Here is a 68904-nt window from a genome sequence, read left to right as displayed (position 1 = left end):
ATTTGACCTTGACACTTTGGTTTGGTACACCGACCACTCCGCAGACCATGCCGCAATGGCTGCAAGAACACATCCAGCGATGAACACCAGGTTCAGATTCAGGTTGGTCGCTGAAGAAAAGAGAAACACAATGTGAGTCGAGCTTGTCCAAAATCAAGCTGGGACTGACGAGGCAGGTGCTCCAGGCGTGTCATACCTGTGGCCTGACGCTCTCTGCCGATCTCCGTAAGCGCAATGGCCCCTGGGAAACGGCGACTTGCACTCTGGATGACAGCCTCTCTCTCTTGGGGCGCCGGGCTTGTTGACGAGAGCTAATGCAACCTTTGGAACATCTGGTGTTGGAGTTCCTGCTTCACACATCATGACCGAGCAGCTGATGTACACTCTGAACACAAGACACGCCGTCGATATGTCAGCAGACGAGATCTAGAGTCAAACCTCTGCTCCACTTAATCCTCAGTTACTGTGTAAGGTTTTTAAAACTTGTCCATATATATATATATATATATATATATATATATATATATTCATGTACACTGTCCTTTTAATAAACAAAAGAAGTTCTAATCCACTGCTGACCTGATTGTTCAGTCCGATGAACTTGAAGGCCTCCATGCTGAACTTGAATTCTTTCTGTTCAGCGGGGGAGTGGATCTGAACAGTTGGATCCATTTTACACCTTTCAAAGGAAGAAGAAAGAAAAAATTACTGTAAGAACAGTGCCCCTGCACTTAGCCACTGGGGGGAGCATAGGTGACACCAAGACTAAGTTACAATGGATGAGAAATGAACCAAAATAAAAAATTGAGGCACGAACGTTTGTCAAAGATGTTTCTGTCATTTCAGGTCTTATCACACTGATGTTTGTTCAAGTGTTTCTGATCAGTTTGGTTTGAATTAGCTATTTGATGATGTAAGAACAGGCTGAGATCATGATTGACAGCTGAGCCTGACTTGCGGTTGGCCGAGCATGTGTTTGGGAGGGACCTGGAGGCCACAGCTTCATTTCACCATCACTAAATGTCTGAGTTCATATCTGAGATATTTTGGCTTGATTTCTAGATGGTGGAGAAAGTGGAGATTCTCCTTCATTCATCTTTATTTAGAGGACGGACGTGACAGGCAATCGCTCACACTGTCATTCAAAGGCCCAGCTAGCTGCAAATCCTTTTACATATTTTACGCCCTTCTTGAAGGCACCTTTACTCCCTGACAACCAACATCTGCCTTCAAACAGTAGAGCCGTGTTTTCATACCCATTTTCAAAGATGGAGCAGGTCGGGTGGTAGTTGGGGTTGTCGTATGGTGCAGCCTCGGCAGGACTCCACAAACAGCTCGGTAAGTTGTTGACTCCAGGAGGTGGCCTTGATCTTCATGTAAATCCTTTTCCCAATGTCGAACTCCAGAGGATATGCTGCTGATCCATCATGGTTTGGAACTGGTTGTTAGGTAGAACTCAAACTGGTAGGTGAACGTGTCAAGCCCTTGTCACACAGTGATGTTCTTCCTGTGCCACGGCTCAATGACAGCTTCCTTGTTTTGGGTACTGGCAGAACTGCACCTCCATCTGGTGCTTCCTGGTGATCAGGTCACTGGGGCTGTCCACCGGTGATTTCGTTTCTGAAAGATGAGGCCTTGGCTGTCTTCCTGCAGGACAGAAAGTTATGAATTCAGTCCTCATGCAGTAACCGACAAACAAGAAGCAAACAGAATTGAGTGTGTAGTGAGATGAAATGAGGCCTCGCTACCCGATCTGAGTGCCGCAGGCGTTGAGGGGATGAGCGGCGATGATGTGAGTGCTGTTGGAGTGTCTCTGGAGGCTGCAGGCCGTGTTGGAGGGATCATTGAGCTGCATATGATCCTCATGGAGTCGAGGGAATGAGGCTTTCTCAACCGATACTGTCATTGAGGACTCGTTGCAGATCACATGGGATTTAACTGGAACAAAAGAAGTACATTTTAAACCTTTTCAGTACTTTACATATTGAAATATAATAAATATTCTATGTGATTACTGATATTTAGTCTTTATTTCATATTGATGTATGTTAGATGTTAATGTTGCTATTATTTTGTTGTTGTCAGGATTACCATGACGACACCAGCCTTATTGTATGGTGTGTAGTTCAAGTTCCAGTGTTTTTCTGCCCTCTGCTGGTCAAAAAGTGCTTGATGCAGTTTTCAGTTGTGCTAAAAAAACATAGATCAGTTGACAGTGATGCGATCCCGGTGACTCACACCTATTTCACTTCCTGGCTTCAACAACACACCTCATCTCGACTGATAGACGGCAGGCCTGAAAAACATTTGTGAACATATGTGAAAAGTTAAACGATGGTTTCACGCACATGATGGTGTCAATAGAGAACTGAAGTCCGAGACTCACGACTTGACTGTTTCAACAGCAAAGATCACGAAATGTTGTCCGCGGGTCATCTGGGAGCGGCGCTCCACCTGGAGGACAAAGTCTTCTGGGTTCTGGGATCTGATATTCGGCTGCCCACTGGACGACGATATTATTTATTCTGTGTGAAAACAGAACACAGTTATCGTGCTTGCTGAGATGTTTTGTTTCCACAAGGCCTCAGCTGGCTATTGGTTCTCACTTACTTTGCATCTGGGCCTGCGCTTGACTCTGACTTCCAATTCCTTGTTGACCTCTGCTAGAAACGATCTCCATTTGCAGGTGTTGGGGGGCAGAACTTACAGGTAAGCCCTCCTGACATGACGGAGCAGGGGGTCCACTGGAATTTAACAATGTGATAAGTATTGAACAGCAATTAGCAAACTGCTACTGAGTCTTTGTTAGTTGTAAAATCTAAATAAAGTCACAGCTCAGTAAAAAACAAAAACAAAAACTTAGGATTAATATGTTGAAAGAACGTCTCCTACGACTAAATGGTAATTTTTTTATTAAACGAAGAACATGTTGTTCTAAAGCCAGAAATGCAAGAGTTAAGGGAAATACAAGGATTTTGAAGAACAAAGAATTTCATAGTGAAGAAGTTAAACTTCTCACAAATAAAACAACAATGTCAAAGTAAAAATACATGACAAAAATAACATAAAAGAATAAAACACTAAACGTGTGACAGAAATTGAATGATGAAAATCATGCGATGTGTTACAATAAGACTCTTTCTGCTGTATTTCCTCAGACAGGAGGCTCCAGAGCTTCGGAGCTCTTTTCTAAACCTGTGTTCCCTGAAGTCCTCAACCCAGAATCTGGAACAGTTCAAGGCTTCTGCCAGAGGCTCTCAAAGTACATGCAGGGTTGTACGCAGTACAAAGATCCGCAAAACACTGAGGAAGTGATGAAGAAAACTCTATTCTATTAAGTACAGGCCCTGGTCTCAGTATTTTGTGAACATGTGTCACACATTAGACGTTTCTAGAGGTCCAACACTTATAAAGACTTTTATCTCACTGAGCCCAGAGCAGCAGCAACAGGACCTCTGCTTGGTGGGACTTAAAAAGAATTGGCTGATTAAATATATTGTCATGTGTCAGGAAAAGTAAAAACATACTTACCAAGAAAAGAGAATTGCATAGGAAGTTTGCTGAGAGGAGCCATGGTTGGGGGTGGGGTTGTGGTTGGAGTTGTAGTTGTGGTTGTGGGTGTGGTTGTGGTAGTGGTTGGAGTTGTAGTTGTGGTTGGGGTTGTAGTTGTGGTTGTGGGTGTGGTTGTGGTTGTGGTTGGAGTTGTAGTTGTGGTTGTGGTTGAGCTAGAGCTGTGGCTGTGGGGTGTGGTTGTAGTGCTGGAGCTGTAGTTGTGGTTGGGGTTGTAGTTGTGGTTGTGGGTGGTTGCAGTGGTTGGAGTTGTAGTTGTGGTTGTGGTTGGAGTTGTAGTTGTGGGTTGGAGCCAGTTGTGGCTTGTGGTGTGGGTGTGGTTGTGGTAGTGGTTGGGGTTGTAGTTGTGGTTGTGGGTGTGCGTGTGGTAGTGGTTGAATTGTAGTTGTGGTTGTGGGTTGGAGTTGTAGTTGTGGTCAGGGTTGGAGTTGTAGTTGTGGTTGTGGGTGTGGCTGTGGTAGTGGCTGAGCTGTAGCTGTGGTTGGGTTGTAGCTGTGGCTGTGGGGTGTGGCTGTGGTAGTGGTTGGAGCTGTAGTTGTGGTTGTGGTTGGAGCTGTAGCTGTGGCTGGGGCTGTAGCTGTGGCTGTGGGTGGTGGCTGTGGCTGGAGTTGCAGCTTGTGGCTGTGGCTTGGAGTTGTAGTTGTGGCTGGAGTTGTAGTTGTGGTTGTGTGGGCTGTGGCAGTGGTCAGTTGTAGTTGTGGTTGTGGGTGTGCGTGTGGTAGTGGTTGGAATTGTAGTTGTGGCTGTGGTTGGAGTTGTAGTTGTGGGCTGGGGCTGTAGCTGTGGCTGTGGGGTGGGGGCTGTTGCTGTGGTTGTGGTTGTGGGTGTGGTTGTGGTTGTGGTTGGAGTTGTAGTTGTGTGTGGGGTTGTGGTTGTGGTTGTGGGTGTGGTTGTGGTTGTGGTTGGGGTTGTGGCTGGGGGTACGATTAGGCCTCCGTAGTCTCTCTTTCCTCTCCTCACGGCCATCGGAGCCCTGTAGGATCTGGATCCATCTCCATATTGCAGATTGATGTAGCCTTGTGGGAAATCCTCCACCACCATCTCAAGTCCAAAAGCCTTGATGTTGGCTTGGGTGTAGTTGTAGTGCAATGTGCAAGAGCCCTATCAATGTGAATATTTATTATTAAAGGGAGGCAAAGCGTCAATGCATTAAAATACAAAGTATGGAGATTCAGATTTCTCAGCTGACCTGGTCTAAGAGGAAGCCTGGTGGCAGGTTGCACGAGTCGCACTCCGTCCCCCTGACGTTTCCATATCGACATCGAACTTTGTCCCCATCAGGATCAAAAGACGTGAGCTTGTATGTCCGAGGGCAGTTCTGAGGAACTCTTGAATGGACAATTTTATAACAGGAGTTAGTAAAAAAACTAAAGATGGAATCATCAGTGTTTAAAACAAATTCAAATTCTCCAGTGTCTGTGATAAAAGGGTTAAAGGTCGACAAGTTTCCAGGTATCTGCAGGAGACTTACCGGAGGAAAGGTAGGATGCTGATGTCTGGTGATCTGTTTGGTTTCCTGGTGTCAGACCTCTTTCCCAGATCTACCTCAGCCGTGACGCCTGAAGAGTTGGCCAGAATTTGCCGCTCCTACCTAACAGCAGCCACCTGCCCTGGTGTGTGGAGTAGATCGAGGTGTGTGAACATGACTGTCAAGCAGGGTTGATAAATAAAATAATGCTCCACAAAATGTACTCAGTGAATACATGTTAAGAGCAGAAAGGTGAGGCAGTTTTATTTATGAAGCACATTTCTTACACAGAAGAAGATTCAAGGTGCTGCACAGAGACATTCAAAACAACTCAGGGACAAAATTCAATAAGTTTTTATACTTTGAAATGTATTGTCATGGCATTAACTCTTTGAGATGTATCACCCTGACTTCGAGGGGGTCCCAAACACATAAACAGTACAAGGGACAGAAACAACAAACAAGTCCATTGCAGATCATTTTACTGGAAATAAAACCAGTTTTAACTTAGTCTTACTAAGCAGCAAGTGAAAGTTAAGTAGTCTTAAAAAGACTCACCTCATCTGAAAAGGTTTGTCACTGCTAACATTAGTCGTGAAAACTGTTTCAGCCTCACAAGTGTTTACTGGCGTGTTGGTGTTCCTGTCAATCACACCCGACGGACGTCTAGCGACATTGAGACAGTTGCTCCCGGAGCAGCTCCACGACAGGTAGTCGCATCTCGTGAAGATTGACTTGGTGCGAAGGTCCACCTGCGGGGAAAGATCAGAATGAACCTGTGCTTCCAGGTGGTTGCTCTGGAACTACGGCCGGTAACTAATGCTGGTAACTAAAGCCGGTAACTAACCGTGACCAAGTTTAATTTATTTCATCCGTCTTATTTGTGTTTTATTTCCATGTATTTTGTCAAGCACATTGTAACCTTGTCTAGATAAGTGCTAAACAATTATAATTATTATTATTGTTGTTATTATTACTTTGTCTTGTTCAAAGCTAATTAGGGTGAGAATTGGAAGTTTAACAGTATCCAAATCTTTAAGAATTTCAGATGTAAAATGTATAAAATTACTATTATTATTAAATCAATAAATTTGTTGTGGCCTTGATGCTTAACTAGAAAATCAAACAAAAGAAATTAAGCTCCCACAAACAAAAGATAACAGTAATAATGAAGAAGAATAAGACATTTCTATCATGGACCAGATTCACACATTGTCTCTATGTCATCATTGCTTGTCTCACCCTGTACGTTCCATCAGGGTTTTGTCCTCTGTAGGTGAAGGCCGCACTTCCCCCTAATAGATGTGATGCAGACGCCAGTGAGACCAGGAGCAGCTGAAGTAGGAGCACCGCTGTGGAAGCCATGATGCAGTGAACTGGTCTGTGTCCCGGGTGCCTCTCACATCCACCTGCAGCATCTTTATATACTGTAAGCTGGAGTTTGATGGAATGCACATTCGGGTTGAAAACAATGGGCTAACCCTAACCCTAACCCAACCCACCTGCAAAACCGGTTTGAACATTAATTATTGTAATTATTGTTATTTAAATGTTACGCACATTTTCACCAGTAACAAGCTCCAACAATAGTTTAGAATCGTCCGAGCAGAGGAACAAGAAAGTTCTCCTGATTTCGTATGAAGTTAAAGTTCTGACTGTCAGAACAGAGCTGCTGCTTCACACTTCTTATATGAATGAAATGACATTAGAAGAAGTTAGTACATGGATGCAGGTGTATTCACAGAAACTAGTCCAGACAAAGTCACAGAACTTTACAGGAGTGGGTTTGAGATCCCAATGAAGTTTCAGTTCAGTGTGTGGACCAACTCATCTACAGTATACTCATGTGTGTACTCATGCAAGAATAGAGCAACTGTATTTCTATTGGGAAACAAAATGGAATCCAGTGGTTCAGGTCTTTCAAAGCTCATTAAAACATTTAATAAGCTTTATTTATTAAGTTTAGTAGATGTTTATGGGATGTTCTGTGATTGCATTTCTTCTTAATCCTCTAAAACAATACCCTTTGTTCAGAAATTTAAAGGGTGTGACCGGCATTCAATCTAGTATGTGTCACTCTGATCAAGTGTGTTCTGAAATCCTGTGGGAGTGGCAGATGTTCAGATGTGTTCACTCAAGCTTCTCACATGATTAGACTCTATTTGCCCCAGGCTCATAGCGTCACATGGATTGGACTCGTTCACCCATCGCTTCTTTATGAGCATTGTGTGACAAGAATATGTTGCAACAGGAAATTTATAAATAGTCTCAGACTATAAGCTGTTGGCTCAGTGGCCAAGTGGGTGTCACACTTTCAGCAATACCATAGACAACTATGTGGTAGCCCTAACATCCGCTGGTGGCCACTAACACCTGCTATAATCTACTGGTAGTTGGAAACCTAAATTGTGCAGAAGACCTTCAAACGTACATTAAAATCAAGAAGCATCTCAATAAGCAAAGGTAAGAGATCAGACCATAGGTTCTACATCAAACTATTATCATCATTATGATTATGATGATGATGATTATTATTATTGCAAATGTCCGCATTGCAGAACTAATAAAGGACTTCTTAATCTTAATCTTAAGAGGTAGAGGTTGTAGTAACTGGAGATGCTGATGGTTTTGGGAAACTGGCAGGAGAAGCCAATCTTAACCTTCTTCCTGCGGGTTATGATCTCGTTGGGCAGCTCGAAGGAGTTGATCTCATTCTTGAAGCTGATGTAGTCCCCTGAATCCTTGATTTACGACAAACAGACGTGGTAGAAAGGCCATGAACAGCTGAGAGCAGAACAAACAGATTCTTTCTCTGCATTTTGCTTAATTCTTCTCTTAACCCTCGTGTTGTTCCTGGGTCGGATTGACCCAGAGTGTGTGTGTGTGTGCGTGCGTGTGTGTGATCATCCGCAAGCCCTGGCCGGTCAGGGTTAGGGTGACCCAAGGATTGTCATTCTTGATTCTCCTGGGGGGTCATTTAGACCCACACCTGATTCCAATTGTCATCTAGGGGGTACCCACAAAGAAGCCGGCGCGCCATTTTCCGTGTGCCACCCTCCTGGACCATGGCACGATGTCACGTCAGGAGCGTTTCACCAGAGAACAGGTTCTCCAACAGCTATTCTCCCAGCAACCATCCTCTGAACCCGAAGAGGACGCGAAAGAGCCAGACCGAGAAGCGGACAGAAAAGCAGACCGAGAAGAAGACAGAGAGGACGGCCATGTCGTCGCCGTCGTCGCCGGCAACGACAGTGATTACGAAGACGACGACGGCGACGAAGACTACGACCCAGTGGGTGATGCTTCTGCAGATTCTTCATCCTTTGAAGAAGAAGAAGAAGGACAAGACCACGGCTACACCACCGGACTCGTGGAAAGAGAGACCTTCCCATCAAGAAACGGGGAAATAACATGGTCCTCGAGGGCGTACGGCCGAGAGGAGGGCCGCTGCTCCTCCTCCTCCTCTTCCTCCTCCTCTTCCTCCTCCTCTTCCTCCTCCTCTGCTGCGGCTCAAAGCGGGGTCCCCCCCATCCTGGAGATGACGAATCGGGAGGGTCGTCGAAAATACGGCGACGAATGGAAAGGGATGGACGAGACCGACCTGCGCGCCTACGTAGGGCTGCTAATCTTAGCGGGCGTGTACAGGTCCCGGGGCGAGGCCGCCGCCAGCCTGTGGGACGCCGAGAGTGGCCGGGCGATGTTTCCTGCCACGATGCCTCTAAAACTGCTGCGCTTCGACGACTGCGAGACGAGACGCACGAGATGAGCCACGGACAAATTGGCAGCTGTGCGAGAGGTCTGGGACGCGTGGGTGGCGCGGCTACCGCGCCTCCACAACCCGGGGCCCGAAGTGACCGTGGACGAGCAACTGTTTCCGTTCAGAGGTTAGTCTTTTTTTTCGTTTTATGTTATGTTATGTTATGTTATGTTATGTTATGTTATGTTATGTTATGTTATGTTATGTTATGTAGATAGCGGCTGCTACTCCTCGTCCTCATCTCATCTCATCTCATCTCATCTCCTCTCATCTCCTCCTGTTTTACTCCCTAGGCCGGTGTCCGTTCCGTCAGTACATGCCCAGCAAGCCGGCGAAATACGGGATCAAGTCGTGGGTGGCCTGCGATGCGAAATCCAGCTACGCTTGGAAGATGCAAGTGTACACCGGAAAGCCGAGCGGCGGACGCCCAGAACGGAACCAGGGGTTGCGGGTAGTGCTCGATGTAACGGAGGGACTGCACGGTCGTAACGTCACGTGCGACAATTACTTCACCTCCTACGAACTCGCGCGGCAGCTCCTGGAGAGGAAGCTCACCGTGGTCGGCACGGTTCGGAAGAACAAGCCCGAGCTCCCGACCGGGCTGCTCGCGGTCAAGGGAAGAGAGGTGTTCTCATCCAAGTTCGCATTCACGCCCACCGCCACTCTGGTGTCCTACATCCCAAAGAAAAACAGGAACATGGTGCTCCTGAGCACACGGCACCCCGAGGCCGACATCAGCGACCGCGAGGACGGGAAACCGGTCATCGTCCTGGACTACAACCGCAACAAAGGTGGCGTGGACAACCTAGACAAGGTGATCGGAACGTACAGCTACAGGAGGATGACCGCGCTGGCCCTGGTCGTCTTTCACAACATTCTCGACGTCTCTTCCTACAACGCCTTCGTGATATGGAGAGAGATCAACCCAGACTGGATGTGGGCAAGCGGAACAAGCGGAGGCTGTGCCGAGAGCAGCTGGGAAAGGCTCTCGTGACTCCGTTCATCGCACGAAGGGAGCGCATCCCCCGCACGGAAGCGTTCGCCGCGGTTGTGAAGGCTGTAAAAGCCGCCGCCGCCGCACAGAGTGCTCTTGACCACAACGACTACGACGCTCAACCCGAGCGTCCGGCCTCCTCCATAGCCCTAGCAGCAGCCCCGCTCGGGGCGAGTAAGAGGAAGAGGTGTCAGATATGCCCCAGGAAGAAGGACTGTAAAACTCACACCATGTGCCGCGGGTGTAACAAATTCATCTGCAAGGGCTGCTCACTTGTCTATTGCCCTACATGTGTGTCCAAATATGGGGTGGGCTATGTGAGGGGGCCAACAGCCGTGGGAAGCAGGGACAACACAAGGGTTAAAAACACAGATTTGATCATGTGGATTTTTACAGAAAAAGTAAATGTCCCTCCACACCTCAATTTTTGTGCCACAGGCGGAGAACGACATGGTGCCAGTGATCTGCGATCCGTTGGAGGTGAGGGAGCACGAAGGGTCGCTCAGCTGCAGGAATTTCTCGTCGATGCCAGGCATGGAGGCAGCGTACAGGGTCACCGTCATCTTGTTGGGTGAGCACTGAACTGTGGCCTTGCCTTTAAATCAGAATCCACATTAACTCCTTATCAAGAAGTGAAATATTGGTTCAGAACATCACAACAAAGTCCAACTTCAGAGGGATTTGATTAAATAAATAAAATAAATAAGTAAAACCGGTTTGAACATTAATAATTGTTACATGATTGTTATTGAGCACATTTTCACCAGTAACAAGCTCCAACAATAGTTTGAATCGTCCGAGCAGAGGAACAACAATGTTTTCCTGAAAGGCGTGAAAGGCAGTTGATGGCTTTGTTCAGCCCAGTGAGACAAATAGTGATTTGTGAATAGGGGCTGTTGGGCCATGGTTCTTTGTGAAACCACACTTCGGCCTACATGTGCCATCAAGGCCTGAAGCAGCATGTCCCTCCAGGACTCCGTCTCCCAGGGGCCATTAAAAACCAGAGCAAGGAACTCAATGTCCCAGAGGGCATCAACTTCACACAGAGGGGTGGAAACCCCCCCCAGGGACACAGGTTTCAACTCCCATTGGTCACTCTGGACCCCATGACCTGTGAGGTCACCGGGCCAATATAAGCTAGGTTCTCCAGCTTCTTCTGTCTCTTTTCTAAACTCCCTCAACGGGGAGAAGGCCAGGAGTCTCTTTCTACACTCCCTCCAAGGAGAGAAGGCTGTCGAGCCAGTTCCTGCCTCTTCCTACAATCCTTCTACAGGAGAGAAGGCTGTGGAGCCTCTTCTCCAGCTCACATCTTCTCTTCCCATCCAACTCTTCGAGAGGAGCACAAAGGTGCAGCTTCCAGCTCATCTCACCAAGGAAACCTCCTCGCCCTCCAAGCTCTACCAACGTCCTAGCAGCGACTCGATGTCCTGTTTGCAAACTTCAGCCAGCAACTGAACTGAACTCAACAGAAACCAGCAAGACGACACAAAACTGCGAACTGCACAGCAACTTCCTTTTTCCCCTTTCCACGGACTGGTAACACATCTGGGCTTAATAATTATACTAGGCTAAGCAAGACTGTTTATTCGATTCTGTGTGAGGTTTATAAGTTTGATTTGTGGTGTTGTGATATTTTGGGTACAAGTTATTGAGAAAGCAATGTTAGTCTGTTATGCTCTTCACAGTCTTTCGTTGCATCCAATCTAGTAACTTCCTCTAATTTGGCACACACACAGACACACAACACACACAGACACACACACACACACACACACACACACACACACACACACACACACACACACACACACACACACACACACACACACACACACACACACACAGACACAGACACACGCATAACTCTTCACCTCATTAGCTCTACAGGTCGTAAACATTCCAATAGGTGGGACGGGTGTTATCTCTTTGGCCAGCGACCATCTTGAAAGCACGCTGACTCACACAGACACACGCACATACCTATCTTTGTTTAGCAATTAGACCGTTAGTAATTTGTGTTTTTATACTTTATTATAATCATAATAAATGTTTTTCTTTCACAAATGTTTTTTCATTAATGTTGCATAAGTGAATTTCGCCAACCTCTACACTGTCAAGAACTCTATATCCTTCAACTTAGCTAACTATCTATATGGTAATTTTGGTTATAGTTATTAATTTAATTGTTAATCAGAGTTCCAAATTTGTAGTTAGTACCTTCATGAGACTTTATTCAATAAATTGGCTATCTTTTCCCTTCCTTTGAAGGGTGGTGCCCCGAGGTAACTTTAATCAATTAAAGTTATTATTTAATATTAATAATAAAATATTAATATTTAATATTTTATCTTGATAACCAAATTTATTGAATGCCGAAAGGCACACCATTTTATGGTATCACGTTTGATGCATTATGGCACAACAGGGCTATACAAATACAATTTGATTGACTGGCTCTTCTTAGTACGATTTGGTATGTCAATGATATTATCTGGTGTACAAGCCCTTTATTGGTCACGTCAGGGAACTGGCAGCCACCAGAATCATCAGATCAGTGCAATGCACGAATAAAGAGTTTAAGAGCGGTGCTGTCTGTCAGGATTCAGCAGCGTCTGTACAAACTGGGATTAAATGAGCTGATTCATATAAACACTCATTATTCTGTCCTGTGAGCAGGAACTTGAGCACGTGTTGTTTTGCAGTCGTACATTTTCCCCACATACGATTCATAAAACATGGTGGTACTTTCAACCACTGCTACAAACACTCAGGCCACAAACTTGTAGACAAAAGTAAATCTTTATTTTCAGCGTTGGTTCAGACTTTGTTGATGGACAAACGTCGTCTTTATTTTTCTTTTTAAAGTGTAAAATGGAGCGACACCTGCGAGTTAGTTCAGGCAGCCAACTCGAGCTGCGCTGCTCCAATCATGTGACATACATCATGTGACCTCACTCTCCACAACCATCTATAATACACACACACCTTATCAGCTGGTCTATTGAAGTAGCTGCTGCAGTATTGCTACCAGCTGCTTCAGCCCCTCCACCACCCAGCATCCACCTGTAGGCTCCAACGGGGGGTTACAAGTATTAGCTCGTCACTCCCATCATTCCTGTGTAATCATATGGGGGAGTGACTAAGTTGGAGCCTATATGCAAAACACTAAACCTGTTCATGCTCAGAACATTCCACTGAGCCCAGGAGGCTTAATAATGACAATGTGTACTTAGACATTGAATGAAGGCTTTTGTAAACCTGACATGTGATTGTTGAATGTAATCTGATGGCTCCGTTCACCTGAATATCTAAGACACATCTGAGAGAAACAGAGATACCTCAATCAATCATCTGTTTATTTTCAGTTACGGGAAGCAGCTCGTGTTTGAGTGCAGACGGTTCAGCCGAGGTCGGAGCAGCTGATCGGCCGGGCTGCTTGTTGAGCCACGAGACTTTGACACGGTCACTAAACAGAATAGATTTGTAAAAAGATGACCACACATCAGCTTTTAGCTGCAGGACTGCGCCACTTGGACCCAAGCATGTGACTAATATCGTATAAATGATATAACCTTTTATAAAATCATATAATAATAATAACTAGGGCTACGTTGTAGCACTGAACGGGCCCGAGCACACGCAACTCGGGACCTGTTGCGGTTGGTGGAGAGAGCGATCGGCGAGCGGGCACATGGCTCCGCGTTGCATGCGTTTTGCGCACTGCGGGAAGGATAAATGCTTCACTTCCTGCGTCTGTCACGAGACGACGATCCTTGCACGTCAAATTACTCCAGAATACAATTACTTTTTAGGGATTTGAATTTCTTGAAAACTCTAGAATTTGAGCATGTCTAGGCCCTGAAAAAGCCCCAAAAGGGAAATAAAAATCCTTCGAAATACAATAGGGCCTCCCACCGGAGGTGCCTGGGCCCTAATCATAATGCCTGTATTTGAACATATGAAAGTGGACCAAATCTGGTTTGAAAAGATCTGATTCCATGTGATTAGTGCTGTTCACACTGTCATTAAACAATCAGATCTGGTCACTTAGGGGGAAAAAAAGGATTTGTGTGCGTAACTTAGTTTGATTTTCAGTGTCCCTTTTGGTTATCTGATGGTTGTCCTCTCTCTGCTGGCAGAGAGACAGAGTGAGACACATGTCAGAGAAACTCTTCCTCATACTTTGATTCATACCACAAATGTCTCACAAGGGCAGTGGATATATTAAAGGTTCATGTAGATGATGGTAAGTATGCTCTCTCTCTCTCTCTCTGTCTGTCTCTCTGTCTCTCTCTCTGTCTCTGTCTCTGTCTCTCTCTCTCTGTCTCTCTCTCTCTCTCTCTCTCTCTCTCTCTCTCTGTCTGTCTCTCTGTCTGTCTCTGTCTCTGTCTCTGTCTCTATCTCTCTCTCTCTGTCTGTCTGTCTGTCTGTCTGTCTGTCTGTCTGTCTGTCTGTCTCTCTGTCTGTCTGTCTGTCTGTCTCTCTCTCTGTCTCTCTCTGTCTCTCTCTCTCTCGCTCTCTGTCTGTCTGTCTCTCTCTCTCTCTCTCTGTCAGGGCAGTTTCTATCAAAAATATAGTTACTGGCATTTCAATGTAGCCCTGCTTTCAGACAATGTTTTCACAAATGTTTGTTTTGGAACAATTATTCAAAAACTGAATCTGACTACACCTCATTACAGCAAGACAACCAAGAGGCAAGCAGAACGCCTTAAAACAGCTTGGAAAAGAAAAGAACAATCAAGAACCCATTTCTTAAAAGATCCCTTCAAGTTCGTGAAATCTCTCCTCATCACAAAGAAAGGAGGATCCCTAAGGACATCAAAGCAGGATGTAGAGGAGCACCTGGAAAGAGATCTGCAATTCGGCTTCACAACCCCAGATTTTACCAGCATATGGCAGCGTCTCGAAGTGGGCATCATGGCTGGCTGCACTATCTCCCCACTAGCATTCACCATGGCGATGGAGATGATTATTATCAAACTAGAAGACAACATCACATTGGCCAGAATGAGGATCAATCCATCAAAATCAAGAAGCATCTCAATAAGCAAAGGTAAGAGATCAGACCATAGGTTCTACATCAAACTATTATCATCATTATGATTATGATGATGATGATGATTATTATTGCAAATGTCCCCATTGCGGGACTAATAAAGGACTTCTTAATCTTAATCTTAATTATTGTTATCATTATCATCATCGTCATCATTATAGTTATTATTATTATTAGTATAATTAATAATAATTACTGCTCATTATTTATGTCTCTTATTGTTTCATTATAACAGTCGGAGTTGAAACCTGATGGTTACACAACTGTTCCTGGTCCTGACACACTTATGATGGTATGTCAGCCGCCTTTGATCTTCTGGAATGCCAAAATGAGCTCTTTGGTTTGCTTTGGCAATGAAAGAAGGTAGAATCTTTTAGAGACGTATCTTTTGATGTTGGAAAACACCAACAACCCTTTAAGTTTAGTGGAGTTCATCAACCATTATGGCTACTTGTACATTACATATCATCGTTTTACATATAATAATTAAAATGTAAAATATATGCTCAACCCTGATTAGTGAAACTTAACTTTAAAAATAAATTGTAACTACGTATAAGTGTAGTGCCACCTTCAGGTCACCTGCGCTGAACTTCTGTGGACAACATGTAGGAGAATGTAGGGGAACTGTACTCAACTTAGGAAAGAAATGAACTTGAACATCATGCAGAGTTCATCTGTCCGCCGGGGCCTCCTCAAGAAACCACATTTAAATTCCACAGATCAAGATTTTATTGGGATCTGAACCATACTCATAAATATCAGAAACAAGATCTTTTCATCAAGATTCACGAGTTATTCTCTGAGAAATCAATTGTAAATAAATGCCCTACTTCAAAATTTTAAAGAAGGTGATAAGAAAATCTCTTTTTGTCCGATGTCACCATCCTTCCTGGTATCAGCTCATGCGGTGGGGTGGGGGCTCACTGGGTTGGTGGTTCGATCCCCTCCTCGTCTGAAATCCCATGTTATATCCGGAAAGGCATATGACAAATAAAACAACCTCACCACATAGTCCGAAAATTCAGTTTGTCCAACTAAATGATAACAAACACAGAATAAACTCACACAGAATTAGGTTTATTATAATGTGATTAAGGCTTCAATCAGCGAATGTCTTTATCATACATTTATCGTAAATAAAATCCCATTTAAATTGCAGAAATATATGATTTCACCATTACAGACGTTGATGTATTTAGCTGTTGGAAAAGTTTTGCTGCTGTGACACTATTTTTATTTCATGATGCTCAAAATCGTGCACATTTTTGTTATTTGAGAATGTATTTTAACTTTCAGTGGCACAACCATTCAACACATTGAATAAAACAGGATTTGCAGAATCATGCCCAGATAGTTGACCAGTTTTTTGACCAGGTAGATTAAGTCTGAATCTGTTGATGTTTTGTTCACACAGGTAAACCATGTAATTACCAAGATTAACCAGGCCTGTGGTGTATTTCATGTTCCAGAACCCTCATTGTTTGAATACACCTGTGTTTCATATGGTCTTACCTTACTGACTATTGGGCCTCGCCTCACTCGTTTCACGCACCAATAATTCTTAAAAAAACGTCAACACCAGATACAACAGAAAACCAGTTGGACAAGTCTAAAGGATTTGTGCAGCTACAAATACAAATTCATGCTGAGAAAGCGGTCATCGATTCTTATGTACTTCAGCTTTTTTAAAGTTATGCTTCATGGCTTGTGCCCTGTAATTTAAGACTGTGAATAAAGATGGACGACACGTCTCCACTTCCTGCAACTTCACCACTAGATGCCTTTAATATTTTAGTTTTAGTTATCAAAGCCTGAAATTATGAGAGCGTTGCGGTCGTCTTCCTTTCTCCTCCTCCTGAAGTAGTTAACAGCCACAGCCATCAACACCACTGATAATAAGAAGGCACAGCCGAAGAAGATGCTGCTGCCGTTGGTGTTAAGGATCTTCCGGATTTCCCAGTCGTCTACGCTTGATTTGGTGTCTGAAGAAACAGGTGGAGGAGTCACTGAAAGACAATAATACAGCAGTTTACAGGCAGACGGAAAATATGTAGGTGGGGAAGTAGGTAGATCGGTTAGATTAGAGTCAGTAGGAGGGTAGGTGGGGAAGTAGGTAGGTGGGGAAGTAGGTGAGTAGGTAGGTAGGTAGGTAGGTAGATAGATAGATAGATAGATAGATAGATAGATAGATAGGGTAGAGTTGGTAGATATATAGGTAGGTAGGTAGGTAGGTAGGTAGGTAGGTAGGTAGGTGGTGGTAGGTAGGTAGGTAGGTAGGTAGGTAGATAGATGAGATATAGGTAGGTGGGTGGTAGGTAGGTAGGTAGGTAGGTGGTGGGTGGTAGGTAGGTAGTGGTGGTTGGGGTGGTGGTGGTGTAGGTGTGGGTGGGTGGGTAGGTTGGTAGGTGGGTAGGTGGGTGGTGGGTGGGTGGTGGGTGGGTAAGTAGGTGGGTGGGAGTGGGGTGGGTGGTGGGTTGGTGGGTGGGTGGGTGGTGGGTAGGTAGGTGGGTAGGGGTGGGTAGGCGTAGGTGGGTGGTGGTGGGTAGGTCGGTGGGTAGGTGGGTAAGTGGGTGTGGGTGGGGTCGGTCGGGTCGATCGGTCGGTAAGTAGGTAGGTAGGTGGGTAGGTAAGTAGGTAGGTAGGTAGGTAAGTAGGTAGGTAGGTAGGTCGGTCGGTCGGTCCGTAAAGTAGAGTAGAGTAGAGTCGGTAAGAAGGTAGGTAGATAGGGTAGAGTAGTTAGGTTCATATTAACCTGCAGGGGGCTCTCCACTCTTTATGATCACAGTGTTATCTGCCATTGCCTCTTTGGGAACAGTCAGCCCGATAAACTGCCAAGGACCCTGGGTAATGTTGTGGCCAGCAGTCTCCTTGCTCACCTCTCGCCTGCGTCTGCGGGTTGCACTCGACAGACAGCCCTGGGCACATCTGGAAAAGGGACTGTCTGCCTCACACATGATGACGGAGCAGGTGATGTACACCTGTAAGGTGGCAGGAGAGAGTGTTTAGAGTTCCTGAAGTAATCAAATGATTCATAAATGGGAATGAAATTAAAAAGTTGTTTGTGTTGTACGTTGAGTTTACATTTAATAAACCTTTATTGAGCCATTTCATTGGAAAACTGCCTTATCTAATATTTCAGGTTTCAGCTTCATCCTGAGTTACCTGGTCAAAGTTTCCTGTAAATTTGAAGGCCTGAACGCCAAATTTGAACGTAGGCCCAGTAGATGAGAAGACTTTAATTGTCTCATCTTTCAGACACCTGTTAAAAACAAAGGACACACAATCAAGACACTGCATAAGAACAATTGTTAATATCTTCCATGTGTACTAATAAAAGGATTTTGGCATTACCACTCACCCGTTCTTGATGAGGTCATAGAAGAGGGGGTTCTCAGGGTTGTCATCAGGAGTGGCTTTGCAGGATTCAACAAATATTTTCACATCTGGAAGTTCCGACTGAGCTTGAATGCCCATGTAGATCATGTCCAACAGCTTGACCTCCACTGGATAGGCCTTGGCCTCCACCTTATTTGTGAAGCTGCTATTGGGGAATATCTCAAAGGTGTAGCCAAAGCTGCCAAAGCTGGACTCTGTGAAAATGTAATCGGACTTGTAGAGGTTGTAGTAACTGGTGATGCTGATGGTTTTGGGAAACTGGCAGGAGAAGCCAATCTTAACCTTCTTCCTGCGGGTTATGATCTCGTTGGGCAGCTCGAAGGAGTTGATCTCATTCTTGAAGCTGATGTAGTCCCCTGAATCCTTGATTTACGACAAACAGACGTGGTAGAAAGGCCATGAACAGCTGAGAGCAGAACAAACAGATTCTTTCTCTGCATTTTGCTTAATTCTTCTCTTAAAAACACAGATTCGATCATGTGGATTTTTACAGAAAAAGTAAATGTCCCTCCACACCTCAATTTTTGTGCCACAGGCGGAGAACGACATGGTGCCAGTGATCTGCGATCCGTTGGAGGTGAGGGAGCACGAAGGGTCGCTCAGCTGCAGGAATTTCTCGTCGATGCCAGGCATGGAGGCAGCGTACAGGGTCACCGTCATCTTGTTGGGTGAGCACTGAACTGTGGCCTTGCCTTTAAATCAGAATCCACATTAACTCCTTATCAAGAAGTGAAATATTGGTTCAGAACATCACAGGGGAGCTGTTATGCTCATTTCTTGATCTATATTTGTGGTTTGGGACTCAACAAGAGCAGAATTAAAATAATTATAGCTGAAAGTTCGTATTTATCTCAAACTGCCTGTTGTGCAGCCTCCCATCCACTTCCTGCCACTGTACAAACATGACGCCAAAATCTCTCAGATATTCAGTAAACCCTGCCTTCTTGTGCTTTTGACATCATTTGTAGTAAGTGTCTGTGTGATCTTGGAGTGGAGCTGTGGTATCGAGTTTCCGCCCGATAAACAGATTCAACCAATCCTGAGTCAGTCTCAGCTGTCAATCATGACATCTCTGCTTGTTTTTATATCATCAAATAACGAATTAAAACCAAACTGATCAGAAACAATTGAACAAACATCAGTGAGATAAGAACGACCTAAAATTTCTGTCTCTGATGAACATTTATTAAACGTCTACTTTGATTTTTTTTTGTTTGGTCCATGTCCCATCTGCTAACATGGAGGAGGAGGGGTTTATGACATATACTGCAGCCAGACACCAGGGGGCGATCCATATATATTAAGGAAAAGCTTAATAAAGCTCAGATGTGAAGTTTTTGTTTAGAGGATTTGATCGTGTAAAAGCTTATAATGTTTGAATTCATTCATTGCTTCCAGTCATAGATTGTTTTATATACACTCATTACGGTTTTTAAAATTATTATTCAAACTGGAGATGAACAAACCTTGAGTGATAGATGATTGGGTCACCATGACAACAACACACCTCATCTCTGACTGGCTGAAGGACATAAGAAAGAAAAGATGATTCAGATTCACAAAACAATAAACAGAGAATTATAGAGAATTACATTCACGTGGAAACACTGACGTTTCTTTGGTCTCTGCGGTGAAGCAGAACGGGACAAATCTGTACAGATCGCTGCGCTGTGGCGTCCACTGCACGGTGACCTCGGCTTTTCCATGTGTGTCATTCTTGAACGTTTTGCTCATGTTCTGAGGGCCGCTGACCTGGAACTCATGGATGCTGCAGGACAAATGGGGACAGAGCAGGAGAAACTTGATCTTTATTTGACACGTATGATTGGTTAACACATGTGTGAAGTACATACCTGCTGTGGGAAGCCTGTGCTTGGGCGTAGAGCTGGAACGGCTGACCCACGGTGGCATGAAGAACATCCCCATGGGACGGAGTCTTAGACAAGAACATGGGCTGCACATGACCAACTTCACACCTTGGCACTGGAGGAAGGACTGAAACACAAACACCAGAGGCTGTGAACAGCACATCCTCTTCTTTCCTTTTACATTTGTTGTCATCGATGAAGCCCCTGACCCAGGAAGTCTATCATGAGGCAGCCATGTTGAATTACTCCTTTGATTTAAAAGGCATCCAGTGGAACAGTCCAGCTCATAGAGTGTAAATAAAGATGGAGGACACATTACATTACATGTCATTTAGCCGACGCTTTTAGCCGAAGCGACTTCCAATCAGTGCATTTAACATCTATGAGGGGACATTCTGGGTTCAGCATCTTGCCCATGGACACTTCGGCATGGGCTGAGATTCAAGCCACCGACCCCTCAGCCACAGCCGCCCCAGAACACGTCTCATCCTCTTTTGGTGCTGTCATCTTGCTCTGGTGGAGCTGTGGTATCAAGGTTCCGCCACTCGAACAAACATCATTGTGATAAGAAATACATAAAATGACAGAAACCATCTTTGACAAACATTTATTTAACTTAGATTTTTTTAGTTTGTCCATGTCCCATCTGCTAACATGGAGGAGGAGGGGTTTATGACCTAAAGCCACAAGAAGGCGATCAGCATCTTTATTTGCATTATGTGGTTCAGGTTAAAGCTAAACTCAGATCTTCAGTTTGTACGTTTACGAACTTTTGTACTTCTGCTTTGAGAATAGTACAGAAGACAAACTGTGACAATATTTGATTTTACAGTGACTGAAAAATAAATTGGAAGCAATCAACTGAAAGTAAATAAATTAGCAGCCTACTTGAAAAAAAGTGTTTATGTACTTGCACTTTACTTAATGTTATTTGTTAAATGTTATTTTACTTCTACTCCATCACAATTCACAGGGAAATTTACGCCTTTACAGGTGAGTTATTATTGTAAAGACATTTATGTAAAGTCACCAGGTAACAATAAGAAAGATAAAGGTCCTAAAATATTTTAAGAAGTTTAAATAAGTTATTATAATAAGTTTTAAGATACATTTTTTAAATACATCTTTCAGTAGTAAAAGAAAAAACTTTTACATTTAATCAAGCAGTATTATTTAGCTTGTGGCAAAGTAAACCACCCGAGTCCTTTAAATATTATTTAAAACTAAATATGAGAAAAAGTCAGTGAAGCCAATATTCAGTGAAATCAGTTTTTCCAGTAGAAATTATGAGAGGATAAAATATCATGTTCACAAAGCCTCAATATAATGAGAAAGAATATAATAAAATAATATATCATAATATAATGAGAAAGAATATAATGCAATGATATAATATATAGAATAGCATAATGAGAAACAAGGTGAAACGGAGGTGAATTTTTTTTTGATGATCAACAAATTGTCATATAATTGTGACAATTCTATTTAAATTTCAACTCTATTATCTTCTACTTTTACTTACTTATTCTTAATTATTCTGGTTTACAAACATCTTGTAATACTGTGACTCAGGCTTAATATTGTAACGTCTATTTGACAGAAAAGCTGTTTTATGGTTTTCAGGTTAAATAAACTTGTTTTTCTTCAATCAGTAAATTTAAAGGACCACTCACCCTCCACTGTGAACTGCAGCTTTACTCTGCAGAGAGGTGACGACTTTACGGCGGAGACGCTGTGAAACTCGGACGATCCGTCTGCGTACGACACGGTGATGTTTTTAGAAGGGAAGTCCTCCAGCATCAACTCAAACACTTGGACGCCGACGGAGACGTCACCTGCTCGTGTCAGTGTGCACGCATCCTGGAAACACACCAACAGTTCCATGGTTCATTTTCAAAAGGTTTTGGTCTCTTTGGACATTGATCTTCGCAGAAAAGGAATTAAATCATTTTCTGAACATTGTTATTGATTTGAAAACACGGTCGTCCTTTAACGTGTCAGTGAAAATAAATACTGTAAATACATTCAGTAAAGAAGATCTAATCAAAACCTTTTAGCTTTAAGATTTAAAAGAAGACATTATTTCTTCAGGTGATTCATCAGATATTAAATTACTTCTTGAGGCCGTGTCATGTGATTTTGAGAAAAAAGGGATGAACATCTGTATTTATGTTCATTTATATGAAGTAGCATGTTAATACAAGACATTTTTTCTTCCTGCTCTTTTTTCATTCCTGGAAAGACCAAATAAATTTATAAGTGATTAATATAAACTGTAATAGTAAAATGTTCATACATTCGAATAAAAATAAAAGATGAATAATAAGAAAATCAAAACCCCTGTAGCTCTGCCGTGTATTTATCACTTGTTTAATAAATGATGGTTCACCTTGTCCAGAGTAAAGTTGGAGGGAACCGGGACCCCTGAGCTGAAGCTGCATCTCACGTCGTCTCCATCTGGATCATGAGCCAGAAGACGAATCCTCGAAAAACAGTTCTGAGGAACCCTGAGTGGAAACACAACACTGACCATTAATCTTATTTTCAATCGTGACATCATTTGCTTTGACCAAAAATTTAACCAAACAATAAAAAAGTTAAATAAATCAAACAAGACAAAAATACTCATCCGACTAAGAATAGAGAAAATATTTATACACATAATTATGATGTTAAAACCAATAGAAAACCAACATAAGTGAGTTTTATTTTACTTAACACACATTGTAATTAATGGAATCTTGTAGAAATTATATCCCTTGACATCTTGTTTAAGCTTTTTTGTTTGTTTGGGTTCCTTTGGTACCTCATGGGATTTACAGAAGAATAATTACAGATGTTTTAGATATTTCCTGCACTGTTCTGACCATTAAACATTAAAAAATAAATGAATGAATACTGATACTCAAAATTGAAAACTGGATTCTTGTTGTTCTGGGTTTGTTCCCTCATGGTTGATGCACTTATTGTAAGTCGCTTTGGATAAAAGCGTCAGCTAAATGTAATGGAATAATGGAATGAAAAGAAAAAACTATTGTAAGCTGTAATTTTCTGTTAAAGTTCTGTGCCACATATTTAAGGGACATTCGGATCAATGAAGAAAATAAAACGACCATTAAAACAAAACAAAAAATGTCTGAGATGATAAAAATAAAGTAAAAAAGACAGAGTGTACATCACGTGTTGCTCTCTGTTATACAACCGTCACACTTGAACCCCAGCATGAGAAGAAAAGCTGGTACCTTATAAGGGACACTGTTGTGGTCACAGGACAGCTGTTGATGGCATGTGAGTCGGAGCGAGTTCCCAGGTCCAACTCTGCCAGACTCGTCCACTTTGTTTGTCCGTTGACGTTGGACTCCCAGCAGCAGCCGGAGCCCCTGAACAAGCGGGGGTGGGAGCTGGTGTCACTCATAGATGCACAAACACGTGAGCACAGTTCACTCAGACCGGGGTTCGGGTTTTTATGTTTTATTTGGTTTTTTTCTTGCTAAACTCTTCTTGTCAGAGTCAAAGGATTAAAATCAATTTTAGTTTGAACCACTTCAAATTCAAACACATTGGTCTATTATTATTAATAGTATTATTATTATTATTATTGACCTTTTGTATTAAAATGAAATGTGGTCAAACACTAATCACTTGATTTTCACTGTGCACAAAATTGAGGGAATTTCTAAAACCAGTCAAATATTTTGTACATATATAAATGAATGGTTTCCTCTGAGCGAACATTCGTACATATATGAGTTACTTTATAACACAAGCCACATTAATCTTCAGTTCAGCTCTACAAGAAATAACAAAGATAGTGAATCTGAAATTAATAGGAAAGAAAATATTTAAATTTGTATTCTTAGATATATATATATATCTTAGCACAAATGTGTCTTTGACCTTATTTAAGATAACATTTTGATCCCCTTTTAATGGCTCAGATTAACCACATGTGGATAAGATAATCCTGTATCAGTCCCACATTAGGGACATTCCCCTTCAGGCCTGTTGTGCTGCGACCTTGACTGACCTCAGAGAGAAGGAGGTTTGATTGGTCGAGATGGTCGCCGTCGCGTGTCCTTCAGTCTGGCACCACCGGCCCTGGCCCGTTGCATCCTGGTCCGTCTGCAGGACACTTGACTTATTAAAGCTGGTGCAGACGTCTCCGTCACAATTGAAGGACGACTGATTCTGGCAGCTGCTCCGGCCGTTCTGTCTGTGACTGAAGGTCACCTGCAGCGTTTGAGGAAGAACAGCGTCGATAAAAGAGTTTTGAGTTTCCTCGTACATTAAATACAGTGGAAACAAAAACAGGAAGAGCCGAGTGAGTCAATGTAGTCGGGCTGTTTTTTTCAAAAATGAAAAAACCAAATTCCTCTGCGCTGCTTCTAAAAGTCCCAGAAAGTTTTGTTGGAGTCAGTAACTATCTTTGGTTTCGTAAACTGAGGACGTTTCTTCATCTACTGCATGTTGCTCACATCAGACTCATGTTCGCTCATGTCCACTTTTGTATATGAGCGTGAAATTTGGCCATCGACTGGTTAACCAGAATTAATAATCTGCTTGAACTTTATGTTCTGTCATCTGAAGTGATAACATGATGAGTCTGCAGGTTCTTACAGAAATCTGATCTATCAAGTGAGTTAGGGCTGAAATTTCAAATTAAAAGCTCCGAGGTGATTATATTTATCTCCTGGTGATGAGTGATCCTGTGAGACATGGAAGGATTTTACTGTCGTATCTGACACATAACTTCTCTCATGGTGCAAAACACATTGTTTCACAACACGGAACACGACCAGAAACATGTACAGCTTTAGCAGAGAGCATGCTGGGAAAACAAAACAAGAACAACGAAGCAAGTACGCAGGAAAAAATACAGAAAACTCATTGTTGGCTGCAGTTAATTTGATACGTATAAAAACCTAACCCTATAAAGAAACCAGCGATTATTAAATCATCAGAACTTTTTAATCTGAGTCATGTCACTGTTTGCATTTACACTGACTAATCTTTAATTACAGTCATGTTCCACTGATTCTAAAAAAACGCTCACATTTCTCAAACAGCGTGAGTTGATTATAAGAGACCGTACCGTAAAAGTCCCGTCCTTGTTCTTCTTTGGAGACATGAAGGTCAAACTGTCTCCATAGAAGGTGAGAGTGGACACAGACCCCAGTAAAGCCAACAGCAGCAGGACGAGTGCTCCTGCCTCCATCATGTCTCACACGGGTCTGATCGTACAGACGCTCCTTCAGTGGCACTCCGTCACAGTTTGAGACCAGAGGTGTTTCTCTCTGTTTCCACCAAACAGGAATAACCAGATCTGAGCGAGGCCTGACTCTCTTATTACACTGATAGATAGATGGATGGATGGATGGATGGATGGATAGATGGATAGATGGATGGATGGATGGATAGATGGATGGACAGACAGACAGACAGACAGACAGACAGATAGATAGAAAACATACATACTTTTATGAGAGAGCCTTTCCTGATTTAACCTTTTAATTTTATTTAATTTTTTTTTTAATCCATTTAAAATAATTTAATGTCTTTTAGAGTTCTTAAAATTGAATATAGTCTTTTAATATTTGTGATTCCTTAATTTTTGCCGTGCTCGTGGTTTTATTACCTACCTTTCTTTGAAACTCAGATTTGGAAAAGTTCTCCATAAATAAATAAAGTTAGATAAATTAGGTTGATGCTGATTGGTTGAGCTGGGGCAGGTTTAATGTTAAAATAAATAAATAGACCAAACTGTTTAAATCGTTCACGTTTAAATTCAGAATTCAAGGTTCGAGAGCGAAGGTCGTTCGCGACGTTCGACTTGCGTCAGGATGTGGCTCAGGCGAGGACCCGTAGTGACGTCAGCCGATGGAAATTGTCAGAGTGGCAAGATGGCGACGGAACCAAATAAGACAGAGATCCTCACCATCTTCAAGAGGCTGAGATCTGTTCCCACCAACAAGGTAACCGGCTCCTTCGCTGCGTCCGCGCGTGGCCACCGGCGGGTCGGTCGGCCGGTGTGTCCGGTGCGAAGCGGTGAGCTCGGCAGGCTAACTGCTCCCTAGCTAGGCCCGGCTAGCGGCGGCTAGCGGCGGCTAGCGGCGGCTAGCTGCCGGTAAAGCAGCACGAAGGCCACGTCTCCGCCGGACGAGCTCGCGCGGGGTCGGTCACCACGTCACGAGCCGCCTCACGTCCAGGTTTACAAAGCTCGTGTGGCCGCCACGCGTGAAGCGGCTGTCTGACACCTGGGCGCCTGGAGTCAGCCATGTTCACCAGGCTGCTTCTCACCTGTGAACTAGGTGACACCGGGAGTTTGGGTTCCTCCATGGAGCCGCGGGTTCGCGTCCCGATTCCTTCTGGAATGTCTCCTGTCTCACTTTACTGTGGTTTTCACTTTCACTGCAATCAGACAATATTTGGCTCTTATGCTCAACCACTCGTTAATATAATGAAATACTTACGAAAGGGTTTGATTCTAGATGAGGTAACTAATTGTTTCAGCTCCTAGTTGAAGTCTGAAGCCTTTCACTCGTGTTTCAGAGTTGAGGTTAATTGATTTCTCGTCCTGTTATTTTGAAATGTCCATGGATTGTGCTTCCTCTGCTTGTTGGTGTCTGTGGCCTGTGGATGATTTGTGCATCACTGTTCTCCTGCACTTTTCTTTGGCTCCTGTTCTGTGTCATTTGTAACCGAGTGCAAGGAAATTGCCACGTGCCAATAAAAGTAATGATAATATCACTTTATGTAGAACCTCTCTAAACATAGTTATAAATGAACAATTGAAGGCCAATAGTAAGCGACACAAGTGAATCACACAACATTAGGGCACAAATAGAAGAATACAAATTGTATGGATGTAAACAAATAAATAAAATTTTAATTATTAAAATACTCAGTAAGATCAGAGCCTGGGAAAAGACACTTGGTCTCGTACAAGGTTCAGAAGAGAGATGAACTTACTTTATAAATATCTTAGTGAAATAACTATATATGGCTGAATTGTCTGTTATACTCTATGGTGAGCTTGGTCATTTAAAGTACCAATAATATTTCCATGGAGGTTTTACTGTTCTCATTTTAAAGAAGTGCCCTGTGTAGGATATACTGTAGTGGTTTCCTAACTGGAGGGTGGAGGGGGGAGGTCAAAGGTCAAGATCAGGTGCCTCGTGTTTGGCCACAACTGGATCCTTCACACGCTGATTATGACAAAATTTAACACACTGGTCTGATTGGATGAAATCAATTCAATTCAAGAACTTTATTGTCATTTCTAACCAAACAGCTAAGCTGTGCAGTGTAGATTGAAGAAGCGTTTGTCCAGGGCAGGTCAAGGGTTCACTTTGCTGTGACATCATTATTCAACGTAACTCTGGAGCGGAGGTTTGGACAGAATTTCCTACATGAGGTTGTAATTGGATACGGTGCATCTTGATATTAATAAACAAATTGATTTGATTAAAGGTAATTGCTGCATTGACTTGCAGAACAAGAGTTATCATTAATGTCCTCAGTGTTCATTAAAGACGCAGGTTATATTTGTACTGTAATGGTGTTTAGTAATTTCTCACAGTCCGTGATTCAAACAGGAAGTACGGGTCAAGTTAGAGGGGGAGGGTGGTGGTGCAGTTACTTTTCTGATGTTGGGCTCTTACAGATCACACGGAAGTTATCCCAGTAACAACAGTATTCAAATGTTGTGTTTTCACGCAGGTATGTTTCGACTGCGCTGCTAAAAACCCCAGCTGGGCAAGTATCCCCTACGGCGTGTTCCTGTGCATCGACTGCTCCGGCATCCACCGCTCCCTGGGCGTGCATCTCAGCTTCATCAGGTGAGTTCAGTAACAACCATGGCTGGTAATCTTATAGTCATGCTGCATACTTCTCTGACAGCCCCACTGAGTAGAAAGTAGCCAGGGTTGGTTCTTCTCTCCTCTCTCTCGTCTCATCTGTAACACAACTATGTCAAACACCATGAAATTTAAACATTATCACCTCTCCTCTCTCAGCCTTTCACTATGATCTTCTACTGTTGAGATCAGCTCAACCATTTACACATGATGTCCAGTGTGGTTCTTGTGCCCGTCGCACTGGAGAGCTGACATCTCTTCTTTTCCCCTCAGATCCACTGAGTTAGACTCCAACTGGAACTGGTTTCAGCTCAGATGTATGCAGGTTGGAGGCAACGCCAACGCGGTGAGTTAATGAGGCTATCTGGCCCAAATGAAAATCAATTAAGAACAAGATCCTGTATCTTTCATCAGGATGACATATTTAAAGGTAGTGTAATTACCTTTTTAATTAATAAACTCCCTTTCTCCTCTGGTCTGAAGTCGTCTTTCTTCCGCCAGCATGGCTGCTCCACAAACGACACCAATGCCAAGTATAATAGCCGTGCAGCCCAGATGTACAGGGAGAAGATTCGGCAGCAAGCTAATGCTGCGTTGTCTAAATATGGCACAGATGTGAGTATCAATGAAATTCTTTATGGAATGAATCCTCGCAGACCAACACTGATTCAGATGTAACCATGTACAAATATCCTGAATACGCACCAGTCAGCAGGTGGACTGAACATTTCTCCAGATCTGAGGCCGTGTTTCTGCACTGATGAAGTCAGACCTGCTGAATGTCTGGCTTTGTTGTTAAAGCTGCTCAGCTGTTCATGTTTTTGTTTATTGTATATTTTCTATTATAAATCTGACCTTAAAAACAGACTCTCGCTTAATGAACTCGTATCTGACTCTGGAACGTTCAGTATAAGCTGTAGTTCCTGTATCTTTAAAGAGAGATGCTGCACATCTAAATGTGTTTTAAATTATAAAACCAAAGGATCAGACTGTTATTTGATGAAATATAAATATATAGTAGGGCTGTCAAAATTAACGCGTTAACGTGGGATGATTCATTTGGGGAATTAACACGTTTATTTTTTTAATGCATTAGCGAATGCGCAGAATGAGCCGCTCCATGAACCCATACGAGTTCATCTTCATCTGCAAGTGTGTAAGTGTGTAATATAACACACACACCTCTCTATGCTCTGCAGCTCTGGATCGACTCTTCTGCAGGAGGAACCCCAGCAGCTCCCGAGAAGAAAGAGACCGATTTCTTTGCCGAGCATACGCAGGTTTGTTTGTTTCTGATAAAGTCGCTGCCGTCGTCCACTAACACGTCAGTGATAGAAAACATTCACCACATGTCTGCTAACATGCCATTTCCAATACAGGAAGATTATTTCTACTAGAGTCTGAATGCCAGTTCATCTTTTGAGGCAGATCATACACAGATATTTTTGAGTTATTTCACTAATGATGCAATAACCAAAATTCTTTTAATGTGAATGCACAACACAAACTGATATTTAAATAAGGATCTCATTGATTTGATTAGTAGACCAAGATACGAACCGAGCTGGACATTTTACAGTTTATCGAATGACAAATATTACTGAGAGTTTGAATTGGATCTAAATCAGTCTAAAAAAAACAATTAACATGAATAGAGCATAAATATACATGAAGCTGAGGTTGGACAAGTTAGGGCTGAACTGTAAATAATGAAATATGTTGATCAAAATAACCTAAAATGAGGTGGTGTGTGACGTGCCTGTTTTAACATTCCTTTGGTTTCTCTTCACTTATCTGAAATAATATGATATATCTATAAATGACAAAAAGGATGTGGTTCCGATAAATTCTTCTTCACTCAAAGTGAAAATATATCTTTTTACATGTTCAGCCTGCTAATGACTGGAGTATGGCGCCGCCCTCTGAGCCGGAGCAGAACGGAGCCAACCTTTCCCCGCAGCTGACAGACACGACACCCAAACTCCAGGAAGGCACCCGTCAGTAAACCAGACCGTTTGCATTCTGTGTTCAGTCATTGTCAAAGGAATTCTCTGCAGGTGTTCGTTTGATGTGGTCTGTGTCATGTCATAGTGATGTCATCGGGGCCTTGCCTGCAGTTTGAGGGCCCTCAGGGAGTCGAATGAGAGGATTCTACTAGATGCATCATTAGAAATATGAGGTTCAGGTTCTACTACTTTGATTTGTACTCCATCCCTTTCAGTCCTCAGATTTAATGAAATCGTATGGATGTAGTGTAAATCATTGGGTGCAGGGAATTGAGTTGGCATCCTCAGTTCAGAGTTTGAACTGGAGAGATTTTGCTGTAAACATAAAACGGCATCAGCCAGAGATGACTCAGTTTAGACAATCCAACAAACTGGAATCACTTCAAAGGTTCGGTCTTTTTAATCCGTTCTTATCTTTTTGCAGAGCTGGAGGAAGGACCCAGCATCGATGGTCTGAGCACGTCACCCAAAGCCTCCATTGGTGAGTCTGTTTGATTCAGTCTCTTGGAATAAAGACACGAGCATCGTCCTGCTCTGTCGTAACGTCAGCGCTGTCATCTAAAATGTCCCCTCATGTCTGACGTGCACGATATTTCAGTGGGTTTAACTCACCTCACTCTCACTCTGCAGCTTTGTATCTGTAGACAATAAATAAATCTAAGGTCAGGACAATTAAATAAATGTAATATAAATATATAAATGCCGCACATCCCACTATTTACAGAAATGTTTTTCGTCGTTTGGACGACACTTTGTGTTTCTTCCTCACAACACAGATGTAGACAGGAAAGCAACATATCTGTCAAATGAGCCTTTGGTCATAACTCACATTCCTGTGGATTAGTAGTTGTTGCTGTGCACAAACATTATTCTCTTGTTTCAACATAGTAATCTCTCTACGGCTGAGGTACTAAATCTAGTTCTCCACAGAGCAGTCTCCAAATGTCACGCACAGGGTTATTATCTGCAAGCAAATACCTGCTCACACCTTCACGATTGACAACTTGTCACATGCACACAAGCTATTAAAGATTAAGAGATTGTCATGTCTGTCTACACTGATTAAAAAGAACTGGGAAGGTTTCTCAGTCTCACGCTTTTGAACATGTAATGAACCTCACCTATTATATCCAACCAGTTACGAAAAGGTCTGACAAGTTGGTTTCCTTATTTTCTTTAGTCTCAATTATTAATCATAGAACTTTATTGATGCAACATTTGAAAACAAAGATGCAGTACAACGTGCATCACAAAATATAAAATGACGAACAAGAAATTAAGCTGAGAGAATTCACGGGAATCAAATCAGAGCTTTAAAACCAATGAATAGATGTCTTGTAAATGTCACATTTCACGGAGCTTAATGTGATGTTCAGAACTGACCCTGAACTTGCTTTAAACCAGACAAGAGCAGCCAATGAGTAAGTTAGACATGTTTAATGTTTTTCTTTTTAAAAGTCACAGAAATATGAATAAATAGTATAGTTAATAGTTGCTGATTATTTTTCTTTCAGGGCAACTGTTTGCCTAATCTTCACAGTTTTATCTAAACAAAATCCTTATTATGTCATCGACAGCGTCAGTGACTAAAGTCCAAGCTGCGTGTTTTTATTATTGTGTAAAATCAGCCCCTTGTGTGTCTGGATCATGATCGTGGCGACTGGTTTGTCTCGTCTTGTAGACGACTCCATGCGCTTGTCGCCACAGGAAGGACGAACACTTGAAGGTGATTCGCCGTCAGTTGTAGCTGTTTGCGCTGGTTCCTGCAGACGCATGGTTGTGTTGCTTGACTCACATCATAACAGCCGCTCTCCTCTCTGCTCATGACGCAGTGGAAATAGCTGAACTTGTGATATTAGGTCTTTTGTTAGCAGCTGCTGTTTAACAAGTTTCGCTGGATGGGACAAAGCCTTGTTAACCGAGGTTATGTAAAAGTAAAGCAGTCATTGTGGAGCTGTCACATACCTGCCGCTCCTCAGTGTGATCAGAAGCACCTCGGGATAACACGTCTCTGACAAGTGGACAAAAAGAAGTAATAACACTGTTGTGGTGTCACTGAAAAATGTCGTCCTCTAATGCATCTATTTTAATTCCTACCCTTCTCTCAAATATTTATTATTGTCATTATGTTTCTGCCTGACATGTTCTTCTGGGAGCTGAGTAACATCAGTGCTATGTGAGCGGGAAGCTTTCATCTGTCTCTCATGCAAAACAAGTGAAACAAGTGAAACAAGTTACGTATCTGAGGTTTTGTGAAGCTGAGGTCAAAGAACCTTAATGGCCGAGCGTCGCGCTTTGTGTTTCTGTGGTGGTTTGATGGGTCGCATCGTGGACTGTAAATAAAGATGGACGACACGTCTCCGCTTCCTCCAAATGTGAAAAAATATCAAATATATGAACACGGCCATCTTGCACCAATGACGTCTTTTGGAGTAAAATGTATTTATGTAATGTCTGCTTTGATACATTTTTTTTGTTCATGTCCCATTTGTTAACATGGAGAAGTTGTGGTTTATGACCTATACTGCAGCCAGCCACCAGGGGGGGCTCAAGAGGCTTTGGCTTCACATTTGGGCATCTGTCATGTCGTCCATCTTTATTTACAGTCTGTGTGTCGCACAATAAAAACACACTCTGGGGGAGCTTCTACCATTTTTTTGTGGAAGTAAAATATGTTGCAGTTTTTACAAATGTCTTCTTGTGTTACAGATGTGAAAACGTCCATCATTGGAAAGAAGAAGCCCATGGCTGCCAAAAAAGGGGTGAGTCCTATTTTCACCCAACCACAGCCTCATATCCTGATCGCTGATGGAACAGGAGAGAAACCACGAAGCCAACGGAAATATTCACTAAAATAATGTTACTTCATCACACAGCTTGAAGTTGAACATATTTTAAGACATTTAAAAATCTTCTGCTTCGAATATTGATGCGGTTGTAAGTGTTCGCGTCCAGTCGGATGTGATGGTGGAGGTGGAGAGGCTGATGTTGACATGTGGAGTCGACGCTCTGTATTAGAAGGGATTTATATGACAGGTGTAAGACTGAGATGAAATTAGACGATTGCACATAAACTTGGTAAATAACATAAATAAAGGTTTGGTTTTGTTCGTTAGTTTTTTGGGGGGGAATTTCGATTTTCTGGAATACAGACATTTTGTTCATTTTGAAAATGTATATGCTGCAGACCAGCTGTGTCCTAACATTATTTGTCAGAGCGTCCTTAAAGTCTTAAAACGTCTTACATTCAATTTTACCGATAACACTGTCTTAAATTAGAAATAGATTAGAATAGATTTGATTGATGTTAACTTTGCTTTGCATGTCACTTTTCTCCGGTCCGAAGAATAAGACTTATCGCTCTGAGCTTCACTGTTGGTTTGGTTCTGGTTCTGGTTCTGCTGGTTCTGTTTATCAGTGAAGCTGAAGCCTCTCGTCGGCCTGCGAGCTCGGTCTCGTTCATAAAAATATAGGAATGCACGTCTAACAGTGAATGGCTTGAGAATGACGAGTCCTCGTGGTGGTTGAAGCCTGGAAGTGCTTATGATGCAAACTGTGCTGTGTGTGATGAAAGTGGTTCAAACTTGGTACGATGGGGGTCGAGTCCAACAGGTGCTTATTCCCATCGCAAGTTTGGTCTTAAATTGAATGTCATTGTTTTAAAAAGGTTTTAATAAGTCCTCAATTTGACTTGTTTATGATTTTAGAATCCCTGTTTGTGACCTTTTCGTCTTAGTTTCTACATCACAAGTTGCAGGGACTAAGGTTTAATGTGAAACTTTGCTCCTTTAGCAGATAAATGAGAAAACAAACGGTGCACATGCAAACAGTCAAACCCACTCTTGATTTGTGAAGATCTGGATCTCTAACTGTGTCTAATGTGCACCACATCTTCTCACTCTGATGCAGCTGGGGGCCAAGAAGGGTCTGGGAGCCCAGAAGGTGAGCAGCAAGAGTTTCTCTGAGGTGGAGAAACAGGCACAAGTAGCCGAGAAGCTCCGAGAGGAGCAGGCTGCTGAGGCAAAGAAACAAGCCGAGGAATCCATGTAAGATTAGTTTATCTGAACTAATTAAGTTTAGTGACGGTCGGGTTTTATGCTGCTGTTGCTTATTTCCATTCTATGTGTTTTAAAACCTCTTCACATACGTCTCACCTGTGGCAGTGTGGCCTCCATGCGCTTGGCTTACAAAGAACTGGAGATCGACAGGAAGATGGAGGAAAAGAAGCTTCAGAACATGGAGGGCAAGAAGAGAGAGCAGGCCGAGAGACTGGGCATGGGCTTCGGAAACAGGAGGTAACATCGCAGCACCTTCAGGTTGTTGTCATACTGAGATCAGTGTGCTGTTCACATCTGAAGAATTCATAAACTACTTTGAGACCTGCACTGAACTTGGGATAATCTCCTGGAGTTATCCAGAGAGGCTGTATATGAAAATGTCCAAGTCAGTTGCTGTGGACAGTCTCTGGAATTTATACGTTCCGTCCTGCATCGTACGTCCCTCCCTCACCTGAACGCTCTGAACGTGTCCGACCAGTCATCTCCACTTGTGTTCTACATGTGTGAAAGACAAACTCTGGAGAAAGCCTTGGCCCCGTGGTGCAGACATTCTCCTGAGTTCATGTCTTTAGTCGTGTAGAGCCACTAAAGTTTCTCTGCAGATTATCAAGAGTCTCATAACACAGCGTATCTCACTGTGCTGTCAGGCTGACCCCTGAAACAGAGCGTCTCTAAATGTGCACATGTTCCTGTTTCAGTGCCGTGTCTCACTCCGTGATGTCAGAGATGCAGGTGATCGAGCAGGAAACTCCCGTTGGAGCCAAATCCTCCTCTCGCTCCAAACTGGACATGTTTGATGAGCCGGGCTTCACCTCTGGACCGCCAAAGTACACAACACACCGAGAAGTCAAGTCAGATAAGACGAGTGAAAGTAAAGAACTAGATCTACTGTGGTTGATGTTTCAGGTATAAGGACAACCCGTTCACAGTGGGTGATAGCTTCGGATCGCGGTGGGACACTGAGGGAGGAGGCTCCTCCTTCACCACGTCCTGGGCTCTGGAGAAGGAGGACCCCAAAGAGGAGGTCACCATCTCTAGTATTCAGCCAATTGGAGAAAGGTATTCACGTCGATGTTCGTGTTCAGTATTTTGTTTTCATTTCAAAACTGTAAAATTGTTGGTGCAGGTCTGATGTGTGGTCTCGTGTTTATTCCAGACTTTCCAGCAGGAGAAAAGCTGAGGTGTCGGCTCCGGTGTCAGAGTCGAGTGAGGCCAGGCAGAAGTTCGCCAATGCAAAGGCCATCTCGTCCGACATGTTCTTTGGTCGGGAGAGCTGCGCCGAGGTGAGAAACCTCATCTGCACTTCAGTTTCAAACTAAAACTAAAAGCACCTCGGGCTCAAATTCAAAAGCAACTGTGTTTTTAAATCAATAAATCCTGCAGAGATTTTCTGTGTGGAACAGAGCGCTGTTATTGAACCTTTTTAAATCTCCGCTCTTCTCAGTACGATGCTAAGACGAGACTGGAGAGCATGTCCGGCAGCACCTCCATCAGTTCAGCCGACCTGTTTGGAGAAGACAGCGACCATAAAGGTAAGACCTGCTCATCTGCGAGATAAAGAAGCAGAAGGAAAAGTGATAAGATGTGAAAAGCAAATAGCAGCAAGCAGGTTTATCAGGGTTTTGAAGAACACGTCGTCGTTAGCACGAGACGTTCACTGTAGGTTTCGTGATTTTTCTTTTTTTTCTCATCTTCGGTCTCTACGAATTCAATGCAGGGTTGGAAATTTGTTTCTGAAACACTTCATCGTATTAGTTGCAAACCTCTTCACGTCCTGATAGAAACTAATTAAATGAAATGGTCTGAAGGCGTGAAGCCCGTGTCTGTGGCAAACACGACCAATCGGGAGAAATGATTGACTGACTGTCAATAACTGACCTGCTGTCCGTGCTCTGACTGCACCCGAGTCTTCAGCCGGAGAGACCAAGCGGACACGAAACTAAGAAGTTAGCGAGCACGTCACGGAAAAGTCGTCAGTCAGAGCCCGTTCCTGTGTTTTGGGGGCGGAGCTTTGACGTGAGGGGTGTCGCCAGCTCCTGTTTTCCAGGATTAACAACCACCTTTATTTCACACCGTCCTTTTTACACAATATAAATTCAGCTAAAATAAAAGTGAAACAGAGAATGAGGTCGAGTCTGTACATTAACTTAAACAACCACTAACTCCTCCTCCTCCTCCTCCTCCTCCTCCTCCTCCTCAGGGAGGGCGGCTGGCTTTGACGGCGTGCTCCCCTCGGGCCCCGACATCGCACAGTTCAAACAGGGAGTGAAGACTGTAGCGGGCAAGATGGCCGTCCTCGCCAACGGGGTCATGAACACGATCCAGGTGAGTCAGCAGCAGTGGGCGTGTGCTTCTCAAACGGCGGAGTCGAGGTTACGAGGAAACACGACGAGCTAACTGGAAAACGACCAAAAGCTGTTTGACGATTATCAGACGTCGTCAGCCTCCACGCAAACATGAATTATTTTCTGTTTTCCTTCAGGATCGTTACGGCTCCTACTGATCAGTGGCGACTGTGGGAAGACGCACTAACTGACGCCCGAGCAGAGCCGAGCAGCCTCCTGACGACCACGAGCATCTGGACGGGAGAGACGGGAGAGACGGTTGCATGGGGAAGAGAAATGTCTTCTCTCTCATCCCTCTTTTAGAGACAGTTCTACAGGAGTGAGACAGTATTTCCTTCTCTCATTAGCAGACTCTCGTCTTATTTTCATAAAGGAAACCATCGCAGTGTCGTCTTTTTTTAAACCAAGTCATGTTGTAATATACCACCGAGAAAGTTTTGGTCTTAGATTTTCAAAGAGTTAACTCTTCTATATTTTATTCCTTCTACATAAATCAAAGTGTTGTTATTGATGATTATTATGAAATTCTTCATCTCTTGTTTTTATCATGATATTAAAAAAGTCACAGTATATATTTTCATCTTTAAGCGTTAATCTGAATCCAGTTCAGTTTGTAAACCGGTTGTTTCATTCACAACTGTCTGGATCGTTGTGTTTCTGTGTGGGTGAAGATTTAGTTCAGTCACTGGAGTGTCAAACATCCGATGTCCTCGCTGGTTATTTATTTGTCTCCTGAAAAGCTGTTGAACCCAGGAAGCGCTCGGAGGAATCAGATACTTCTGCTTTGTGGTGTCGGAGCTGTTTAACCCAGATTACTGTTAAAGTTGACGTAAATCCCAGCTCATAAAACGACGACACTGTCTCGACTGCATCTCAGTTTCACTTCGACCGACTCAACGAACCTCAACACGTTCTGTGGATGCTGCCGGTTTCCCTCCCTCATCAGATTAACCTTTTATTTTGAAAGGCCAATGTCGTCAGTTTACATGTTTATCTTTTACATTGCAGACATGTTGGCCGATGAAAAGACAAAGAACCATTTCAGTTTTTGTGTAACACTGACCAGGTCGCATGCAAGTGAATACGATCCCACTGTAACGTCTGTTTCTGCTCACGACACGTGAAACAACTTGTTGAACGATTTTCCGTGACTGTTTCCCACCACAAGAAATTACCAACCACGCAGATTGAAAGGATGAAACATTCAACTATTTATTTGTAGGCTACAAAAAGAAACTTATTCAGTATGTTAATAAAGATTTGAAACCTCCGCTGTGTCCAAGTCATTGACTGACACACAAATAGTCTTGAACCTCTTTGTTGTGTCATTTGTTTTCAAGCTCAAGAAAACCTCGAATCACCACCTGCAGTTGGACTTTGTGCCTCTGACGTGTTTTGAGTTCAGTGACCTTTGATCGTGTTCACGAGACTGACGGACAATCTGGAAACTGAGTGTCAATCATGCAGAGACGTACAAATGAAAAGAGGACGAGGTTTTTGGATTTAAAGGACAAATACAAAATGTTGAGGAAAAAAGTCCAAAACAATCTGAGCATGTGGAGAATTACCTCAAAATTTCAAGATTAAAGTGGAACAGTTAAGAAAATAAACGTTTGTACAAACGACCACCTGAACAAAATATCTTATTAGATTAAATATCCTCTGATTTAGTTCTACTTTATTCTTGAACTGCGAAAGGAAGAAAATCCTTCCTCCTCATACCGGTTTCTCACGTTTGGCCCTGACACTTTTCAGTAGCTCAGTTATTTGCGTGTGAATCTGCAGGAAAAACTTCCCGACACTGAATTCGAATCTTACTCCTGCTGGTGAACTTCTCACTTGTTGCTGCTCAGTGTAAAGTTTTCTCTCAGCAAACGAATGACGGACAAATCACTGACAGAGCTTCAGGCAAGAATAGAGATAATGAAACAAGACAATAAAAACTGCATCATCCGTGTCTTCATCGTACAGACGTGCGCAAATCAAGAACTCAATTATTAAGGTCTTAAAGAAAATATTGTCCTCTTTGTAGTGTTGGAAAGAAAATCAGATTCTTTGAAATGTCGTCAGGATGATCGTGTTTTATCTCTGACAGGAAACAGGAAGTGTCGTTAGAAGAAGGTGCAGCAGTGGAAGTCGCCTCCACAGCCTTTTCTCTGATTACTGGGGAGTTACAGCAGGAATCTGGGGCTGAACCTGTAGTGACGACCCCAAACGTCCTTTATCGCCGCTGCCCCACAACAAATAGAAAATAAATCCACTGCGGTTTTATCCCCAGTTGTAGAAGTAGATCTTCTGCCAGGTGGGAAGGTAATCCATCAGAGGGCCTGAGGAGAGAAGCAGCTTTTATTCTCACAACTGCTGAACAGATTTTATTGAAACTTGGTGGAAGGAAGTTTTATGGACCAGAGAAGTGGATCATCTCAGTTTGACCCGTTCCACTTCCTCCCACCAGGTTTTGTGGTAATTCCTGACAACAGCAGTGACAACATTATTTTAATTTAATTATGTTGACTGTTTTCTTTTGTCTCAGATGTTTAATGCTGAGAACTTACGTGCAATAAGCCCGATTCCCGGAACATGATCAGCGAGGAGTCGGAGCAGGAAGAGAATCTTTTCTCTGCAGGTGAAGAAACACAATCACGTCTATTAAACTGCAATTTAACAACAAATCTTTGAATCTGAAATCATCCGTGTGGAACTGAAACCATTCATCGACTAAACCTCGAACATTTAACATAAGCAAAAAAAAATTCTGTTTTCAATCAAATCTTCAACATTGTCTGATTGAACCGTCTCAAATGTGAAGGTTTGCTGTTTTGGTTTTTATTATAAATATATAATTTATCTTGTATTTTTTATAGTCCAATTAAAATATTAATTTGTCAATCAATCAATTTTATCATAATGAATAGAAAATATAAATCAGCTGAATAAGGATGATGAGTGTGTTGCTGGTGTCATGGTAATAACTCAGCACAGATACTCACTCAGAGAATTTGTCATAGAAAGGTGAACGCAGGAGGTAGTAGAGCAGGAGGAACGTTCTCCTCCTCATCTCCGCTCGCTCCCATCGATTCTCAAATCTGCTTTCGTTCAGGACGGCAAAGCTGGAGGGAAGAGGGAAGAACAACGGACTCATTTCGTTTAACGACATCCTGAGGCAACGTTTCTTAACTTTGCTTCATAATAATCAGAGCTCAGTTGGCAGGTCAGGATGATGAGTGAGTTTCTCTGACTCAGGCCTCAGGACAATTCTTTGAGTCCTTCCTTACGATCTGTGTTTTATGACGTGTCCGCCTCTGGGCAACCGTACTTTAACGTCTGTTAAATGATTTACACACATTTTGTTCAGTTTCACGTCCGACACGTGATAGAAACTTCATCAACTCGCTCACTGTGTCTGGAGTTCAGTGCACGTCTGAGAGAAGCTGCAGATTATCTTACAACAGGAACAATCTACTCAACAGAACAATTAACGTAGAACATCTGCATGAATAATAACAGACCCCAAACTCTTTCAAAAGAAAATCCTCCATTATCTATAGAGCTCATCGTACACAGCCGACACCGGAGAGAGGCGTGGCTAACCTGGACCGGTTGACAGCGAATCACAGGGCTGACGTACAGAGACAAACAACCATTCACAGTATTTGCATGTTCTCTCCGTGTCTGCGTGGGAAGAACATACATGATATATGATGATAATAATAAGTTTAGTCACCTGGAAAGTTCCAGGACACCGGATACGAGCCACGGTTTCCAGGACTGTTTTCCACAGAGTCCGAGGCAGAGCACTGTCGACGGGAAGGTTGGATTCAAGGAAACACTTCAAACCGGTCTCTACTCAGAAGCTGACAGCAGAACCTCAAAGACATGGAATAAACTCTGCTGTCTTTACTTTTCACCTCAGATAAAAGACGAGTCACCTCAGACTTTGATTGAGTTTGAATTTGTCATGAGTTATTTTTCATTTAAGACTTTTCTGACAATATTAGAGAGACATTCAATATTTGTGTTTTGGGGATAAAAGTAATTTGTTGGTTTTGTTCATGAGTAAAAGAACAAAAACATTTAAATGAACATTTCACTCGTTCCTGAGTCGATTCCCTCACAGATTGTATATAAAAGAATTACAAATTTCACAACTTTTATCTTTATATTGCACATATGTTGTAAATTGGATTTCTATTTTTATCTCATTTATTCTACATTTTGTATCTATTAGTTTATTACAATTTCCTTCTGTGCTGCTTTGTCAATTTGGAATTTCCAAATGAGAGATTCTCTCATCTCACTGCTCATGTGACACAGTCGTCATCATCGTTCCATCTCTGCACACACACACTCACGCACACACACTCTCACACACGCTCACTCTCACACTCTCACGCAGCGCACACTCTCACGCACGCACACGCGCGCACGCACACACACACACACACACACACACACACACACACACACACACACACACTCTTCACCTCTGAGAAAAACAAGATCCTGTAAAAACCTCCAGAGACTTAATCAAAATATTAAATCTACTGTCGTTATAATAATGTTCAGCGTCTTTTCTCATGTACCGCTGCCATTTCTCTTCCTGCATTTTGATGCAGACTAGGATGAATTTAAAGAATCCTAAAGTTTGCAGAATTTTTTGTGAAGGATACGGTGGATGAGCGGCCGCCCGATGTACACCGTCTCAGCGATGCTCTCCTGGAGCCTGAGCTGTGTCGGTTTGCTGAGGAGCTTCTCCTTCAAGCTGCTGCTCTTCTTCTGACTCGGTGCTCCCCACAGCCGGGCCTGCAGGGACGGACCTGCCATGAGAAGGTGAAGGGGGCGTTAAATGACTGACAGCAACAACGACAACAAAAGACTTTAAAGTCGTCTCACCACTGCCCAGCGGCCTAATGACTCGTCCTGACCTCTGACCCACGAAGCAGGTTGCATCTTCCGGCTCGCCGTTATCGTCGTCTGTGGAGGAGAGGAGGGAAACAAGAAACACACACATTATTGTTACACACTTAAACAAGTCGTGGCCTTAGGTCATAAATCGTAAATCTTATATAACTGACCTTCACTGCCAAGGTCGGCCCCTCTGTCCAGGGGGATTATGGGAGGTGAAGTCTGGATCCCGGATTTGTACCACAGAAGGAGAACGAAGCGAAAGATTGTCCTGGTGACGTCAGAGGGCAACATGAAGCATGAGATTCCTCACTTTACTCTTTTGTATTATTATTATTATTCAAAAATCTGAAGCAAATCGCATACGTGTGACACATTTCACCAATAAAAACATCAAAGCACATCAAGACACTGTGTTGTGTCAAAGGTTAACAAATACTTCATATTTATGCTGCGTGGCCACGAGGACGTGTGAACATTAAACATTACACCCACATGCGACTGTTGATTTGCTTTTTCACAACTATCTGACATTAACTAGTTTTGAAGCTGCTGCTATTTGACAATTTAAACTCTACTAAAGTTCACAAGTTCTGAACCATACTTAAAAATCTGAATGAGTCCGATCACCAGCCAGCGGCCGACGTCCCCCCACAGCTTGCAGGCTCCCATCTCCAGGAAAACCTCCACATACTCCAGCACAGAGAGCCAGGTCAGGAGTCTCTGCTGAGACAGAGTCTGGACACAGAGACACACAAACGTCTTCACCGGCAGTCGACAGAAACACGACATTTTAACTGAAACTAACTGACTCCTGCAGACTTTCAGATTTAAGGTCACAACACGTGAAGGTCAGGGACGTTTTATCTGACGTCCTCGTCTCCGCCGCTGGATCGGCCAAGAGCTGCGTCCTTTCACCTCTGTAATTTGTCCTGTACACTAATGAGCAGCAACGCCAGCATGTGGGGCGTCGTGTCATAAGTTCACTGACGACTCGGCAGTGACGAGCCTGATCACGATCCCGTTGTTCACAGGCCGCTGTTTTAATGAAAATAATACTTTTATCAAAAGCTTGATTCTTGTTTTGTCCGATCTGTTCTTACTTTCTCTTTTATCTGCTGGTACCTGACACCTACCCTCAAAAATAAGAGCCAGCTGCATCGGCCCCCAAATGACCTTCATCACCTGCACAAGGTCAAGATTTTGAGGAAGGCCTGAACACTCGTAGACGATTCCGACGGTAGTGAGGTTTAGTTGCTTCTGTCTGGCTGTAGATTCAATCTGCCAACATGCAGACTGAATCGATTTTAAAAGTCATTTATCGCTGCTGCTGCCATTGGCCATTCAATTGAATCATCGTGATGTATTTGTATTTGTTGATGTACTTATTACTTCATGTGGTTACTGCTGACTGCACAGCTTATTGCCTCATGATCACAAAGATCAACCCTTTCTGTTTATCGTCCCTGTGGACAAGCTGTGTGAAGCTCCAACACGTTTCTTCAGGGAAACTCTGAATTATGTCGCCATAACTGAGAAGCCTCGCTCACTCAAATGCAGCAGGCATTTGTTTTTCTGTGGATTCAAATGTGAGATGATGGTGAAGAAGATCAGGCGGCGCTCACCGCAGGGAGAGCACATCTCAGCCCTTTGCGCAGAATGCTGTCGTTGAACAGAACCAGGAGGTTGGAGGCAGAGTAAACTGAAACAGACACAAGGCCGTAGAGATGAGGTTCACTCCGTTCTACAAGAACACATCCAAATAAACATGATCAATCTGAGCGGCTGCTGAGTTACTAAGATCTGAGTCAACTGCCACGGCTGAATGAAGCTGACGGCAGAGGAAACACAAACCACCAGACACTGAGGAAATCTGGTCTTTTAATCCAGCGCCTCAAACTAACTTCAATTATCATTTGATTTGAACGTGATAAACATTTGTCTGGGAGGAAAAAGGGAATAAATGTTGCTCATGTGCAGAAACTAATCTCTACTCAGTTTATAACGATTCATTTTAAATGTAGAGACAGAAAACAGCTTGTGTACAGAACATTCAGCTTCACTTACCTAGTTCAGATATTTCATGGGAATCAGCAAATCGCCCTGAAAAACAAGAGTCGCCTCAAGTTATCACTCGTTTTACTTTAACATCTGAACTCTGTGAAATGACACCTATTAAATTAACTTCACTGTAACTGACAGACGTTCAGCACCTGCTCCAGTCAAGGCTGAATAAATGCTTTGAGTTTCTGAACTTAACACTAAACAGTGTTTACTCATGACCAGGATTGAATTTACTTCTTCTTCTCTTCACGTGAACACAACTGAACTTAGTGGAGTCTTATTGATCCAGATTATTATTGATGCACGTGAACAAATCCGGACTCTTTGCTTTTTAAAACTTCTGCATTCATCTTCAGTTTAATTCATTCATATTTATTATATTCCTACCACTCAAGTATTACTTATTATGACTTATTGATGCTTATTGTGAGCACTGGTCTTCCCCCTGTGGGACCAGTGCACCCCCTGTGGGACCAGTGCCCCCCCCCCCTGTGGGACCAGTGCAGGCTGATCTTGACCCTGTGGTGTGACTCGCCCTCGTGCAGGAGCTGTCGGACATGTTGTTGAGTTATGATGAAGAGGTGAGACCTGCTATCAGGTAGGACATGGTCCTCACGGTGCTCTCCAGCTGAGCCGTGGCGGCCGGGTTCCTCCTCACGTACTCGGTGTAACGCTCATAGACGCGGGTCAGTTTGTCCACGTGCTCTTTGAAGCGCGACATGTCCCCGGAAACGGTCCGATCCTCCCGTGACTCCGCTGCTGTCGAGGAATCTCAAGTTGCTCTTTCAAACGCAAAACACAAAACACAAACTTCCGGGCTACGCGGTCCGCCGGTCATCTGTGTCCCCCACGGCTGTGGTGCTCAGACGCGTTGGTTCCGGTTCCCGGTGTTAGCATGTAACACCCTCCTCCTCCTCCTCTTCTTCTTCTTCTTCCGGACACGTTATTGTTGCATCAGCATCAACCCTCAGCTGTCATGTCGGCCGCCGCAGACCCAGGTACAGAAACACTGTTTCATCGCGTTCACACGCAAATCTGACGCAGAGGCAGCGACAGATTTAACGTGTTTTTCACGAGCGGTCACACCGGGAGCTAACGTTAGCTTTGTTAGCCGCTAGGCTAACCCTGTCAGCCAGTCACAGACCGAAGCCCCTTTGAAAAAGCTGCTATTTAAACCGACCGGAAACTGACCGCGAGGAACCGACAGACACTCACAGGACAACAGACCAGATCCCGAATCTCCCCCTTGTGTTTCAGGAAGCATGGTGTTATTAATGAATCCCACACGTTAACAGTTTGAATCGGCTGTGACCTTCTGGTCAGGGTGGACCTGTGTGGTGAAGACAGTTGATGTCTCTCATTACAGATCAGCTGCTAATTCACTCTTCTTTAACACTCCGCTTTTATTTAGATCCACGAATTATGTGAAATCAGTGAAAATGTAAAAAGAAGTCCTCCTGGATTTGCCCCCTGATCCAGATTGTGCAGCCGGATGTGATGAGTCCGTCACTGGGCTGCAGCACATCCACGTTGCAGGGGGAATCCGTCCAGAGGGTTTTATAATAACCAAAGAGTCTGTGGTGTGAATACAGCTTGTATCTGTCCACGCTTCACGCTGAGCTCCAGAAGCTGCAGTCGTGTCCAAGGGACACATTCTGTTCATTCAAGAGCATCAAGGCCAAGTCTTCAGTTTGTCCGTCTCCTCCGTCCTCCTGGCTTCACTTCACTACCATCAGTCTGTCTGTCTCCTCCGTCCTCCCGGCTTCACTTCACTACCATCAGTCTGTCTGTCTCCTCCGTCCTCCCGGCTTCACTTCACTACCATCAGTCTGTCTGTCTCCTCCGTCCTCCCGGCTTCACTTCACTACCATCAGTCTGTCTGTCTCCTCCGTCCTCCCGGCTTCACTTCACTACCATCAGTCTGTCCGTCTCCTCCGTCCTCCCAGCTTCACTTCACTACCATCAGTCTGTCTGTCTCCTCTGTCCTCCCGGCTTCACTTCACTACCATCAGTTTGTCCGTCTCCTCCGTCCTCCCGGCTTCACTTCACTACCATCAGTCTGTCTGTCTCCTCTGTCCTCCCGGCTTCACTTCACTACCATCAGTCTGTCCGTCTCCTCCGTCCTCCCGGCTTCACTTCACTACCATCAGTCTGTCCGTCTCCTCCGTCCTCAGCTTCACTTCACTACCATCAGTCTGTCCGTCTCCTCCGTCCTCCCGGCTTCACTTCACTACCATCAGTCTGTCCGTCTCCTCCGTCCTCCCGGCTTCACTTCACTACCATCAGTCTGTCCGTCTCCTCCGTCCTCCCGGCTTCACTTCACTACCATCAGTCTGTCCGTCTCCTCTGTCCTCGGCCACTTCACTACCATCAGTCTGTCTGTCTCCTCTGTCCTCGGCTTCACTTCACTACCATCAGTCTGTCCGTCTCCTCCGTCCTCCCGGCTTCACTTCACTACCATCAGTCTGTCCGTCTCCTCCGTCCTCGGCTTCACTTCACTACCATCAGTCTGTCTGTCTCCTCCGTCCTCCGGCTTCCCTTCACTACCATCAGTCTGTCCGTCTCCTCCGTCCTCGGCTTCACTTCACTACCATCAGTCTGTCCGTCTCCTCCGTCCTCCCGGCTTCACTTCACTACCATCAGTCTGTCTGTCTCCTCCGTCCTCCCGGCTTCACTTCACTACCATCAGTCTGTCTGTCTCCTCCGTCCTCCCGGCTTCACTTCACTACCATCAGTCTGTCTGTCTCCTCCGTCCTCCCGGCTTCACTTCACTACCATCAGTCTGTCTGTCTCCTCCGTCCTCCCGGCTTCACTTCACTACCATCAGTCTGTCTGTCTCCTCCGTCCTCGCAGCTTCACTTCACTACCATCAGTCTGTCTGTCTCCTCCGTCCTCCCGGCTTCACTTCACTACCATCAGTCTGTCTGTCTCCTCCGTCCTCCCGGCTTCACTTCACTACCATCAGTCTGTCTGTCTCCTCTGTCCTCCCGGCTTCACTTCACCTACCTTCACTCTGAGTGACTCCTCTTTCAGGTTCAGTGTTGATGTCGTGCACAGAGGAAGTTAGTGAAAGACTCTGTTGAGCTTTGAGGATTTCACTGTGGTTGGAAAATTCAAGAGAATCGTTATTTGATCGGGACAAAAGGATGTTGGAGCTTTTTTCTGTTGCTTTATTTATTTGTTTGTACTCTGAATCCCGTTCAGGCTGATTTCCTCCTGCAGCATCACAATCAGACTCTGTTCATCCAGCTCCGAGGCCGGAGACAATGTGAAACCCGCTGGTCATGTGACTCACTTTTCAAAGCCTCGTTATTGTCCCTGTTGCTGTTGCTAGAAAACTCTCACTACTTCTCATTTGACTCCAGAGAGCAGGATGTTGCAGGAACAGCAGAAAACTCAGAATCGATTTCATGTTTCCTGTAATATTAAACAGAAATATTACACAGTGAACTGTGCATGTCTGTCTTTTTATGGACACCAGGAGTTGATGTCACATAATCTGTAGTTTTCAGTTTGATCTTTTTAACATCATTTGAGTTGACTTGCTGTTCTAAGTTTTTGTAATGATCGTGGTCTGTGGTGATCCAACTTGTCAGTGTTGTTGTCTCTGGCTGTTGTGGCCTCGTCTGTAATTCTCTGCGCACGTTTGCCCTCTTGTTTCTGCAGCCTTTGACTATGGCTTCTTGCTACAGATAAATGAGGAGGCCACGCTGGCCGTGGCCCTGAATGACTACCTAACCTCACGCAGCTACCTGGCTGGGTTCAGCGTCTCCCAGGCCGACCACAGGGCCTTTAAGCTCCTCCACAGGCCCCCAGACCCACAGCATGTCCACGCTCTGCGCTGGTACAGACACGTAGCCGCCCTGCAGCAGGACGGCCCCTCTGAGAGCAGCAGTGAGTAGACGGTTGAAGGCATGAACGGGGACAGCGTGTTCTTGGTCTCGCGGCGGTCCGAGCTCCCTGAGCCAGAAACCCTCGTCGATTAGTGTTGAATCGGCTCTAACCTGCAGCTCTGCAAACACTGTCATGTTACGGGCATTTGAATGAATTCAGTTTGAACTTTCCCTTTCCTTGTGAGTCACTGTGTCTGTGGACTGGAACCTGTAGCTCAGCGCTCAGTCTATCACTGTTCAAACAAAACAAACGGTGACAGCTGTGACCAAATAATCCAGACTTGTTGCCTTAAAGAGAAACTGAAGAATACCTGATGTTGAAGAAACACACAGACGTGAACCATTTTCAGGAAACTGGATATTGTTTCGAGTTCAGAAACAATATCTAATCATCAAGTGATATCCCCGTCGTGTGTGTGTCTGTCTGTGTGCGATGTGTGTGTCCCCTGGCTTTAAAGAATATCTCCCTTCACTGTAGAAGCTCTGACACCAACACTCACTTTTCTAGCGGCTTGATTAACCTCAAGCTCATTTCTCTCACTTTCAGCCATTATTTTATCCTGATATAATATTGCAAAGCCATAATTGCTGGAACTGCATCTGTTTGGATAAAGAGTTTCTAAATTCAGATATTTTCAGATTTGACATGTAGATGCTTTAATTTCTTGTATTTAACACAACAAACGGTGAATAAAAGTGATTTTTTAATAAATATTTTCTCCTTATAAAATGTCTTTGTGTCACTTTTCATTTTCAGTGAAGGCAAAGCGGGTTCAGCCGCCCTGGTCTCCACCAGCAGGGACAGATGTTCCACAGCTTCTGCTCTACAACAGTCTGACCAGAGCGAAGGTACGTTAGAGGCACATCTCAAATCCTTCTCGACGTTTGTGTGTCAGCCATCATCCTCATTTATCTCAGGAAACAGACGTTCTTATGAAAAAGATTTATTTTTGTTGGAAACCCTGAAAACTGTAAAACCATCACAGATGTTGAATTATAAACCTGATGTCATAATTTTCTTTTTATCACAGTTATTAGGTTTATTGTTTTTAGGAATATAGGTTCAACTGGAATGGTTCCACCTCCAGAAACACCCAGGTAATAGATATGATTCCATTCAGATCTGTTGTCTTGATGTTTCAGGAGCCGTTTGTTCCTCAGAAAGGGAACCGAGTGACGTGGTACTGCTGTGGACCCACAGTCTATGACGCCTCACACATGGGACACGCCAGGTAAACTAATAATAAATGAATTCACTTAAAGTAAAGTCACAAGTTTGTCTGTTTTAACAAAAATGATTTCTCCTTCTTCAGATCCTACATATCATTCGATATTCTGCGAAGGATTCTCAGGGACTACTTCAAGTTTGACGTCTTCTACTGCATCAACATCACAGACATCGACGACAAAGTGGGTGTGGTTTATTAACTTTTCCTTCACTGGTTTGTACGTATTTATTCCTCTGAGGCAGCAAGTTCACAGGTGCTTGTGATATCTCAGCATGTTTGTGCTTTTTATAGTAAGAAAATCATAATTATTACATATTGGATTTTATGGTTTTTGTGTATTCTTGGGCCAATATATGCTTCCTTCAAAAGCATTAAAAAGGGATAAGTAAACATGAGCATCTGTGTCTTAAGTCCATGAATCGGGACGGATTTGTCATTATCTTTGTCTTTATTTATTTGTAATTATGTTTACCCGGGCTTCATACTTGTATTTTTTTGCCAGATCATTAAACGGGCCCGACAGAACTACCTCCTGGACCAATACAAGGAGAAGCAGCCGAAAGCTGTTCAGATACTTCAGGACGTCCTGAGTGCCAGAGACGTGAGTTCAGCTTTATACACAGAAATAATAAGCGACCTTAAAAGACGAGAGACAGAGAGAACGGAGCAGTTGCTGATGACTCATAGAATCTCCCCTGAAGAACATATAACCCATGTTAACGTCTCCGCCCACTTTCTCCTCCAGTCTATTCTCTGTGTTTATTCACATTAGAGCCAGTCGTCGCTCCACGCCGCTCGTGAGAGGCGGTGCGTCGCTGCCTCGGGAGCAATGATCTCATGTCCTGTCGTGTGTGACGTGTTTTTGTTTTTCTGTTCTCAGCCCTTCCAGGTCCTTTTGGCTGAGACCACAGACCCAGACAAGAAGCAGATGCTGGAGAGGCTGGACGCCGCCGTCACCGCCGCCCTGAAGCCCCTGCAGGCAGCGATGGAGAGCGGCAACGAGGCGGTGCAGCCTCTGGCCCAGGTAACACTGAGCAGTCTTCATTTCGTCTAAAACCAAACTTGAAAATTACATTGCATTTTAAATGATATTTTCAGTGTCGAATTATTGACATTTAAATCATCATTTATATTTCCTGTCATTTTACAACAAGGCATTAAAAATAAAGAATATGATTTATAAACGTTTGTGAGATCACAACTGTCCGAGTCCGTTGCTGTGGACGTTCTCCGGAGCTTCTCCTACAAGCCCCAGAGTAACAACAGGAGATTCTCCGGAGGATTTGACATGTGGATGATGTTTCTAACATGTAATGGATGCAAAACTGAAAAAAATTAAAAGAATATAAATATCTCAGGATGAAAAAGAGAAGCCATAAAGGAAGCAGACACTCCTGCGTTCTTCCTAAGTAAAAGGTAAACGCTGGAGAAAGTCCAGTTGTGTCTGAAAACGTCTTTCTTCCTTCCGAAGGCACTGCTGGAGAGTTCCAAAGACCTGCTGTCTGATTGGTTGGACAAACAGTTTGGAAGTCAAGTCACGGAGAACTCGATCTTCTCCATTCTCCCTAAATACTGGGAGGGAGAATACCACAAAGACATGGAAGCTCTGAACGTAAGTGGAAGGGAACGGTTTTGTAAAGTCCTGCTCAGGCAGAGAGGAGGGAGGTGCGGGAATTAACCAGGAGCATGAAAAGAAACACGAGTCACGAGTCGTGGACGTATTTGTCAAATGTGAAGGTTTTAAAAAAAGACAGTTTAAAAATCTCTCGTGTGGTCACTGATCATCACCTGTCTGTGCGACCTCCAGGTTCTTCCCCCTGATGTCCTCACCCGGGTCAGCGAGTACGTGCCGGAGATCGTGGAGTTTGTGAAGAAGGTCGTCTCAAACGGTTACGGGTGAGGAAGAGAGTGATGTCGCTGTTTGAACAGATACTCCGTCACAGCAGCTTCGTTTTGAATAAATTTGGGTTTGTGATGTTTTCAGGTACGACTCGAACGGTTCCGTGTACTTCGACACCTCCAAGTTTGATGCCAGTCAGCAGCACTCGTACGCCAAACTGGTGCCGGAGGCCGTCGGAGACCAGAAAGCTCTGCAAGAGGGAGAAGGTACATCCACACGTTTCATTTGATAGACTTTAAAGGGAATTCCGGCATTTTTCCAACTGAGCCCTACAATGTTAAATATGTGTGTGTAGATGTAAAGTTTAGAATCGGTCCAGTCGTCTCCACCAGCGGCTGCGAGACGGCAGCAGTGGCCATGATGTTGTCTATTGGGTAAAACTATGACAGTCCAGGAAATGTCCATTTACACACAGACATTTACAACCGGTGGAGACAAGTGGACAAATAATAGAATTCACCTTTAATTCTTCAAACTCTAATGTGTAGAATTTTTAGAATTAAAGACACTTTCAAATTATTTATTGACTTTAGTTAAAAACAGAGAGATGACCGTATCTGAGTGTAAATCTGTGTTTTTTTCTTTTACTTTTTTCATCTCCCGTGGTGTTGTCTTGGATATTGTTCAAATATTACAATAATGCTATAGATACATTTTTGGACTCTGTCTTATCTTTGTGTCGCTGAGGTCAGAGTCATGTTGGTCACTTCTGATTTCCTCCTCCTGTCCGACCCTGCAGGTGACCTGAGCATCTCCGCTGACAGGCTGAGTGAGAAAAAGTCCCAAAACGACTTCGCCTTGTGGAAAGCCTCCAAACCAGGAGAGCCGTCCTGGGACTCTCCCTGGGGGAAGGTGAGAGTTCAGAGCCAGGATGACGTTCTGAAGAACAGTAACAACATCAGGAAGCTCATTTAACTCATCTAAGAGGAAGGGTTCTGGTTAGTTCGAGTCTCCAGAGTTTGGGTGACGGAGCAGCAGGCAGTAACAAATACATTCCACTGCACAGGTCTCATGGTTTTGTTTGTGTTTGGTTGACAGCACATCGACACTGTCATCAGCGCTTATCACGAAAAGCTTTTTTGATTTATCAAAGTAATGTTGTTCTTTTGGATGTTGCCATAGGGACGACCTGGCTGGCACATCGAGTGTTCAGCCATGGCTGGGTCTGTCCTGGGAGAGTCCATGGACATCCACGGTGGAGGGTTTGATCTGCGATTCCCTCATCACGACAACGAGCTGGCTCAGTCTGAGGTGTGTGTGTCTGTGTGTGTCTGTGTGTGTCTGTGTGTGTCTGTGTGTCCCTTTTTAAAGCCATTTCCTGCAAAGTAAAATACAGACACTGATGTTTGTAGGTTACTTTCCTCTCAGGCTTACTTTGATAACGACTGCTGGGTGCGATACTTCCTGCACACCGGACACCTGACGATCGCAGGCTGCAAGATGTCCAAGTCTCTGAAGAACTTCATCACCATTAAGGACGCGTTGGCCAAGAACACAGGTGATTCACCGGTGTACGGTCACAGTTAAAATATGAAGAAGTACACTTCACTATCAGCTGAACACTTGTTCATCTTGTTTCTATTGTTTAGAGTCTGTAGAGAGAAGAAGCTCGATAACAAGCAGATGTTATGTTGCTGTCAGATAAATGTCTGCTCCTCCTCCTGCAGCGCGACAGCTCCGCCTGGCGTTCTTGATGCATTCCTGGAAAGATACGCTGGACTACTCCTCCAACACGATGGAGTCGGCCGTCCAGTACGAGAAGTTTATGAATGTAGGTGGATTCAAGCTCCTGTTCGGGTCTGGTGCTAACATCCATTTGTTTTTCTCTCTTTATGTTTGAGAGCAGGACTTGATTTCACGCTCAGATCTTGTAATGAATTTCACAAAAAACCCTGCGCTTGCACTCAAATCGCTCCAGCTTGTGCTCAAGCTGTGTTTCCACTCAGGTTCCCAGCTCTAGCTCATCTCCTCCTCTACTTGTCATCACTACACCTTTCAGTCTATTGGTTGGGGAGTTCTCACAGACTTATTGCACAAACAAATCCAAGAGAAAAAATGAAAAATCACTGAGGAGAAGAACTGAAGCGCAGGAAATCTGTCCAAGCATTAGAATATCTGAGTGCAAGCTCACAGTTAGAGCACAAGCAGGGGCTCTTGAATAAAGAGAGGGAAAAACCCCATATATCCATGACTTGTGATCATATCACCAGAGACAGATGGAACATCAGTTCAGCGGCAGTCTTAATCCTGAGATGTGTCTGTTTTGATCTTCTTCTTTATCCTCTTCATCAAACAGGAGTTCTTCCTCAATGTGAAAGACTTACTGCGCGCTCCGACCGACATCACAGGTCGCTTTGAGAAGTGGGAGGCAGCAGAGATGGAGCTCAACAACAGGTGAGCGATCGAGGATGTGGAACATATTGATCAAGCTAACAGTGCATTTCCTTTGGGCGCCTGTTGGTGGCGTCATATCCCCTCTGTGCATGTGTCAGTGTTGTGTTTGCCAGAAGAGTCAAAAGTGACTTTTTATCCAGTTTGAAGTCACATTTTATTGATGCAGTTTTTAGATCTTGGTGGTTTTTAACTCTGTATTTGAAGCAGATGAAGGATTTTAGTCGTCGGATCTTAAATCATCAGAGAAACAAGCGGAGCAAACGTTAGCGGCAGCTCGACTCTCAGCCAATCAGAGACGAGTCAGAGAAACACTGAGTTTTAACAGGAAGCTGCTTCAGTCACTGTTTTACTGGAGAGAGTCAGCGGCTCTGAAGGAGTCTTCACCAGGAGAATCCCACACTGCTCTGCCACGTCGACAAACTGCCTTTTGTTATTTTACAGATTTAACCTCTTCTAAAAGTAACTGCCTTCAAAAACACACTGAAGCAGATGAACCTTTGAATGAACTTGTGGAGATTCATCTGCACACACCTCATTGAATCCAGTTACAAACCAGTTTGAGACTCAAAGCGATGGTTACTTGTGTCGTCCAGTTTCTACGACAGGAAGTCGGCCGTGCACGAGGCTCTGTGTGACAACATGGACACTCGCACGGCCATGGAGGAGATGAGGGTGCTGGTCAACCAGAGCAACAGCTACATCGCCAGCAGGAAGAGCGCCAAGCTGCGGCCCAACCGCCTGCTGGTGGAGAGCATCGCAGTGTACCTCACCAACATGCTGAAGGTGAGCGCCTCCATCTCCTTCTGCACGATAACTACACGAGGTCTGTTTGAGACCCACCGTTTCCTGAAGCTTCTCGTCGTCTCAAGTGTTCTCGTTTGCGTTCATGGTTGTTTTGTCCTTTAGATATTTGGCACAATTGAAGGATCCGATCCCGTTGGTTTCCCTGTGGGGGGGCAGGGTCAAAGTATTGACGTGAGTAAAGTGACACTTTGCTGTTTTTACTTTTCATTGTCGCAGGAAATGTGTCGGTATGTGACGTTTGACGATTTCCTGCAGGGTGAGTTTAGGTTTTTGTATCTTTGAATCTGAAGTGTTGCTGCTGTTTTCCAGCTGGAGAGCACGGTGATGCCGTATCTCTCGGTGCTGTCGGATTTCAGAGAGCGCGTCAGAAAAATCGCCAGAGAGCAGAAAGGTTAGAACTTTAACTTTCTGTTCCTTTTATATCTCCTGATATTTTAGTATGACATTAAAGAAGATGGGATCATTTTACTTGCAGTGTTTGTTTCTCTGATCAAAGCTCTTTTATGCGTTCCAGTGACCGAGCTGCTGCAGCTCTGCGACACAGTGCGTGACGACACGTTACCGGAGCTCGGCGTGCGACTGGAGGATCATGAAGGTAACGGTGCTTTTAAATCTTCAATATTCTAAAACTAAAACAAGCGTTTATGTATTTTTAGAAGGAAATAGTTTTCTCTTTGTTCAGTTTCATATTTTTTAACCAGGTTGAATTTAAAAATGTAGAAGCGATAGAGTCACACAGTTAGAACAGCGTCTGTGACTCGACAGTAACTGAAAGTGTATCACAGGTTTGCCTACTGTGGTGAAACTGGTGGACAAGGAGACATTACTGAAGGAGAGGGAGGAGAAGAAGAAGGTAAGAGACGAGTGGAGACACATTATTCAGACCTGCACTCATCTCCAGATAATCTCTTGATCGAGTCGGTTTCTCCAGTCTCACTGAGTCCATGTGAGAAACCAGCAGGAGGTTATCTGGAGGATTCACGGTTTCTACACCTCTGACCTCTGACCTTCTGCAAACTTGGAACAGTTCCTCTAATTTGATACAAGGTCACGTTCAAACTGCATCAACATGCCTGGAATCAGGTTTTTCCAAAACTGAAACACACAACTCAACTATCTTTGTACATTGTTGTTATAACAACGTATTATATATATTACATTTAGATTTTATGGTCGTATCCAACCACCCCCTTTAAAGGAGACATTACTGAAGGAGAGAGACGAGTCACATTATTCAGACCTGCCCTCGTCTCCAGATAATCTCGTGATCTAATCGGTTTCTCGGAAACTCAAAGGTTTACAGACAGAGGCGGTGACCTCTGATAACCTGTTAGGTGCTTTCTTCCAGCAAGTGAGAGGAGGAAGGAAAGGTGACACTAATCCATCAGAAGGTCCCTCATCATATCAGGTGGATCCAGTCACAAGGGAGTTCCGTCAAAACAACACAATGAACAATCTGTGCTGATCTTTACGGAACAGAAGCACAACAAAGAAAGCGAAAGCAGCCGTTGATAAGAGATCTCTCTCTGACACTCACACGACTTGACGAACCGCTCTTAGATAAATCTGGTATCAAATGAGATGAACTGTGTCCAGATGCACAGGAAAGATCTAGATCAACAAGGAGCAACCTCCGAGGTGCAGCACGGAACGGTTTGATCTTTGAACTGAGGTTTTCTTCTTCCTTCACAGATGGAAGACGAGAAGAAGAGGAAGAAGGAGGAAGCTGCCAGAAAGAAACAGGAACAAGAGGTCAGGTGGCTCCATGTCCAGACGTGTGGGCTTCGTCCACACTGAAACATTTTCCTGTTAAAATCCAGACCAGCCTCTGTATCAGAGAACCTCATTTTAACATCATCAACCTCATGTGATGAATCCAATCAGGAAGCAAATGTGTGTTTCTGCGTCTTCGTTTCTGTTTTCACTACTCCAGAGTTTTCAAAGTAAAACCACCATCGTTTCCAGAAGTTTCCGGAGCTTGGAAACTCTGGAGTAGTGAGGACTCCAGGCGTAACCATAGCGATGTGCCGTCTGTTGTTCTGTTGGTGTCGGAATCAAGTGAATCACTCGTCACTAACTCGCCGCTTTTACTGTTTCAGATGGCGAAACTCGCCAAGATGAAAATCCCTCCATGTGACATGTTTCGTAAAGAAACTGACAAATATTCCAAGTTTGATGAAACGGTAAATCACTCGTTCACACCTGTTATTACAATTTGGTTCAGATATCGATTTTAGAAACTTCTCCCGTTAATTCTCAGATGATTGGATGAGCTGAGTTGTTTGTCGTTGATGTGAACAGGGTTTCCCCACGCATGACGCAGAAGGGAAGGAGCTGAGCAAAGGTCAAGCTAAGAAGCTGCGTAAACTCTACGAGGCGCAGGAGAAGTTACACAACGAGTTCCTGCAGATGAACCAAAATGGAAACTGACTGTTTCAGTAAATGTTCTCCAAACCATCCGCTAGTGTTTGACCTCATGAATTATGTTTTTGTTCAAATCTGTCTTTAGGGAATTTCTTCACAGTCTCACCAGTTTGGACTCAAACATGACGTGATTAGGTTTCAGAGGTCAAAGGTCACAGTGAACTCATGAGTCTGGAAAATGAGCGTGTGTAGACTGAGACTGCTCTGATTGGAGGAGACATGCAACTGCAGGACGGTGACTTTGGTTTCTGACGAATAAAACAGGTTTTATCTCATTTGTATGAATTCTGTGATTGTTTAAAAGATGTTGAGGTTTGTTTGATTCGATTTTTACTAAAACCTGAACTGATGCTGAGGGAACTTTCCAGGTCCAGACCCGAGTGTTAAACAAATATCAGGATTTAACTAACGTCCTCTAGAAACATGACAAAACAACCTTCCAACCCACTGAAATGTGAACTGATCCGTCTCGGTGAGAATCGTCTGTTCACCGCTCGGCTCTTTTTGTCTGTTCACACTTTTCCTCAGAATCATCAGGTATTTGTAGACGTGATTTTAATTCAGTTGCAGATCTGCAGAGCAACGTGTGACGATGACTCTGTACGAACAGTTTTCAATAAAAATACATGAAACATCACGGAGGGAAGTGAGTTTTTCTGGAGAAACGTAATAAAAAGCTGTTTTACTGGTTTTGTGAACTTTTGTGTGGAATTAATGATGATTTCAAACTGAAGTTGAAGAACTGTTCAGATGTAAAGAAGTTTCAAATCTTTAGCATCAGTCATTCACCAGCTGTTCTCCAGAGGAAATCTAAAACTTACTGTTTTTTACAAAGATTCTGACTTTCACTCTGTTTCACATGTTTGGATTTGTTCTTATTTAAGAACAACTTTACTATTGTGTTTTCTAGGATTTACATTTCCGTATTATTTAGTCATTTAAAACATTTTCGGTCAGTTTTCAGAATTAAAGATAAAGATCGTACATGACAGTGACTTCAATTTATAGAAACCTGTTATTAAAATCATTATGATGATGTTCACTCTAGAAGGCAGTAAGAACAATATATAGTTTATATGCATATAATACACTCTAATATAACTTCTAAGGATTGTTAATAATAATTTATAATATTTGCTTTAAATGTAAAATGTGAATTTGTTTGGAAAATATATTGATGACGACTAAATGATGTGAATGAGAATGATCACATGAAATTAAAACTGATGTCCCTGCATCGTGTTATTAGAGTACGTAACTATCTTTGTACATTGTTATAACAACGTATTATATATATTACATTTAGATTTTATGGTCGTATCCAACCACCCCCTTTAAAGGAGACATTACTGAAGGAGAGAGACGAGTCACATTATTCAGACCTGCCCTCGTCTCCAGATAATCTCGTGATCTAATCGGTTTCTCGGAAACTCAAAGGTTTACAGACAGAGGCGGTGACCTCTGATAACCTGTTAGGTGCTTTCTTCCAGCAAGTGAGAGGAGGAAGGAAAGGTGACACTAATCCATCAGAAGGTCCCTCATCATATCAGGTGGATCCAGTCACAAGGGAGTTCCGTCAAAACAACACAATGAACAATCTGTGCTGATCTTCACGGAACAGAAGCACAACAAAGACAGTGAGAGCAGCCGTTGATAAGATCTCTCTCTGACACTCACACGACTTGACGAACCGCTCTTAGATAAATCTGGTGATTATGTAATATTTCCACAGTTCAAGCACTTTTAAATAAAGACTCAAGACACAGAACATTTGTCTTTTGAAGGTTTATTACTAAAATAAGTTTTATTGTGTGTAGAGCTGACAGGGGTCATGATGTGTGGAAGTCGTGTTCACAGCATCATCATGATGATGATGATGATGATGCTGGTGATGCTGATGAAGATGTTGGTGGCAGCGATGGAACTGATGCTCAGTTGAAGCGGACGCGGCGCATGGAGCCCACCGTGTTGTTCTGGCTGCCCCAGTCAGAGAAGTTGTTGTAATCACGTTTCTCCAGAATGTAGTGAGGTCCTCTGTAGTTTGGCTCCTGATACACCACCCACCTGCACACAGACACACACAGACACACACAGACACACACAGAGGAGTTGGATGAGAGGATGTCTGTGACTCTACGAGCAGAGAGCAAGCTGCAGCTGCTGCACTCACGCTCCCCCGAGGACCCGGATGGAGGCGACCCTGTTGAGGCTGTAGCGGCTCATCAGGTTGGGGATGTCGTCCTGGATCTCCATCTTCTTACCGGAGTAACCGGCTCGCTCAAACAGCTGAGCTTTGGCTGGGTTGGTGTCCTGGAGGTCACACAAGTATTTAACTGTCTGTAACTAACTGTAACTGTAGGTGTGGCAGATGCAGCAGCGGGGACTTGTGTATTTATCTGATTTGATCCGTTTCGTGTCTTCACCTGTTTGACGGAGCGCACCGAGGACACGTGGTCCACCTGAGCGCACCACTTGTCGTAGCAGTTGTACTCTCCTCGGTCAGACATGTCCCACAGGTACTGACGGCCCCGGAAGTTCTCATGCTCATAACCGATCCACCTGAGGAGAAGAGTCAGATTCAAAGAGTCAAAGAGTCAAAAACAGAGTCAAAGAGTCAGAGTCAAAGAGTCAGAAACAAAGAGTCAAAGAGTCAAAGAGTCAGAGTCAAAGAGTCAGAGTCAAAGAGACAAAGAGTCAAAGTAGGTTAGAAACAAAGAGCCAAAGAGTCAAAGAGTCAAAGCGTCAAAGCGTCAAAGAGTCAGAGTCAAGAGCGAGAGAGTCAGGTCCGAGTCAAAGAGACAAAGAGACAAAGAGGAAGAGTCAAATATTTACATCTGTGGTGAAAGGTTTATATTTTATAATTTATATTTCCCTGTATTTCTAATTCATAGTATTTTCTATTTTATTGCTTATTTTATAATATTAATTCTTTCACATGTTCTCTTGTCGACCTCATTCTATGAAAACTCCCTGATATCATTTCTCTGGTGTGTGGCAGTGACGTGGGCTGAGCTCTAGATGGCGCTGTGGACTCACGCTCCGCTCTCCACCTGCACAGAGTTGCATCGCTCTGGGAAGTTCTTGTCACTGAGTCGGGCACAGTCGGAACTCAGGTCCAGTCTCCGGCCTGCGAAGTTCCTCTGCTCGAACAGGGTCACCTGGGTCAGAGAGAATCACACGTTCACACTGAGAATCACACGTTCACACACTGAGAATCACACGTTCACACACTGAGAATCACACGTTCACACACTGAGAGATCACACGTTCACACACTGAGAATCACACGTTCACACACTGAGAATCACACGTTCACACACTGAGAATCACACGTTCACACACTGAGAATCACACGTTCACACTACTGAGAATCACACGTTCACACACTGAGAATCACACGTTCACACACTGAGAATCACACGTTCACACACTGAGAGAATCACACGTTCACACTGAGAATCACACGTTCACACACCGAGAATCACACGTTCACACACTGAGAATCACACGTTCACACACTGAGAATCACACGTTCACACTGAGAATCACACGTTCACACACTGAGAATCACACGTTCACACACTGAGAATCACACGTTCACACTGAGAATCACACGTTCACACACTGAGAATCACACGCTCACACACTGAGAGTCACACGTTCACACACTGAGAATCACACGCTCACACTGAGAATCACACGTTCACACACTGAGAATCACACGCTCACACTGAGAATCACACGTTCACACACTGAGAATCACACGTTCACACACTGAGAGAATCACACGTTCACACACTGAGAATCACACGTTCACACTGAGAATCACACGTTCACACACTGAGAATCACACGTTCACACACTGAGAATCACACGTTCACACTGAGAATCACACGTTCACACACTGAGAATCACACGTTCACACACTGAGAATCACACGTTCACACACTGAGAATCACACGTTCACACACTGAGAATCACACGTTCACACACTGAGAGATCACACGTTCACACGCAGAGAGAATCACACGCTCACACTGAGAATCACACGTTCACACGCTGAGAATCACACGTTCACACGCTGAGAATCACACGTTCACACGCTGAGAGAATCACACGTTCACACGCTGAGAGAATCACACGCTCACACGCTGAGAGAATCACACGTTCACACACTGAGAGAATCACACGTTCACACACTGAGAATCACACGTTCACACACTGAGAGAATCACACGTTCACACACTGAGAGAATCACACGTTCACACACTGAGAATCACACATTCACACACTGAGAATCACACGTTCACACACTGAGAATCACACGCTCACACACTGAGAGAATCACACGTTCACACACTGAGAATCACACGTTCACACACTGAGAGAATCACGCTCACACACTGAGAATCACACGTTCACACACTGACAATCACACGTTCACACACTGAGAATCACACGTTCACACACTGAGAGAATCAAACCAAAGCAGCGGTTGGTAGTTTTGATGCTAAGCTAAAGGCTAATCACCGGAACACACATGAGAGAAACTTCTCATCTGATTCTCAGCAAAAAAAACACAAAACTAATATTTCCATGATGTTGAACTTTAACACGAATACAGACAAACTGTTTCTGCAACATCAAATTCATGAAAAGATTAAAATATTCATGAATACAGAGTCAGTCCCAGACCCCAGACTGATGTTAGCGTTTTCAATCTTAATTTAAAAAATCCATAAAACCCAAACTGAGACATTTCTCATCATAATCAACGTTTCACATGTTGTTCCAACGAAGAATCCACGATTAAATCTACCGGATGGTTCTGCTCAGCTTCACTCGAGCCACAGAACTTTCAGACTCTCGTGGTTGGAAGCTTGTTTCTACAGAACGGCCGGTGCTAGTTGGACTCACCCTCCCACTGGACCCGTAGAAGGCGCGTTGGAGCACAGACCCCAGCTTGCTGTAGATACAGGAGCATTTCAATAAACAGACATAACACAATCATCACTCAGATTCACATCAGATGATGGAACACAGAGAAGAAAACAAAGTGCAGATGATTTAAACGGGTCCATTTGAGAATTTGATCCAGAGCAGATTAGTGTTAAAATCTAAAATGTTTATGTGCACGTCTCCATCAGCCATCATCTCTCTGCAGGGGATTGAGGGAGGAGCAGCAGGAGGTGGAGACGGGCCCACCCCCTCTGGGGGGCGGGGGGGCTGGCTCTGGGAACGTACCTGGTTTGTTGGGCTAATCCTGGGACCTTAGTAAAGATGTTCATGTCAGCTCGGCGAGGCCTCGAGAGAAACCCTTAAATACGCAGAGTGGAGGTGAGCTCAGGTACTAGAAAGCTCAGAGGGCTTCTGCACCAGGCCTCATTCATATGCTAAACACACACATACAAACACACACACACACACAAAGGCATGAACATGTTGTGCTCTCTGAGCACACGCACACACACACGCACACACGCACACACACACACACACACGCACACACACACACACACAGCTGCAAACACTGCAACTGCACGCAGAGCACAAACACATACAAACACACAAAATTGTGCTCTTGAGGCCACACACACACACGCACACACACACACACACACACACACACACACACACACACCAGCTGCAAACACTGCAACTGCACGCAGAGCACAAACACATACAAACACACAAACTGCAACTGAAATAAACGTGTGCATGTATGGAGTTCAGTTTCTGTACACACACACACTAACATGTGAGTGTGTGTGTGTGTGTGTGTGTGTGTGTGTGTGTGTGTGTGTTGTGTGTGTCACAGAGTGCAGTGCCAACAGTTTTGGCTTTGAAGCGTTCAGCATTTTTCTCTTCTCTTTGTGTGACGGCCTCTGTAAACAAAGCAGCTGATGTTGATGGTTGTGTTGAAGCTTTGTGCGACACAGTGTGTTCACAGCAGAGGTCACGACCCTGCACTGACACGCCTCCTCCTGTGGAAACGCTGCGTCACCTTTGAACCTGAACCTGAAGCAGGGCCCTCCCCCTGACGTCCTGCAGGGGGCTTCAGTCTCATGAGGTGATTATATCTCACATGTAGTTTAATGACACTTCTTATTTTATTGTTATTTTATCATCAAGTCGTGTCTGAGCTGCATGGACGACCTCTGACCTCTGACCTCTGACCTGTAACCTGTGACCTGAGTTTGAAGACGGGAGGAAGTATAAAATGACAGGGTCCATATTTACAGAGCAGAGAGTTGTCGTAGTAACAGAATCACCTAATAAGTCATTTTGTAAATTTCCTTCCTATTAAAGTCTAAATTCTTCAAATCTTTTAATAAAAAGTATAATGATGTGATTCTGGTTGTGTTCAGTTGTTGAGTTAATAATTCACTTGTGTTGTTTTCTTTTCCTTTACTCGTCTGTTGTTTCTGATGTGACGTGTTTTATTGTATTATATTAACTACTCGTTAATTAATGATGAATATTCAGTTGATTAGTTGTTTGTTAAGTTTTCACTTGAACACTTTCTGTGAAATCATTTTTTATTTCTTTATTGTGGAGACGTCATTTTACTGATTCTCTGATGATTCATTTACGTGTTGAACAATCTGTTCGTCATTTTCTCACTTATTTCTTTGTCCAAATGTCCAAACAAACATAAGATAGAAGAGAAAATTGTTTGAGATTTTTTTTATTAGATTATAAAAATTTGTTGTTGATAAACAATAGAGGGTTAGGGTTAGTGTTCACATCCGTCAATTTATTCCAACAAATTATTATTATTATTATTATTATTATTATTACTACTGAGAATCTGAGAGGAGAGAAGAGAACGTCATGGGACATCAGGGGTTAATAATACTTTTAGAATAATAATAATCATTCTTATAATAATAATCGTCATCATTCTTTATGTATTTACTAATTCAAAAGTGTTGAGGACAATTTAAAAATCAGTGCAGAATGTGAACTTGTGTTTATAAAGTTTCATCTTTAAAGTTTCTACTTCATCTGTTACACAGACACAGACACACACCACACACACACACCATAAGTGACAATGTATGTGTTGTGCTTCACAGCTACACAACACAAAGCCACAGCGGCAGCATCATGGACGTGAACTTTGCTGACAGCATCAAAATCTGTTCTTCATGTAAAAGATCTGTTTGTTCCAGCAAATTCACACATCACTGACCTCCAATGGAGTGTGTGTGTGTGTCTGTGGGTGTGTGTGTGCGTGTGTGTGTCTGTGTGAATAGCAGAGAACACCCTGGATGTGTACTTGTGACTCTGGCAGGACCCAGTCGGTGACGGAGTGGAGCTTTGAGCAGCAGATCCAGAAGCTCGGGGACGTTTCTGGTGCCGTGGAGCAGCTTCCAGCAGAACGTCAGCAGGTCAGATGGTTAGCTGTGGGCGAGAGGGGACACACGGAGGATCACAGGACTCAGAGGCGGCTGCACCGCTCGTTTCTTTCTGAATCTGGTTTTGAAAGCGGCCTGAGATGTCTCTCATCCTCACTGTGCTGGACAAGCTGACGTACTTCCTGTCTCTGATAGCGTTTTGTGTCTCTGTGTCTTCAGGCTGGTTGAAATGAAGCTCTGACAAAGATCACATATCTGACAGATGAGCTTCTGGACGTTTTTGAGTTTTTACTGAAAAGCCGAGACAGCCTGCTGGGATTGGTCCTGTCAGGGGACATCTGCTCCACATCACACGTAAGATCTGATTTCATCTTTATTAAATATGTCTCACTGAGATTTTACATCTTTAGTCTCGGCAGAAGAAGACAACACACCTGAGAGTGAGTGAATCAAAGTAACACAACATCTCATCCATCCCTCACCAATCTGCTTGTGTTTCTTTGTGTTGTGTTGTCACTGTGTGTAGAGACATGGCATTAAATGTGTTTTTATGATTTTTCCTCAGTGAGACACGATGCAGTTCATCCTGAGGACGCACCATGTGATCACACTGGTGCTGTGTGTTTCAGCCTCTGACGACTTCGACTGGACCAAGAACGAGAGAACGTCTTTCTACTATGGAACCTTCCCTACTGGTACCTAGCATCCTAGCATCCTAGCATCCTAGCATCCTACCATCCTACCTACCTACCATCCTACCATCCTACCATCCTACCATCCTACCATCCTACTGACCTGCATCCTACCATCCTACCTACCTACCATCCTAGCATCCTACCATCCTAGCATCCTACCATCCTACCATCCTACCAACCTCTATCATCCTAGCATCCTACCATCCTGCTGACCTGCCATCCTGCCATCCTGCCTGCCTGCCTGCCTGCCATCCTACCTGCCTGCCTGCCATCCCACCAGCCCTGCCATCCTGCCTGCCTGCCTGCCTGCCTACCTGCCTGCCTGCCTGCCTGCCTGCCTGCCTACCTGCCTGCCTGCCCTGCCATCCTGCCATGCTGCCTGCCATCCTGCCTACCTGCCCTCCTACCTGCCTCCCCACCACCATCCTGCAGACTCCCATCCTACCTGCCTACCATCGCCATCCTGCCTACCTACCATCCTACCTACCCTCCTGCCTCCCTACCATCCTACCTCCTACCTGCCTACCATCCTACCTACCATCCTACCATCCTACCATCCTAGACCTGCCTACCTACCATCCTGCCATGCTACCTACCATCCTACCTACCTACCCTCCTACCCTCCTACCATCCTACCGACCTAGCATCCTACCTACCTGCCATCCTACCTGCACCACCTACCATCCTGCCAACCTACCCTCCTACCTCCTACCTACCATCTTACCATCCCACCATCCTACCTACCTACCATCCCACCGACCTACCATCCTGCCTCCCATTACCTACCATCCTACCATCCTACCATCCTACAGGCCCTACCTACCATCCTACCATCCTACCATCCTACCATCCTACCTACCCTCCTACCATCCTACCGACCTACCATCCTACCTACCTACCATCCTACCTACCTACCTACCTACCAACCTACCTACCTACCCTCCTACCTACCTACCTACCATCCTACCATCCTACCGCCCTACCATCCTACCTCCCTACCTTCCTACCATCCTACCGACCTACCTCCTACCTACCTACCATCCTACCATCCTACCATCCTACCTACCTACCATCCTACCGACCTGCCCTCCTACCATCCTACCGACCTACCATCCTACCTACCTGCCTACCATCCTGCCTACCTACCATCCTGCCGACCTACCTGCCTGCCTACCTACCATCCTGCCTACCTGCCATCCTGCCTACCTGCCTGCCTACCTGCCATCCTGCAGACCTACCCTCCTGCCGACCTACCGACCTACCATCCTGCCGACCTGCCCTCCTACCGACCTACCCTCCTACCTCCCTACCTACCTACCATCCTGCAGACCTACCATCCTACCTACCTACCATCCTACCATCCTACCTACCTACCATCCTACCAACCTACCATCCTACCTACCTACCATCCTACCTACCCTCCTACCCTCCTACCTCCTACCTACCTACCATCCTACCTACCTACCCTCCTACCTGACCTACCCTCCTACCTACCTACCATCCTACCATCCTACCATCCTACCTCCACCACCATCCTACGGACCTGCCCCTCCTACCATCCTACCGACCTACCATCCTCACCTGCCACCTACCATCCTACCTACCTACCATCCTGCCGACCTACCTGCCTACCTACCTGCCATCCTGCCTACCCTGCCACCCACCTACCTACCATCCACCACCGACCTGCCCTCCTACCTGCAGACCTACCATCCTACCGACCTACCCTCCCTGCAGACCTACCCTCCTACCTCCCTACCTACCTCTACCATCCTACCGACCTACCCTCCTACCTACCTACCATCCTACCATCCTACCTACCTACCATCCTACCTACCATCCTACCTACCTACCTACCTACCATCCTGCTGACCTACCCTCCTACCTCCTACCTACCTACCTACCATCCTACCATCCTACCATCCTACCATCCTGCCATCCTACCATCCTACCTACCTGCCATCCTACCATCCTACCCACCTACCCTCCTGCCTACCTGCCCTTCTACCGACCTACCATCCTGCCATCCTACCTACCTGCCATCCTGCCTACCTGCCATCCTGCAGACCTGCCTACCTGCCATCCTACCTACCATCCTGCCGACCTGCCCTCCTGCAGACCTACCATCCTACCTACCATCCTACCATCCTACCTACCTGCCATCCTGCCTACCTACCCTACCCTCCTACCTACCTACCATCCTGCTGCCTGCCCTCCTGCAGACCTGCCATCCTGCCTGCCTACCATCCTGCCATCCTGCCTACCTACCATCCTGCCTACCTGCCCTCCTGCCTCACCTGCCTGCACCTGCCATCCTGCCCTGCCCTCCTGCGGCCTACCATCCTACCTACCTCTCTACCTACCATCCTGCCATCCTACCTGCCTACCTACCATCCTCGACCTACCGTCCTGCCTACCTGCCATCCTGCCGACCTACCATCCTCCTACCTGCCCTCCTACCTCCTACCATCCTACCTCCCTACCATCCTACCTCCCTACCATCCTACCTACCTACCCTCCTACCTACTATTCTACCTACCTACCATCCTACCGACCTACCATCCTACCTACCTACCATCCTACCTACCTACCATCCTACCTACCATCCTACCTCCCCACCATCCTACCTACCTGCCATCCTACCTACCAGCCTCCTACCTACTATTCTACCTACCTACCATCCTACGACCTACCATCCTATCTACCTACCATCCTACCTCCCTACCATCCTACCTCCTACCATCCTACCTACCTTCCTACCTACTATTCTACCTACCTACCATCCTGCGACCTACCATCCTATCACCTACCATCCTACCTACCTACCTACCTGCCTGCCTGCCTACCTACCATCCTGCCATGCTACCTAGCATCCACCACCTGCGTCCTAGCATCCTACCTACCTGCCTACCTGCCTACCATCCTCCCGCCCTACCATCCTACCATGCTACCTAGCATCCTACTTAGCATCCTAGCATCCTACCTACCTACCTACTTACCTACCATCCTACCATGCTACCTAGCATCCTACTTAGCATCCTAGCATCCTACCTCTCTGTCTCTGTCTCTGTGCAGGTTTCTCGTGGGGGGTGGGCAGCTCGGCCTATCAGACTGAAGGAGCGTGGAACATCGATGGGAAAGGAGCGAGCATCTGGGATTCCTTCGCCCACAGGAAGGGGAAGATATTCCTAAATGACACAGGAGACTCGTCGTGTGAGGGATACTACAAATTCAAGGTGACTCCGCTTTATTAATAAAACACAAGACAACCGGGTTGATCATTATGAAATGACAGTTGGTTGAGGTAATGATAGAGAAACCTCACAGGAACCAAAACTACCAACTGGTAAACACTCAATTTACATCCTGTTGAATTACGAGCGTGAAACTGAGAACCAGAGTGTTTTTGTTGCAGTGATTTGAAAAGTGTTGTCCTTTGTCTTCCAGGACGACGTCACCTTGATGAAAGACATGAAGCTGAATCATTATCGTTTCTCCATCTCCTGGCCGAGGATTTTACCAAGCGGACTGAAAAGTGAGAAATGCTTCATCTTTCTATTCAATTCATGAAAACGGTTTTTACTGTATTTTAGTGCAGTGGAATCACATTGTTCAATAAGTTTACTTTCATTAGAATTGTTGAAACATGAATGAGTCAAACGCCAGAAAAATAATAAGCAAAATGTAAAAAAATCAATCATTGAAGTGATTAATCGAGCAAAAGCAACATTTGCTTTATATTCTGCTGTAAATCAAATACTTTGGGTTTTAGTGGATCGACACAACAACTTGTGATGAGCATTGTTCTTTAGATATTCAAATGAATTCCATGATTTTCAGGCGAACACATCAATGAGAAAGGAATCAAATATTACAACGACCTGATCAACATGCTGCTGGACAATAAGATCACACCTGTCGTCACCCTGTACCACTGGGACCTACCTCAGGTGAGAAACGCCGCCTCACGCTTCGTCTCTTCTCTTTGCTGATTGGACGTCGAGCGTTGACACAAACTAACTCTCCAACCGTCCAGGTCCTACAGGAGAAGTACGGCGGCTGGCAGAACGTCAGCATGGTTAACTACTTCAACGACTTTGCCAACTTGTGCTTTGAGAGATTTGGAAACCGAGTGAGGAACTGGATCACCTTCAACAATCCGTGGGTACGTGAGGTCGGAGAGGAGCGGTGCCTTCACTGTCCTGCTCCAACACGGTGTGAAGGTTCCTCTTTTATGTGCTGGACTTCCTGCAGAGTCTTCACCCGTCTGTGATTGGTTCTTTTTGTGATGGTATAACGTTAAACTTCATTTTTAAACTGTCGATCTCAGCGCTTTAAAGTTCTGAGTTACTTCCTGAGGTTTTTTAACTCACAGGGTGAATAACAAGGCAAATGAGTAAATAATCATGTCGTTGATAAAGTAGATTAAAGATCCTCTCCACACTGTGAACAGATGTTTGACCTGTATATCAGAGAGCGCCCTCTTGTGTTGTCTGCAGTCGATTGCTGTGGAGGGATATGAGACAGGGGAACATGCACCGGGGCTGAAGCTGAAGGGAACCGGAGCGTACAGAGCTGCCCACCACCTCATCAAAGTAAGAGGGGGCTGCATCATTGGTCCATGTTTATTTACAGTCTGAGGTTCAACCAGCCATGTTCCACACATGTTGCTGCAGTGCCACACTTCTGTTTGCTTCAATAACTAGCTGTCAACTTTACTTTGGAAACTCGAGGGTTCACGTTCAGCATGTTCTTTATCATTTGTAATTTTTTCATAGTTGTTATTTTGTTATTTTAGTTATGGTTTTGTTGCCAAATCTCTGGGATTCGATCACTTCATGTTTCATTATTTTTCACA

The 68904-nt window shown here is 44.3% G+C and overlaps 7 protein-coding genes across 12 annotated transcripts in view; 3 read left to right on the top strand and 4 right to left on the bottom strand.

Annotated features, from left to right (window-relative positions):
* The window catches only part of LOC118107876 (ZP domain-containing protein-like), a 105877-nt gene extending 102188 nt beyond the window's left edge, over nt 1-3689 (bottom strand). Inside the window, exon 1 of the mRNA XM_047340047.1 lies at nt 3532-3689. Coding sequence (XP_047196003.1) covers nt 3532-3574 — 43 coding nt within the window. The 5' untranslated portion in view covers nt 3575-3689. The remainder of the gene's footprint in view (nt 1-3531) is intronic.
* Nucleotides 3690-15904: 12215 nt separating this feature from the next.
* Nucleotides 15905-25399, bottom strand: LOC118107714. Of its 2 annotated transcripts, none has more exons than XM_035155674.2 (13): nt 25205-25399; nt 24140-24342; nt 23355-23492; nt 22502-22619; nt 21786-21972; nt 20098-20239; nt 19857-20012; nt 19711-19766; nt 18761-18936; nt 18207-18607; nt 18011-18107; nt 17601-17826; nt 15905-16830 (listed from the first exon to the last, which is right to left on the bottom strand). In XM_035155674.2, exons 1-13 carry the CDS (start codon nt 25328-25330, stop codon nt 16646-16648), a joined length of 2211 nt encoding a protein of 736 aa, XP_035011565.1. In that variant the 5' UTR covers nt 25331-25399; the 3' UTR covers nt 15905-16645. The 2 variants fall into 2 exon arrangements, with proteins under 2 accessions (XP_035011565.1, XP_035011564.1); XM_035155673.2 differs by having other exon boundaries at nt 15905-16854; nt 25205-25396.
* A 539-nt stretch (nt 25400-25938) lies between these two features.
* On the top strand, nt 25939-37647 carry arfgap2 (ADP-ribosylation factor GTPase activating protein 2). 2 transcript variants are annotated; one of them, XM_035155675.2, is made up of 17 exons: nt 25939-26084; nt 27832-27950; nt 28242-28314; nt 28452-28583; nt 29168-29248; nt 29860-29965; nt 30399-30455; nt 31656-31700; nt 32684-32736; nt 33884-34020; nt 34138-34269; nt 34731-34859; nt 34939-35091; nt 35189-35315; nt 35477-35564; nt 36233-36357; nt 36515-37647. In XM_035155675.2, the coding sequence occupies exons 1-17, from the start codon at nt 25953-25955 to the stop codon at nt 36533-36535; spliced, it is 1710 nt and encodes a 569-aa protein (XP_035011566.2). In that variant the 5' UTR covers nt 25939-25952; the 3' UTR covers nt 36536-37647. The 2 variants fall into 2 exon arrangements, with proteins under 2 accessions (XP_035011566.2, XP_035011567.2); XM_035155676.2 differs by lacking the exon at nt 31656-31700.
* pex16 (peroxisomal biogenesis factor 16) lies at nt 37565-44071 on the bottom strand. Of its 2 annotated transcripts, none has more exons than XM_035155688.2 (11): nt 43935-44071; nt 43350-43385; nt 42908-42984; nt 41887-42020; nt 41453-41553; nt 41271-41351; nt 41048-41194; nt 40102-40174; nt 39368-39487; nt 38933-38997; nt 37565-38704 (listed from the first exon to the last, which is right to left on the bottom strand). In XM_035155688.2, exons 1-11 carry the CDS (start codon nt 44065-44067, stop codon nt 38646-38648), a joined length of 1026 nt encoding a protein of 341 aa, XP_035011579.2. In that variant the 5' UTR covers nt 44068-44071; the 3' UTR covers nt 37565-38645. The 2 variants fall into 2 exon arrangements, with proteins under 2 accessions (XP_035011579.2, XP_035011580.2); XM_035155689.2 differs by having other exon boundaries at nt 41274-41351.
* Nucleotides 44066-56627, top strand: cars1 (cysteinyl-tRNA synthetase 1). 3 transcript variants are annotated; one of them, XM_035155669.2, is made up of 23 exons: nt 44066-44344; nt 47039-47240; nt 47997-48088; nt 48383-48471; nt 48553-48649; nt 48971-49069; nt 49349-49492; nt 49940-50080; nt 50276-50364; nt 50453-50574; nt 51108-51220; nt 51491-51619; nt 51737-51866; nt 52036-52139; nt 52665-52762; nt 53356-53545; nt 53669-53737; nt 53876-53957; nt 54081-54161; nt 54352-54419; nt 55259-55318; nt 55666-55749; nt 55868-56627. In XM_035155669.2, the coding sequence occupies exons 1-23, from the start codon at nt 44066-44068 to the stop codon at nt 55994-55996; spliced, it is 2691 nt and encodes an 896-aa protein (XP_035011560.2). In that variant the 3' UTR covers nt 55997-56627. The 3 variants fall into 3 exon arrangements, with proteins under 3 accessions (XP_035011560.2, XP_035011563.2, XP_035011562.2); XM_035155671.2 differs by having other exon boundaries at nt 44224-44344; nt 47013-47240; XM_035155672.2 differs by lacking the exon at nt 47039-47240 and having other exon boundaries at nt 44209-44344.
* Nucleotides 56628-57807: 1180 nt separating this feature from the next.
* On the bottom strand, nt 57808-61397 carry crybgx (crystallin beta gamma X). Its single transcript, XM_047340072.1, has 6 exons — nt 61235-61397; nt 60908-60956; nt 59027-59148; nt 58375-58549; nt 58161-58300; nt 57808-58054 (listed from the first exon to the last, which is right to left on the bottom strand). The coding sequence occupies exons 1-6, from the start codon at nt 61276-61278 to the stop codon at nt 57922-57924; spliced, it is 663 nt and encodes a 220-aa protein (XP_047196028.1). The 5' UTR covers nt 61279-61397; the 3' UTR covers nt 57808-57921.
* Nucleotides 61398-63925: 2528 nt separating this feature from the next.
* The window catches only part of lctla (lactase-like a), an 8495-nt gene continuing 3516 nt past the window's right edge, over nt 63926-68904 (top strand). Inside the window, exons 1-6 of the mRNA XM_035155677.2 lie at nt 63926-64046; nt 67122-67282; nt 67494-67581; nt 67887-67996; nt 68083-68211; nt 68546-68641. Coding sequence (XP_035011568.1) covers nt 63926-64046; nt 67122-67282; nt 67494-67581; nt 67887-67996; nt 68083-68211; nt 68546-68641 — 705 coding nt within the window. The remainder of the gene's footprint in view (nt 64047-67121; nt 67283-67493; nt 67582-67886; nt 67997-68082; nt 68212-68545; nt 68642-68904) is intronic.

The sequence above is a fragment of the Hippoglossus stenolepis genome, chromosome 1 (genome assembly GCF_022539355.2).
Source record: "Hippoglossus stenolepis isolate QCI-W04-F060 chromosome 1, HSTE1.2, whole genome shotgun sequence".
Lineage (NCBI taxonomy): Eukaryota > Metazoa > Chordata > Actinopteri > Pleuronectiformes > Pleuronectidae > Hippoglossus > Hippoglossus stenolepis.
Note: the sequence above shows the minus strand (reverse complement) of the source record. Positions and strands in the feature narration are given on the sequence as shown.

What these genes read in the sequence shown, in the direction of transcription:
- crybgx (XM_047340072.1), bottom strand. Translation starts at nt 61,278, where the DNA reads ATGAACATCTTTACTAAGGTCCCAGGATTAGCCCAACAAACCAG. An exon ending in GTGCAGGTGGAGAGCGGAGC is followed by an intron (nt 58,550 to 59,026) that starts GTGAGTCCACAG and finishes TCTTCTCCTCAG; the next exon opens with GTGGATCGGTTATGAGCATG. An exon ending in CAAATCAGATAAATACACAA is followed by an intron (nt 58,301 to 58,374) that starts GTCCCCGCTGCT and finishes TGTGACCTCCAG; the next exon opens with GACACCAACCCAGCCAAAGC.
- LOC118107714 (XM_035155673.2), bottom strand. Translation starts at nt 25,330, where the DNA reads ATGATGGAGGCAGGAGCACTCGTCCTGCTGCTGTTGGCTTTACTGGGG. An exon ending in CCAACTTTACTCTGGACAAG is followed by an intron (nt 21,973 to 22,501) that starts GTGAACCATCAT and finishes GTGTGTTTCCAG; the next exon opens with GATGCGTGCACACTGACACG. An exon ending in TTACAGGAAACTTTGACCAG is followed by an intron (nt 17,827 to 18,010) that starts GTAACTCAGGAT and finishes GCCACCTTACAG; the next exon opens with GTGTACATCACCTGCTCCGT.
- cars1 (XM_035155669.2), top strand. Translation starts at nt 44,066, where the DNA reads ATGTCCCCGGAAACGGTCCGATCCTCCCGTGACTCCGCTGCTGTCGAG. An exon ending in GTCGTCTCAAACGGTTACGG is followed by an intron (nt 50,365 to 50,452) that starts GTGAGGAAGAGA and finishes TGATGTTTTCAG; the next exon opens with GTACGACTCGAACGGTTCCG. An exon ending in AGCTCTGCAAGAGGGAGAAG is followed by an intron (nt 50,575 to 51,107) that starts GTACATCCACAC and finishes CCGACCCTGCAG; the next exon opens with GTGACCTGAGCATCTCCGCT.
- arfgap2 (XM_035155675.2), top strand. Translation starts at nt 25,953, where the DNA reads ATGTGGCTCAGGCGAGGACCCGTAGTGACGTCAGCCGATGGAAATTGT. An exon ending in GTCACCCAAAGCCTCCATTG is followed by an intron (nt 30,456 to 31,655) that starts GTGAGTCTGTTT and finishes CTCGTCTTGTAG; the next exon opens with ACGACTCCATGCGCTTGTCG. An exon ending in ATTCAGCCAATTGGAGAAAG is followed by an intron (nt 35,092 to 35,188) that starts GTATTCACGTCG and finishes TGTTTATTCCAG; the next exon opens with ACTTTCCAGCAGGAGAAAAG.
- pex16 (XM_035155688.2), bottom strand. Translation starts at nt 44,067, where the DNA reads ATGTCGCGCTTCAAAGAGCACGTGGACAAACTGACCCGCGTCTATGAG. An exon ending in CGGGCGGCCGCTCATCCACC is followed by an intron (nt 40,175 to 41,047) that starts GTATCCTTCACA and finishes TCCCGTCGACAG; the next exon opens with TGCTCTGCCTCGGACTCTGT. An exon ending in TTCTATGACAAATTCTCTGA is followed by an intron (nt 38,998 to 39,367) that starts GTGAGTATCTGT and finishes CTTCACCTGCAG; the next exon opens with AGAAAAGATTCTCTTCCTGC.